At 41.3% G+C, this 72,089-nt stretch overlaps 2 long non-coding RNA genes across 2 annotated transcripts; both read right to left on the reverse strand.

Annotated features, from left to right (window-relative positions):
- Window positions 1-24,573: 24,573 nt before the first annotated feature.
- On the reverse strand, window positions 24,574-36,019 carry LOC125111941 (uncharacterized). The gene is made up of 5 exons (XR_007130983.1): window positions 35,807-36,019; window positions 33,888-34,004; window positions 32,270-32,361; window positions 26,242-26,300; window positions 24,574-25,974 (listed from the first exon to the last, which is right to left on the reverse strand). It is a non-coding gene; the product is annotated as an uncharacterized LOC125111941 (long non-coding RNA).
- Window positions 36,020-36,423: 404 nt separating this feature from the next.
- LOC125111943 (uncharacterized) lies at window positions 36,424-55,556 on the reverse strand. The gene is made up of 3 exons (XR_007130985.1): window positions 55,169-55,556; window positions 38,712-38,959; window positions 36,424-37,066 (listed from the first exon to the last, which is right to left on the reverse strand). It is a non-coding gene; the product is annotated as an uncharacterized LOC125111943 (long non-coding RNA).
- Window positions 55,557-72,089: the final 16,533 nt, after the last annotated feature.

The following is a 72,089-nucleotide window of genomic DNA, read 5'->3' on the forward strand; positions in this document are numbered from 1 at the left end:
GGAATTGAACCCGAGCCCTTATGGATACTAGTCGGATTCATTACCGCTGAGCCATAATGGGAACTCCCCTCTATTTTTATTTATTTATTTTTATTCCTCTCTATTTTTAAATGGTAGATTAGATTTTATTAAAATTTAAAACTTCTGCTCATCATCCTTCCAACTAGAATGTATCCATTTATAATGATAAGTAGGTCTGAGGAACATAGATATATTTAACTTGGAAAAAACCTATTCAGTCATCGTTAGATGAGAAAAAGAAGTTCCTGAAGAGATAGGAAAGTATAAGCCCATCTTTGCTTTAAGTACAAATACATACTTCAATCATATTGAAAAAATATTTAGCACCTCCTAACTGCCACAGTCAGCTGTAAACAGGACAAACCTCCCGCTCTCATGATGAGTACCTTCTACAAGGGGGAAAATGATAAAAGCAAAGAAATAATGTAATCTCTTTAAATCATTAAAAAATTGAGATGATTCATCTGAAAGAAAGAAATAGAGTGATCAGAACTAAAGCACAGATGACGGCTCATGTAGGGTAAACAGGATGACCTTGCCATGACCTCACTTCTGGCAAAGTGAGCTTGGAAGGATGAAAATGAATCGCCCTGAGTCCTAGGGAAGACTCTGCACATGCATAGAACAGCAAAGGCTGGAAGGTAGGAAAGGATTTGGTGTGTTTGAAAAGTAAGTAAATAGGAGTTCCCGTGATTGCTCAGAGGAAACGAATCTGACCAGTATCCATGAGGTTACGTGTTCAATCCCTGGCCTTGCTCAATGGGTTGGGGATCTGGCGTTACCGTGAGCTGTGGTGTAGGTTGCAGTTGTGGCTCAGATCCCACGTTGCTGTGGCTGTGGCATAAGCTGGCAGCTACAGCTCCAATTTGACCCAAGGAAAGAAAAGAAAAGTAAGTAAATAAATGGGGGCCTGGACCTGACTGGAATGTGTATATGGAGAAGGACAGGAATATGAGATGCAAAAGGGCATCTAATTCACTGCAAATTATTCAGGGCCTGGAAGGCCTTGCTAGGGAATCGAGAGTTAATTCTAAGAGCTCAGAAAGAGAGCTCTTTGACAAACAGAAATTGAACCCCAGAGTGTACTTCATTTCTAAGTTAATACTATATTTATTACATTTATAGATCATGTGGACCTTCCTTTGTGGCACAGCAGGTTAAGGATCCAGCGTTGTCACTGCTGTGGCTCAGGTTGCTGCTGTGGCACGGGTTCGATCCCTGGCCCTGGAACTTCAGCATGGCACGGACACGGCCAACAAAAATAAAATAAGGTTACAGATCATGCATTTAGTTCTACTTTAAGCTTTTAAGGAATTTTATTGTTCAATTTCAAAGACTAGAAAATTTTAATAATCACTTAATAAGGGGTCTGGTTGATGTCTGACCTCACAAACTCAATTTATTGCCTTGAAACACTTTAAACTGTATTTATAAATTTAATATTTGTTTTTTTCCTAATTTTGAAATTGTCTGACAAAGTTCCCTAAGCACTTAAATAATTAGCATAAATATATTGAAATACTATGTCTTTTTTTTTTTTTTTTTTTTTGCCTCACCTGCAGCATATGGAGATTCCCAGGCTAGGGGTTGAATCCAAGCTACAGCTGCTAGCCTACACCACAGCTCACTGTGACACCAGATCCTTAACCCACTGACTGAGGCCAGGGATCAAACCCACACCCTGATGGTTGCTAGTCAGATTTGTTTCCGCTGCACCACAAAGGGAACTCCTGAAACTCTCTTAAATGTCTCAATAACATGTGTAAGCTTAGTATGATTTCAAATTCATCAGAAACCTAAAGTAATTACTCATTTTCATACTTTTAAACTGAAATCCAGGGTTATGCTGTTGTACTCTAATATGTCTGATATTCTAAAATGTTATAGATACTTTGTCTAACAAAGGTACTATGTACTCTGAGGGTTTTTTTCTCCATATTTATATTTAATTCTAAGCCTCTATGGAATTAAAGGAACTTATCCAGTAAGGCAAAAACTGTCATCTCAAACATTTTTTTGCCAACATTATTGAGACAGAATTGACAAATTAAACTGTATGTATCTAAAGTGTACATGATGATTTGGAAGACATTGTGGAATGATCGCCACATTCAAGCTAATAAATACGTTCATCTCTTACGGTTAGCAGTTTTGTATGTATAATGAGACTGCTTAAGGTCTACTCTCTTAGCAAATTTCAAGTACATTATGCAGTATTTTTAACTGTAGTCACCAGACTAAACATTAGGTCTCCAGAACTTATTCATCTTTTAACTGGAAGTTTGTACCCTTTGACTAACATCTCCCCATGTCCCCTAACCCCCGGCCCCTGGTAACCGAGATTCTACTCTCCATTTCTATGAGTTTGATTTTTTTTTTTAGATTCCACATCTGAGTGAGATCATACTGTATTTGCCTTTCTCTGTCTGGCTTATTTCACTTAGCACAATGTCTTCTAGGTTCATCCATGTTGTCACAAATGTATCCAGCCATAAAAAAGAAGGAAATCCTGCCCCACAAATGATATTGAGTTTGCTCTCCCCAAGGGAATATTTAGGATTTCTTGGCATACCAAGACTGCTTAATGACCAGACCAAATCTGGAGCTCCAGATATCCAGGACAATCTTTCTTCCCATTCTGACTGCCAAGTCAAGTACTATTTTGTAGTCCTTTTTATAGCTACAAACTGAGTCACAGCATTACTGAATCTTCACATCAGCTTAATCTATAACCCCCCTCCAAATCTTCTCCACTTGATTGCATTTAACAAATCTATGCACTGCTTCAGTCTGTCCTGAATTTATTTTTTCAGCTGCATTTACAGCATATGGAAGTTTCCAGACTAAGGGTCAAATCGGAATTATAGCTGCAGGCCTACACCATAGCCAAGCAACGCCAGATCCAAGCCAGATCTGCAAACTACGTGGTCGCTTGAAGCAACACCGTATCCTTGACCCACTGGATGAGACCAGGGATCAAACCTACCTCCTCAGAGAGACAATGTTGGGTCCTTAACCTGCTGAGCCATAATGGGAATTCCTATCTTCAATTCTTGCTCCTATTCTTCCTATTTTTTTAGACCCACCATTTGTACAGTAACATCAATCTGATGTTACTTTAATATCTGTCTCCGTGGCTTCTTCTGACAAGAGCAACAAGAAGTCATTCAACAATTTTGAGCAGGGGTGTGATGTGAACAGTTTGTATTTTCAAAGTATTATTCTGGTAACTCTGGACAAAATGAGTTAGAAGGATGCAGAGAGGATTCAGAGAGACTGACTGGAGGCTCTTGCTGTCCTGCCGGCAGGAGACAGCTTTGTGATTCAACCGAGGATTGCATCTACTTCTACAACCTTGACCCAAGAATGACCCTCCACCTGGGGAATCTCTGCCGTTTTCCATTCGGAGCCAAGGTGTGGAGGGAGACGTTAGAGGGGAAGCAGACCCCATCCAGCCAACCACACCAGCCCCATGATCCTGTCTCAATCATATTACCTTCCTGTCCCTGGGGCATTGAACCTACAAGCCGCAGGAATTCAGCAAAGAAAGAGGCCAAGAAGGTGAGAAACCATCGTATTGGGGAGAGACCTGAGCCTGACCCAGTCATCAGGTTGTGACTGTCCCCCACTGGAATCTATGGAGAGGTGGCCACCCTGAAAATATTTCTGTGCTTTTACACTCATCTCCAAGCTCTGCAGTTGATGATGGGAGGGGAGGAAATAACTGTACCTGCAGATTCTTTGCACATATCTATTAAAGTTATCATTTCATTAAAGTCTTTGAGAGAAAAGGGACCTATTTTTATGAGGATCCAATTTTTATATGAGGATATGAGGCTTACAGATGCTAAATAGCCCAAGGCCATATCCAAGTGTGTGTGTGTGTGTGTGTGTGTGTGTGTCTCTCTCTCTCTCACACACACACACACACACACACACACGAGGGTTAGGACTAGATTCTGAAAGTATTCCTTCCTTCAAGTATCTGCTCATATGGTTTAGGATTTTCAGTCAGGAAACTTCTCAAAGCCATGAATGCACATTTCTAACAATCCAATTTTCTCCATTATAAAAATAGTATTAAATGCTTACTGGTGGTGTGCACCGCTGTGGAGAAGATAAAGCCTGTATGATTCCTCTTTTGTTCATTATTTGGTCCCCTGAACCTAGCACTGAGCCTGGCAATATTCAATAAATACTTAATTGGATGTAAGTTGTTAGCTATGTTCCGCTTTTTCCCAGTTGGAAGCATTTGGGGGGCAACAGTAGATTTAAAATAAGAGTAGAGTCCATTCCTGCACCATTGTTACTAGGCTGACAACCCCTAAGCCCTCTGTTCTGGTTCAAATGTGTTTTCTGCATGGTTCCCAGGAGCCCTGCCTCTTCAAACCTTGACTCCTACAAGTAGATGCTGGTCCTGCAGCTCCTCAGGCCTCCCCCCACCCCCCGACACTGTATAAGCACATGGAATTGATCAAATATGGTCTTTCCTCCAGGGGAAAGGAATGAAGACCAGCTAATTACTTCTGTTTTGGCAGAGACCCAAAGACTCAAAGTGGAAAAGAGAGACAGCTTCAGGTGGGTCCTCTGTGGAGGCTATTGGCCTGGAGAAGTTGGAGGCGAGCAAAGGAAAAGCAGGACACCCTCTGTGACTGGTTAGGTGTATACATTTGTCTTTCTCCGTTTAGTCCTAAGTTGGAAGCAGGGACAAAAATTTAGGAAAGCTGGGAGTTCCGATCGTGGCTCAGCAGTAAAAGAACCCAACTAGTATCCATGAGGATGTGGGTTCAATCTCTGGCCCTGCTCAGTGGGTTAAGGATCTGGCATTGCTGTGAACTGTGATGTAGGTCGAAGACAAGGCTCGGATCTGACATTGTTGTGGCTGTGGTGTAGGCCGGCAGCTGCAGCTCCAATTCGACCCATAGCCTGGGAACGTTCCTATGCTGCAGGTATGGCCCTAAAAAGACAAAAGACAAAAAAAAGAGAGAGAGAAAAGAAAATTTAGAAAAGCTGTCAAGTCCTGGCCATTTGAGGTTGATTGTTACAGGCATTATTGTTTGGCTTCCCGACTTGGTGCTAGAGATAGTGATCAGCTTCCTGGGCTGGCTACTCCTTGATAACAGGTTGGTTTCCTGGGTTGGTTGGATCAGAAGTCTATTTTTATGTGTATGTATAATGTGGCTATTATCCATTTCTATATTTAGTCTTATATACCTCTTCAGGATTTGGCTCTTAGGCCAAAATCAGAGCTGCCTCTTACGTGTTTTTTTTTTTTTTCTTTTTTGGCCACAGTCCCGGCATGGGGCATGTGGAAGTTCCCAGACCAAGGATTAAACCTACACCACAGCAATGACCCGAGTGAGCCACTGCAGTGATAACACTGGATTCTTAACCTGCTGAGCCATAAGAGAACTCCATTTTATGTTTTTTAATGAGATTTAAAACAATACAGTTATTTTCACGTGACGCACTTCCTAGCATAACATTTTTCTTCCTTGAAACCTGATCAGAAAGGAGGACTAAATAACTGGAGTTCCCGTCGTGGCACAGTGGTTAACAAATCCAACTAGGAGCCATGAGGTTGTGGGTTCGATCCCTGGCCTTGCTCAGTGGGTTAAGGATCTGGCATTGCCGTGAGCTGTGGTGTAGGTTGCAGATTCGGCTCAGATCCTACGTTGCTGTGGCTCTGGCGTAGGCTGGTGGCTACATCTCCAATTGGACCCCTAGCCTGGGAACCTCCATATGCCGCTGGAGCGGCCCAAGAAATGGCAAAAAAAAAAAAAGGACTAAATAACTTAAATATCAAGAGCTCAGAATTGTCTCCTCCTTGTGATCCCCTTCTACAGCCCCCCGAAAAGTTTGGGTACCTATGCTTTCTTTCTAAGGCAAATGTTCTTCCCATCAGCTACTCTGCTTGAGGCAGACACAGGGATGTGCTGGCCAGATGGCCCCTTGGGGAAGGACCTGCTCTCATTTGCAATGAGAACAGTGAGCAGCCTCCACGGTCAGCTCCTTCAGGTTCTGCTCAGAGCCTCCCTAGCCTAGGTCCCACCTTTTTGGAGTCAATGCACACCCATCGACTGAGCAAGGCAGGGGTATGGAGATGCCTTCGTTTCAGCCTGATGAGGGCCAGGTTGATGGCAGTGCTCCCCACCCCAACCCCCACCAGGTTGCCCAAGATTTCACAGGCTTACTGTAACTGTTCTGCTTTTCCTCTGCACGGTTTTCCCCTTTCTTTCACAGCTGCCAATCCCTAGTCCAATTCTCTACCCCAAGCTCCATGTCGGCTACGGCTTCTGGAGAATCCAGACTGTGACTTTGCCTCAGAGTCTGTCCTGCTCTTGGACACAGGGTGTTATTCCTGCAGATGACAGACAGGTCAACATAAACATGAACATTCTGTTGATTCACAGCTTCAACGTTCCCGTCCCTAAATCTGGGAGTAAACACACACACACACACACACACACACACACACACACACACACAGAGCAATCAACCTGCCTCTGACTAGTTGCATATGTGGATAAGACCTAAGACAGAGATGAGTGAGTGATAGCTCTTAATCTGCCACTTGGTTGCTGATATGCAAGGATCAAATTTACACACAGGGAAGAGTTTATCCTTCTTTTCTGTGTGGAAATGAGGTGGCAGCTGTGCTGTCATGGCTCCCCTGTGCCTCTTAATCTGAGGTATGAGTATAACATAGAACCCAAGACAGTCTACTCAGTAACAGAAGAATGGAAAAGTTCACAGAGAAGTTCCCACTGTGGCTCAGTGGGTTAAGAATCCGACTAGTATCCACGAGGATGAGGGTTTGATCCCTGGCCTCGCTCAGGGGGTTAAGGATCTAGCATTGCCATGAGCTGCAGCTGCGGATGCAGCTCAGATCTGGCGTTGCTGTGCCTATGTCATAGGCTGGCAACTGTAACTCTGATCCGACCCCTAGCCAGGGACTTCCATATGCCGCAGGTGTGGTTCTAAAAAGAAAAAGAAAAAAGAAAAAAGTTCATAGAAAGAAGATTGGATTTAGCAAAGTTGTTACTTAGAGTCATTCCTGCTTTATAATTTAACCCTGGGCTTAGCGTTTCAGCCCATAACAGGAATTTAGCATGAATCCTTTGAGCCCCAAGCTGGTCTGGGACCTAGCTGTCTGGGTTTCGGATGCTGCAAGCACAGAACCATTGACAAACACAGGCACTGGCTCCAGACAGCTACTGGATTAAGGAGAAAACTTTTTCACTGGTGTTAAATGAAACATGATCCAAATCCTCACATGACTAATATTTTGTACTTTTTTTCTAATCAAAGGTGATTTATTGAGTAGAGGAAATGGATATTGGGAGCAAATAGCAAAGTGAATGAGCACCAGTGTGGAGAAGGAGAAAAACGCACTGCTTTAGCCTCCATTGGCTGGTGAATCACCCCCTATAGAATTATCACCAGCAATGAGAAAATACATCCATCAGGCAGAGAGTGGGCTAGAGAGGCTGGGAACAAAAGCCAAGGACCCAGCCCCCGCCTCCTGTTTCCCAATGTGAATGCATTCCAAAATGCAGACAGCAAAGACAAGGGTCCCCAGTTGTTCATATTACGCTCAAATGAACTCTCATTACTATGAGTCATTATGTTCCAGTAGCTTTATCTCTAGTGCTTTTAAGCGGCAAGACTGAATATTTCATCTGACATGAACGGGCCTGGGATAACTTGGGGTTTGGGGCATTATAGAATCACAAAAGTCAACAACCTAAATCACACAAAGAACATCAGATCAAATTAGATCAAGATGGCAGATTGAGGAGTTCCCATCTTGGCTCAGTGGTTAACGCACCTGACTAGTATCTGTGAGGGTTTGCTTCCTCGCCTTGCTCAGTGGGTTAAGGATCCAGCATTGCCATGAGCTGTGGTGTAGGTCACAGATGCAGCTCGGATCTGGCATCGCTGTGGCTGTGGGGTAGGCCAGCGGCTACAGCTCCAATTTGGCCCCTAGCCTAGGAAAATCCATATGCCGAGAGTGCGGCCCGACAAAGACCCCCCCCCCCCAAAAAAAATAGATGGCAGACTGAGGACAAAGACGGCTTCCTCACCTATCCTAAATCCCCAGAAACATGAGAAATTAAGGGAAAGTGTGTGTGTGTGTGTACAAGAAAATAATTGCTTACCGCCATTAGAAAAAAAGATCTAGGAGTTCCCGCTGGGGCTCAGCAAGTTAAGAACCCCACATAGTGTCCGTAAGGATGCAGGTTCAATTCCTGGCCTCCCTCAGTGGGTTAAGGATCCGGCATTATGCAAATCTCGGCAGTGTTCACAGATGCAACTTGAATCCAGTCTTGCTGTGGCTGTGGTGTAGGCCTACAGTTGTGGTTCCAATTTGACCACTGGCCTAGGAATTTCCATATGTGGTGCAGCCCTAAAAAAAAAAAAAAAAAAAAAAAAAAAAGATCAGTACACCATAAATTTGGCTAACTCCCAAAAGAAAGAAGGCAATTGAAGTTGGTTGGGTGCAGTAATCAGGAACCCCAAGCTCAGCGTACAAGAGGTAAGGTATGAAAAATGGAAGCAGGGGAGGTCCCATTGTGACTTAGTGGTAATGAACCCAACTAGGGTCCATGAAGATGTGGATCCCTCACCTCGACCAGTGGGTTAAGGATCTGGTGTTTCCATGAGCTGTGGTGTAGGTCGCAGACCTGCCTCAGATCTGGCATTGCTGTGGCTGTGGTGTATGTAGGGCAACAACTGCAGCTCTGATTTGACCCCCTAGGCTGGGAACTTCCATATGCCATGGATGTAGCCCTAAAAAGAAAAAAAAAAGTGGAAGGAGGGCTAGGTGTGCCCTAAACGTCGATATGGTGGTTGCAGGGAGCTGGGGAGCCCTCAGGGTTACCAAAGCACAGTTGGATAGAACAAAACAGCCTGGCAGGTCCTTCCTGCCTTCTCTGTCCCTTCACTCCACATGAGAAGAAAGCATTTTCTCCTAGACCATGGCAGTTAGTTTAAATGCTCAGGGTGGTGCTGTTGGCACCAACAGTAACTTCTGACAAATAGGAAAAGAGGAAGCCCCCAAGCCCTCAAGGCACAGTAATCAAATGCTCCTCCAGGGAGCACATCCTGTCTTCTTCTAAAATCGCTGGAGGCAGCCTGAAGCAAACGGAGACACAAACTCACAAGTGCCAAAAGGAATCTCAGGTTTTTTGTTTTTTCATTTTATTTTACTTATTTATTTTATTTTATTTTATTTTTTATGGCCATACTCACAGCATATGGAAGTTCCCAGGCTAGGGGTCGAATTGGAGCTGCAGCTACCAGCCTACACCATAGCCACAGCAACACCAGATCCTTGACCCAATGAGCAGGACCAGGGATCAAACCTGAGTCCTCATGGATACTTGGGTTTGTTACCACTGAGCCACAATGGGAACTCCACAAATTTTTTAAAAGAGCACATGAGCAACAAACAAAATATTTAAAGAAAACTAATACTTTGAGGCAGAGGCTCAAAAGACAATAAATAGAGAAACATACACAATAGACCAAAAAAAAGAGGGGAATTTAAATGAAGTATAATTAATAACATCAGAGTTATAAGAGAGGCTCTCTCATCTATGAAATAAATATAAGTTATTTTGGAGTTCCTGCTGTGGCACACTGGGTTAAGAACCCAACTACAGTGGCTTGGATTCTATCCCCAGTGCAGAGCAGTGGGTTAAGGACCTGCCATTGCTGTGGCTATTGTGTAGGTCGAAGCTGCAGCTCAGATTCAATCCCTGGCCTGGGAATTTCTGCATGTCACAATGCAGCCATTAAAAAAAAAAAAAAAAAGAATTATTTTAACAAAGAATCAGATATTTAAGAAATAAAAGAACATGATTATCAAAATAAAAATCTCAAATAGACCAATATCAAAATAAAGTTCCCTGAGGAATAAATTATTAAGTTGGAAGATGGAGCTGAAAAATTCTCAGAATTCTGTACGGGTGGGGGGGGGAAGAAAAGAAGGCATGAAATAATAAAAGTCTAAATTATGACGTTTACTTGCAAGAGTTCAAAAATCCATTGAACTAGAAAAGCTCAGGGCAATGTAAATCAAAATTCTGACAGATCTTTTGTTGCACTTGAAGTTAATTACAACATGGAAAAGAAAATGTTGAATAAAAAACAACAATGATAGAGATTTGACCCACCAAACATCAGAATGAGCTATAAGTTCTATCAGCTAATACAGTATGGAGACTGTGTATTGGTCTCGGTACATGGACATAAGTATAAAAAATAGAAGTCCTATATATTGAGATGTATTTCTTGTGAAGATGTGATATGACAAATCAGATCCTTTTGAGTAGAGAGTGGGCCTTGGTAAAGTCTGATGACCTAACCTTGAGTCATCAGGTAACCATGGATCCTGAGTTTCACATCATGAACCAAGTGTTGTCTGACCGACCCAGCCATCGATTGGGTGTGCAGCGATCTGTCATCAGATGGAAATGGTATTTTAATGGCTTCATAATGTGTCATCTGGATGAGGCTGAACTACATTTCCCAGGATTCCCTTTCCTGTAGTTTCTGATTAAGGAGGGTCCCATGGGAGATTCTTGAGCCTTTGAGAAGGCTGGAAAGAAGCAGCTGTTTGTAATGCATACACAATAGTTGCTCACCTGTTGATTCACATCATTAGCATGAACCAGCATATGGACCTGCAAATACTCCATCTTATTCTACATCCTCCTTTCTCTTTTCTGAGTTCTGGGCTAGGTATGTGTGTGTTTTACTTCCAGGATAAAGGGTCATCAAAGTCAGAGGGTTTGGTTTGTCCTCCTGGGGTCCCAGCTCAGGCTCACCAGGTTTCAGTCTACTTGTGATCTTCCCCTCTAACTACACACTCTGCGGATTTGCAAGAATGGCCTTATGGAGATTGCTTAGCCAGCTCCACATGGCATAAGCAGGGTAAGAGCTCAAGCGAATCCAGAAGGTGCAATCCAGAAGCAAATCCATAAATCATTTCTGGGTTATGAGCAGGTGGCCCAGACTTCTTCAACACCAAATCCAGTTGGAATTGCCTCCTGTCCCTACTTTTATGCCAATGGCCTCCTATGATGTTCCTATGACCCACTGACTGAGGAAAAAGAACTTCAGCGTGATATGCGGGCACCACCAGGAAGTGGAAACCTGCAGCGCTACAGCCCCACTCAGGGACAACACTGAAGGATGAGGTGAAGGAAAGTCCTCCAGTGGGGAGACACATGTCCAGCATGCAGAGTAAAAAACGGCAGAGGTGTGGCTCTACATCGATTCCTGAACTGTTACAAGTGATTTGGCTGGACAGTCAGAGACTTGAAAGTTGGAAGTTCTGGAAACTTCCAAGTATGAAAGCTTGGGCACAAGGAAGTCTGGGGGAAAGTATGTGTATGAACCTCTCAGACTGAGATATTTGTGACTCAGGCAAATTCCATCAAAGGGCACCCACGGCCGAGGAGACTCTTAATAATCAGGTGAACAAAATGACTTAATCTGTGGAAGTCGGTCTCCTTCCTCAGACCCACAATCATTCATATTTCTGTTCACGTCACCTTCTCACCCTCATCCCTTACCTCCTCTGATTCCTTAGCCTCATTTATTTCCTTTCTTCTTTGCATGGATCACACTGTGTACTCACCATATTTATTTCTCTCTGTTCACATTCTTCTCCTATCCAGGTCACCATCAAATCCCACATGGACACAGCAACCACTTCTAACTGCTCTCATGTTTATTCTCCCATTTATTTGTCACATTGCAAAGAACACAAACTTCCTTGAATAAAAGATAAATGTGTCACTCCTCTTTGGAAAGGCTCCCGCAGCTCCCCTTTACCCTTCATGTAAAAAGCTTCAAATGCCCTTCATGACACATCTCCTCCACTGACTCCCTCCCCACCTCAATTAGGGGGCCTCCAGACTCCAGGCACATTAACCTCCTTTCTGTTCCTCAAACACCACCACACCACACGCCACATAGAGGCCTTGCCACACATTCTCCCCTACCTGGAACACTCTCTTCTCCTACTCTCCTCCTTTGGCTGGCTTCTCTTTGTCCTTAAGTCTTAGAATGAACGTCACTTTTCCCAGAAGACTTTTCCCAGCCCTTCCCCCATTGTAATGTCAACTTAAAAAAATATATACATGCACAACTTAAAATTTGAGCGTTAAGATTTATTTGGGGGAAATGAGGACTATAGCCCAGGAGGCACCATTTCAGATAGCTCTGAAATACTGCTCCAAAGAGGCAAGGGGGACTGTCAATATACATGCGCTTTTGGTGAAGAGGGAGGTACATGCAGCTGCGCACGCATTTTACAGTGTCTGCTAAAGGTTACTACTAGTCATGAGGAGCAGACATCACCATGGAGGATCTTCTTACTTTTCTAGACATGAGGAGATGCAAGAATTGGGCTCATAAAGTTTTCTCTTGAAAGTATCTGTCTGAACACCTCATCTGCCAATTTTCCCAGAGTACGGAGTGCCTCACTATGAACTCCGCCCTAAGCTCTTTCAGGGAGTATTGAGGATCAGCAGCTGCAGGGGCTCATGATTCAATCCATGTAAGGGCAGATGGCAAGCGCCAAACTCCAGTTCACAATAAGGAACACATGGCATCCTCTAGTTTTTGTATTATACCTATCACCATCTTTTCATGCACTTACTCACTTATTTATGGAGAAGTAATAAAATATAGTTTTAAGAGCCTGGACTCTGAGTCTGCTGCCTGCTTGGATTTAAACCCCAGCTCTGCCTTTTACCAGTTTTATGACTGCAGGTAAATTATACCAACAATGGTAAAAAGTTCATGTGAGAATTAAGTGAACTAATAATATACATAAAGCCCTTATAATTATCACAGCACAGCAAAAGCACAGTAAATGTTCCTCGTACTTGGTGTTTCCATTTGTTGCTATTTAATCTTCCCAGTGAGATTTCCACAGAAGGAGGGGACCCTGTACACCTCTGATTTACAGTGCCTAGTGAGTGCCTTGTAGACAAGCAACAAGTCTTTGTTGAATGAATAGATAAATAAATGGATGCAATCTTCCTTACAGTCACAGTAAGTGTGTCAGCTAGGATTGGAATCTAAGTCTTCTGTCTTTCCTTGCATTGTTTTCCCCCTTGTAATTGTGTTTCTCAAACTGAGAAGAATTTACCTCCAGGAGTAATATGCTCAGATACTCCAAGGCCCAACACAAACAGGGTTCACCTTGCTTGAGAATCAACTGTTTCTAGTGATAAGCAGTTTAAAGTGTTATCTTTACATTGGAAGTAAAATGAAATATTCACCCAAATATTTTAAGTAACACTAGCCTAGAAACAAAATTTCCTACTTGTGGCTATGCCTCATCCCACCCCCATTCCCGTCCCCTTCCCCCTGCTCCAGCACTGCCCTTCACTAACAAGGCAGGAGTTCCCATCGTGGCTCAGCAGAAATGAATCTGACTAGCATCCATGAGGATGCAGGTTTGACCCCTGGCCTTGCTCCTGGGTTAAGGATCTGGCATTGCAGTGAGCTGTGGTGTAGGTCACAGATGTGGCTCTGATCCCTCATTGCTGTGGCTGGGGTGTAGGCCAGCAGCTACAGCTCTGATTCAACCCCTAGCCTTAGAACCTCCAAATACCACTGGTGCAGCCCTAAAGAGCACCCCCCCCCAAAAAAAAAAACCCAAAACCAAGACAGCCATATCCAACTAGGGATAGCCCTGTCACCAAATTACTGTTAGTGCCATTATTGGTAAGAATGATCAACACAAGGTAATTATCTCCAATGACCTTGAAAATATCAGACACCATCTTAGATCTTATTTTAATTAGTTTGAGGATCATTTGGATTTTAAACAAAGTTTGAAAATATGTTTTCTTTACCACTTCATATTACAAGTTTCTCTTTTTTCTTAAAGACTATTAAAAAAAGAAAGCATAAGCTGTTAAACAACTATACATCATGGCCTAACATTAATTCTAGGCAAACCGATAATGAATAGCAAAACCATCCGTGGTGGCAAAAGGCAGTTGACATCACCCATGTCCATGTATGATCACTGAGTCAGGTACTGGAAGAGGTGCGCAAGAGATGGAAGAAAGTGTCCACGAACGTATGGTTTCTCAGCTGCAGCACTCTTGACTTAAGGGTGGATATTTTGCTGTGAGGCCTGTCCTGTGCAGAGAAGAATGTTTCAGGTTTAATAGATAAAAAACTCCAAATACAAATTACCTTGTCTGCTATCCAATAAGTTGAATACACAGATGACTGTGCTGTTAAAATGTGTGATTACAAAAGGGAAATGTGGTGAAATATGTGTGATTTTCCGTGAAAACCTTATAAAACCTATTTAAGGAAAACTGGTCTTCAGTGGAATATTATTTAAAAGCTTAGGAGGAAAGTAGGTTGAAACTGTCCTAATTTATTGCCCATCAGATAGATCTGGCTTTCGTGAGAGATTTAATCAGTGTATCGGGAAAGTACAGAGATATGAATGTGTGCATGCCATCAGCAGTGATCTCAACAGCAGAAATTGACAACTAGGCTCAAGGGGGAGTGGAATTCTTTCTGGGCAAGAATATAGGCTATTTGAGTCATTCTGACACCAGCCAAACTGCAGATAGAGATCTAACTTGCTTTATCCCTTGAACTATACAATAGAGGTTTGGGTAGGATTCTTCCCATAAAGAAAAATGCTTAGATAATCACATTGTCTTTTAAGGGGGTGGAAGAAAAGATGCTTTGGTATTTTTACTACTTTTACTGTTCTCTTCAGAGCTTGAAAACTCACAGCTGAGCCACAAATACTCAACATGCTTTTAAAATCTCAAAAGTCAAATATAGTAAGACATTAAACACAAGACACTGGCCTCAAAAATGGGAAACTTCCTGAGTCACTTATCATTGGTCTTGAACTCAATGTCCAAGAAGAGATGGCAATCTTGGCACAAAACACAAAAATCATTTCCCTCTCATGCCCTTATTCCCAAAGTCCTGACTCTAAAATGATGAGTAAGAAGGTGTTGAATTAAACAAGAATAAAACTGCTTTGAAAGGCCAGGTCAAATAATGTCAAAAGAGAAACTAAGAAAACAAGGCATGGAGTTCCTGTCGTGGCTCAGTGGTTAACGAATCCGACTAGGAACCATGAGGTTGAGTGTTCGATCCCTGGCCTTGCTCAGTGGGCTAAGGATCCGGCATTGCCGTGAGCTGTGGTATAGATTACAGACGCGGCTTGGATCCCGCGTTGCTGTGACTCTGGCGTAGGCCGGCAGCTACAGGTCCAATTAGACCCCTAGCCTGGGAACCTCCATATGCCGCAGGAGTGGCCCTAGAAAAGGCAAAAAGACAAAAATTAATTAATTAATTAATTAACTAAAATTCCAAAAAAAGAGAAAGAAAACAAGGCATGGTATTTTTGAAAATCTCAGCTAGGACTTAGAAAATATAAATCATTTGTTAATGTGGTGTATAATGTTGATTGATTGCATATGTTGAACCATCCTTGTGAACCTAGGATGAACTCTACCTGGTCATGGTGTATAATTTTTTTGATGTGTTGTTGGATTCAGTTGGCTAAGATTTTGTTGAGAATTTTTGCATCTATATTCATCAATGATATTGGCCGATAGTTTTCTTTTTTGGTGTTATCTCTGTCTGGTTTTGGAATTAGGGTGATGGTGGCATCATAGAATATCTTTGGGTATCCTGCTGAGTAGCATTGAGAACTGTGTCTAGATAGTCATGTTGCAACAGAACAAAGGGTGGGGAAAAAAATGTAATGTATACATGTAAGGATAACTTGATCCCCTTGCTGTACAGTGGGAAAATTAAAAAAAAGAAAGAAAGAAAATATAAATCAAATGACTCAGCCACACGGTTTAGAAAACATACACAAAATCCCTGTTAAAAACCTAAATGGAATGCCAATAAAAAGGAAATGTCAAGGAGTTCCCCCTGTGGCTCTATGGGTTAAGAACCCAACATAGTGTCCATGAGGATGTGTGTTTGATCCCAGGCCTCGTTCAGTTGGTTAAGGATCCAGGATTGCAGATTCGGCTCAGATTCCCAGTTGCCATGGCTGTGGTGTAGGCCAGCAGCTTCAGCTCTGATTCAACCCCTAGCCCAGGAACTTCCAAATGCCACAGATGTGGCCCTATAAAGAAAAAACGGGAGGATGTCAAAATGGTTGATAAACGTATTTCATTTCCCACTTGCCATACAGGGTGCATGAGGGATGCTGGTGCCTTTGAAGGTCTAGCTTCTCTTTGTCAATAGCCCCACATCCCATGGAGCACGAGGTTAAATAGAAAACAAAAAACACCATGAAGCCTTCAGAGAGAACACAGAGAGTAGGAAGAGGTTTGTATTTTAGTACTTTAATGACATTCTTTCCTGGTTTTTGATTTTTTGTTATTTGTTTGTTTTTGTATTTTTAGGGCTGCACCTGCAGCATATGAAGGTTCCCAGACTAGGGGTTGAATTGGAGCTGTAGCCACCAGCCTACACAACCGCCACAGTAACACAGGATCTGAGCTGTGTCTGTGACCTACACCACAGCTCATGGCAACACTCACTGAGCAAGCCCAGGGATCGAACCTGAGTTCTCATGGATACTAGTCGGGTTCATTAACTACCAAGCCACGAGAGGACCTCCTCTTTCTTGGTCTTTTTAAGGGGGTTCTGCGTTTTCACTGTGCACCGAGCCCAGCAGATAATGTAGCCAGCCCTGCCTAGAACATTCCCAAGTTAAAGATCCCCCACAGATAATGATGAACAGTCCATGTACAAATCTGGAAGGGGCCCAAATAGTAGATTCACAGGTCTCTTGGAGACTGAATCTCGAAACGTACTAATGAGGGAAAAATTCTGATTGTGGGGGTTCCTGTTGTGGTTCAACAGATTAAGAACCCAACTAGTATCCTTGAGGATGCAGGTTTGATCTCTGACCTTGCTCAGTGGGTTAAGGATCTGGCATTGGTATAAGCAGCATAGGTTGCAGATATGGCTTGGATCCGGTGTTGCTGTGACCTTAAAAAGAAAAAAAAAAAAAGAAAAAAAATCCTGACTGTGTCCTCCATGTAATGATCATAAAACAAACTTCCAATGCTCAGACAAAAATCCTGATAGTATATTTTAAGGTATCCCAAGAGGATATCTTCTCTAGACTCTTCGGTCTCTTAAACCAATAGATTCTCTTTGCTGCTTAGAGTTCAACTCCTGTAACTTTCAAATTGAAAGAGTCCTGAGCTATGCAGAGCTCTGAGGGTGGTGGTTCCCTGGAAGGGTGAGGTGACATCTCATTTCTCACTAACCATGGCGGAATTGTCATCAGTTTCACATTGGGGCTTTGGTAGGGGAGATGCCCATTACATCAGATCAGGCTGGTACCCTGGTGTCCTGTCCCAGGTTGATTGAAGACCCTACTCCCCCTCAAAAAATTTGTTTTCTTTTTAGGGCCACACCTGCAGCATATGGAGGTTCCCAGGGTAGGGGTTGAATCAGAGCTGCAGCTGCCATCCTACACCACAGCCCCAACAACAAGGGATCCAAGCTGAATCTGCAAACTACACTGCAGCTTGTGGCAACACAGTATCCTTAACACACTGAGCCAGGCCAGAGGTCAAACTTGCATCCAAATGGACATTATGTCTAGTTCTTAACCAGCTAAGCCACAATGGGAACTCCCCCCAAAGTTTTAAGTTGATGGAAAGTTTGTTCAAAGTCCACCAGGAATAATAAAAATAGACAAGACAGGAGACAAATTTTGATAGGAACATAACCCTAAACAGTTGATTAACTGGAGATTAAAAGTCAAGAGGAGTTTCAAAATAGTCCTTTTAGTAATAATATTTACAGGAAGAGGAGATCTACTCTTGCAGAAAGGTTCGCTCTGAATTTTAGAAATGAGTCACAACTTTTGGCAAAAGTTTCAAGGTCACTTTGGAAAGAATAGAAAAGAGTTAGTTGCTCAGTCCAGAGAATAAAACTGAGGACTGCTTTGTCTGCAAAAGATAGAGAGAGGGCGTTACTGTTTGCGTTACAGAATCTGCCTTGGGATTTTGACTCAATACTGAACATATCGCTGCTGAAAATAATTCCAAAGGTAGAAATCTATTCCTGTTTCCGGAATACTTTTTTTTTTTTAACTTGACAGCAAAACTCAGTATTACAAAGAAACTGGAATGTGTCATTTACTTTTTACAGCTCTTGGAGATAAATTAGATTATTTTTCCCATTTTACAGAAATTGAAGCTCAGAGAGGTTAGGTACATTGCCTAATATCTCAGGGGAAACTGGCAAGTTCAAAACACGCCCAGGTGTGTCTGACTGCCCATGGTGTCAATTTCATGTTACACAATATCTCACAAAGCTAGAGAGGCCCTGGATGAACACAGCTTCTAAAGAAAATTGTTAAAAGAGGAGAGAGGAGCTACACGCTGCATGTTGTCTTTTTTTAATTCATATGCCTCTTTTCCCTCCGTTTGTAAATGGAGAATACACTACTGTCTGACTCTATTCTCTTGATTCGATTTCCCAAAAGACAGCATCCTTGTGAGTTCAAAATAAAAATGTATTTGATCTGGGAGTTCCTGTCATGGCTCAGGGGTAACAAATCCAACTAGTATCCATGAGGATGCAGGTTCGATCCCTGGCCTCACTCAGTGGGTTAAGGATCCAGTGTTGCCCCGAGCTGTGTTGTAGGTCAAAGACGTGGCTTGGATCCCCGTGGTTGTGGCTGCAGTGTAGTCCAGCAGCTACAGCTCCAATTTGACCCCTAGCTCAGGAACCTCCATTAAAAAAAAAAAAATTATTTGCTCATACTTGGAGCAAGAAGACGGAGGGGTGATAAAAAAGTTAAAAATTATTTTATCTTAAGAAATTTGTTTTCAAAGAATGGTTTTAATAAAAATGCAAACTACACTTTTCTGAACAGCAGAAATTGGCACTACATTGTAAATCCACTATTCTTTTATTTTTAAAAAAATATCCAAACTCTACACACCAAGTATAAAAATTTGCCGCATGCGTTTGTGTGTGCAATTCATGTGTGTACACACCTCTGTGTATTGTCTACCTACCAGGTCATACTAAGGGAAACCCTGAACATTTTACAAACACCTAATGTAAACTGTGTTTTGTTGTCACTGATCTTAGATGGGCTGTGAATCCATAAGGATCTTCGTACTAGGCAAGCTTTACGTCATTGTTCAAACTGGTCTTTTCCTGGTTTCTTCCAGCTAATGGACTCTTTCTAGTAAGTAAAAGGAAGCACAAGTAATAGTTTCATCTTTCTTCAAACTGAAAACATTTGCTAAAAATGCCACAGAGGCCTGAAATAATAAAGTGGATTTTTTCTTTGCAACCCCACTTGAACCCTTCGCCAGCCCTCTGAGCGGGAACTAAAAGAAGCAAGCTTGAACACTAGAGGGCAACATTGTTCCTTAAATATACAGACACAGGATTAACTAGAGACAAAAAATTCCTCAGTATTTTTTTCTTCCCTTTAAGACTGCCTTTTGATACATACAATTTGATCACTTTGGAGGTTTACATATACCCTTGAAACCATCGCCTCCAAAAGTTTCTTCCTCTGCCCTCCACTCCAGCTCCTCCACCCCCTTTTAACAGGAAGAACATGTAACATGAGATCTATCCTCTTAAGTTTCCAAGTGTCCAATACAGTATCGTTAACTGTAGGATCTTTGCAGTACACGAGGTATCTAGAACTCGTTCATCTTGTGCAACTGAAAACTTCGTACCTGCTGGACCAAAACTCTTCATTTCTCACCTACCAGCCCTGGGCAACCACCATTTTACTCTCTGTTTCTATGAGTTGACTATTTTCGATAACTCATGTTAAGTGGAACCAGGCTGCATTCATCCTTCTCTGATTGGCTTATTTCACTATTACGTCCTCCAGGTACATCTGTCTTGTCTTAAATGGCAGGATTTCCCTATCTTTAAGCCTGAATAAAATTTCATTGTATGTCTATACAACATTTTCTTTATCTGTTCATCCATCCATGGACATGGAGACTGTTTCCAGACCTTAGCTATTGTGAATAATGCTGCAATGAACCTTGGAGTGCAGAAAGCTCTTTTGAGATTCTGATTTTAGTTCTTTTGGGTAGTGGGATCACTCGATCATATGATTCTACGTTTCATTTTTTGAGGAAACACCATACTGTTTTCTATAGTCACTTTTCCCATACACTATGGATGATCTGCTTCTGTTTCTACAATGGTCAAACCCTCTACTCGCCTAATACTTCCCATACTCTCTTATCTATTCAGGGATATTCCTTCAGCTCTTTATGAATATTACCTTTTTTTTTTTTGAAAGTCTGTCAATCGACAACCAATTATATCCATGATCCATATGGATGGATCTCTATACATTATGCTGCATTCTACTTATCTTCTTGTTCTTCTTATAAACTTTTTTTTTTCTGGATTTCCTGTTGTGGCTCAGCAGAAATAAATCTGACTAGTATCCATGAGGATGCAGGTTCCATCCCTGGCCTTGCTCAGTGGGTTAAGGATCCGGCGTTACTGTGGCTGTGATGTGGAACAGAGGCTACAGCTCCAATTTGACCCCTAGCCTGGGAACCTCCATATGCTGTGGGTGTAGTCCTAAAAAGACAAAAAATAAAAATAAACTATTTTTTCCCTAGTAAGAAGCATGATCCACATAATAATTTTGTCTGCTTCATTCACTTCGTACTAAACCAGGAAAATTCACTCTATACTAAACTAGGATTAGAAAAGTGACTGCCAAATAATATTTTAGATATTTCCCCTTTGGAAAAACATACTCCTTTTCAATTTATTTTGCAATAGCCCTAGGAAATAATGCCTTATTTTCTGTATATTCCACCTTGAACTCAACATGTCCAAAACCAGACTCCTCACCTTTTCCATCTTCTGGACTTTCTGATTTGGGTGGTAGTCGGTACCAGCAAACACCAAGATAGCCATCTGGAAGACATTCCACTATTATCCTGTTTATCTCACTTCATTTTGAATGTACGTTTAGTTGTTTTCCATCTTCACCTGGCTTGAGTTTAGTGGGAGCAGAAACCTGCTTTATCTTCCCCATTATTGTGTACTCAAGGCCTGGCACCATATCTGTCATGTACTGGGAGTTTAATAAATATTAGTTAGATAAATGTTACTGAATACATGCTAGACGCCTCCCTTTCTCTCATGCCTCCCTTTCCAAGAGTCATCAAGTCCCTGATTCTCTTCCTAAATGTCTCTCTCATCAACCCTTCTTCCTATCTCCAGCTTTGCCCAGGCTTTTCTCATTCTTCACATTAATTCTTGCAATAATCTTCTAAGGGGGCCCTGCCCTCACACGTGCCCTGCTCCCTTCCATCCTTCTACTCAACCCCATGACTTCCTAAGGATCTGCTGTCAACACTTTAATGGAGTCCCTTTGCCTAAAGCACGGCATCTCACTTCCTTTACAAGTTCTGAAGCTCATGTCTTCCCCCTCAAATGCCACTTCCCCAACCAGGCCATAGCATTCATGTTCCCCATTTCTCAGCTGGTTCTATCCTGCCTCCATACCCCTCCCTGTGCCATGGCCTCCACCTGGGGTGCTCCCGCCCACCTGTCAGGTCTGCTTAATTAACTCCTGCTCATCTTCCCATTGCACCAGGACATACCTTTCTGACAGCCATCACTGAGGTGGAACCCTCTGTCCCCCTTCGTTCCCCACCTGTGCCTCAAGGTCAGGAATCTTCTGTTTCCTCTTAGAGCCTCACCCGTCCCTCTGTGATAACAAGCCCTGGAAGTGTATTTGCTGAACCAGAGCTTAGAACACATCTTCATTTATGATTCTACATCTTTACCCCACCTGGCTTTTAGTTTCATTTGTTACTCAGCTTTTAAAGCTTATGAAGTGTTGAATTTTTATTTTCATAATGACTTCAATGAAGTCTTTCTTTTCAAAGCTCACATCAAAATGGTATTGAGATAACTGGGTTGGGAGAATGGAAACCAAAGAACTGACTGAATTTCAGTCACTATACCAAGACATGAGGTCTCCGTGCCTGGAAAAGTCAAGGGCAGAGGGGGAGACTGACTAAATTCTCCTTGCCCAGAATTGCCCTGCCCCACAGACAGTGTTGCCCATCATCCTGGCAAAAGGTACCCATATCTCTCACCCAGGACCCCTTGCTATGGGCTGAATTCTGTCCCCCCCCCCCAAATTCCTATGTTAAGTCCTAACCTCCATCCCTCAAAATGTGACTATCTTGAAGGTAGGATCTTTACAGGGGTGATTAAGTTAAAATGAAATCGTGACCCAAGTCTCTTTGTCTCTGAGCCCATTTCCACATCTAGACATCTGTAACATGTCCAGAACTACAACACCTCTCAAGGGCCGTGGGGAGGAATAAGTGAAATGAAATCATGGACTCCAAATCAATATGACTAATGTCATTGAAAGAAGAGAAAATTTTTGGACACAGATATGCTCAGAGGGAAGACAAAAGGGGGAAATGGCCATCAACAAGCCAAGGGCAGAGGCCTCAGGAAAAAACTAAACCTGTTGATAACTTGATCTCAGATTTCCAGCCTCCAAAATTGTTCAAGCCACTCAGTCTGCGGTCCTTTGTTTTGGTGGCCCTGGCGAACTAAAAATATGCTATTATTTGTGTGTCTGTCTTTCCATACTTATGCCTTTTGCAATAGTGGAGTCGTCATACTGTTTCACAACAGGCTTTTTCGTGTAACAGTGATCATCTTTCAATGCTAAGCATGTTTAATGGCCCAATAGCCCTTTTGGACATAACACACCATATAATCTTCTTCAAGAAGCCATTCCTTGTCTTTCCAGTACATTTAAAAACACAGTTGAATTCAGTAATTATCCTTTTGAAAAGTGGGGACATCTTCCCATCAACTCATTTCCCCAATTTGATTTCCATTTGGAAAGGAAAAGGAGAGATCAGACCCTAACACCTCAAAATCTTCCTACATCCTCTTCCTCTGCCCTTATCTTTCTCCAACCCACCTGGAGCCATGTCACTCATGGAGAATTGCTGATTCTCCAACATCCTGGGAAGCACGAACTCATAAATTCTTCGAGTGCCATAGATCTTAAGCAGTTTATTTGTAATTATTCTTGAAAGAAAAGGAATGTTCCTAAAAGTAGCTTAGAATTCACTTGGAGTTGGTTTACAGATTAGAAGTGTGAAAGCCAAGATACAGCGTGGCTTATTATATTACTGTTGCTTTCATGCACCTTCCTTGTTTTACGTTTGGCTTTGTTTTCTAAATTAGAGTGAAAACATCTTACAACCTGTTTTGAGCCCTGTATTGGGCTTTGTTCATGAAAGACATGATATTGAAATGAGTTCAAACTGGAGCTTTGGTGGTTGCCAGACCTCTTTTCAACTTCTCCTCTATCAACAAACCATGACAGGTGACCCAAGCCTCTTTGTCTCTGAGACCATTTCCACACCTAGACATCTATAACATGTCCAGAACTGCATCACCTCTCAAGGGCCGTGGGGAGGAATAAACGAAATACAAAATATTTAGTGTGGTGTCTGACACATAGTTGATATTAGCAAAAAAGAAAAAAAAAGAAAAATAGAACTTAGAAAGATATTTTCTTGTGATGGCCCCTATAGCTTTACTATAAGGAAATCCTCTATGCTGAATGAAAGATGCATATCTTAGATGTATAAAGCAGGCTGACTTAGTATTTTGTCCTACTCTTCACTGATTGATTGATGAAAAGAACATGACCTGAATTGTAACGTTTGTAAAAAGTTAAGGTAGAATATGAGCACAGAAATTAATGGATTCCTTATTGTTGTCACAAGAGCATGTCCATGAGTGCTTTTTAAATCTTCTACTCAAAAGATACACTTTCATGAATAAACAGTGTAGCTGCTGTTACTGGGTTTTATTGACTCTCTCAGTAAATATTGCAGGGTTTCAGAAAGTAAATTTAGGCAGGGACAGAGAGTTTCAAAGCTTAGAGTTCTTGTTGTGGCTCAGTGGGTTAAGAATCTGATGCTATCTCTGTGAGGATGCAGATTCGATTCCTGGCCTTGCTCAGTGGGTTAAGGATCTGCATTGTTGCAAGCCAAGGCATAGGTCACAGATGCAGCCCCAATTTGACACTTAACCTGGGAACTTCCATATGTAGCAGGTGCAGCAATAAAAAGAAAAAAAGAGAGAGAGAATTATAAAGCACAATATTCCTTGGGTTAGAGGCCCTGGGAACCACAGATAAAGCTAAGCTAACTTCAGCCATTCAGGAATGTTAAGGGGTCTATCCTTTTGTGTAGAGTGGGCTTTTTAACCATGATTATGTAAAGTCATCTATTTCTGTATAAACTGGCAGAACAACGGTTTTAAATAAAGACACTTTCTCTCACAAAATTTTACCTTAGTATTTTAAGAATTGGAATAATTTATGCACCCATTGTAATGTAAATCAGCCAATTTTTTTAGGGAATTTGAGTATTCTTTGGGAAAAAAAATTACACATCACACTTCCTCTGCTAAAAAAAAAAATAAGTCATCTTAGTTGCCTTTTAATTTTAGCTTATATATCTTTTCTCCAGTTTACACCATGGTTTTTCAAGACTCCGCCCCTTTCTTCTCTGCCTCAACAAACTACCTCTGATTATCAGGTCAAGGGCCTGGCTCTGACCCAGAATCCACTGACCCACTTGCCCATATGCCTGATTGATCTAAACATTCCTCCTGTAACTCTGAGACTTCCTGAAAGTACCTAAAAGAAAACCAAAGGCCACCCATCCCTTGAGCCAAGACAGAATTTCCTCTGGAATCACACTGAACTAGAATAATTCTTGACCATCTTTGTTAAGCAATTGTTTAAATGATTTAGGGATTGATGTGTTAAGGTAGTATTTCCTTTCCGACGTAAGGAAAGAGAAGCCATAGAAGAAGACAGGCTTTTCTTGTTGAGAAATAACTTTGGGCTTCCATCCACCCTACATCACTTCATCAGGCAACTACAAGAAGCCAAAACTGCCAAAACACACTGACTAAATGGAACCACAACTCTTCCTGACATGCTGGACACTCAGCCTTTGGATGACGCAAGATTGTTAGTCAGGCGCAAACAAGAGTGGCCCTTGACTAGCTTTACTTACTTGAATTCCAAGCATCCACCTACACCATACCAAGCTTATAATGGTAAAGACTGTATTCATTCCTTTGTCCATTGATACAGCATTCATCTCTTGAACAAGATTGATTCTAGTTCAAACCGTGCTAGTTACAGAAAGAATAATTTGAGTGAAGCACATCCATGGTCACCCATCAATGACACACAATCTAATGGAGAAGAGGACAATTCCAAAACAATAAGGAAACTCAGTGAAAAACAACCAGCATATATATATATATAAAAAAAAAGTCTAACCAAGAGAACAGAGGGAGGAAGCAAAGCTCTCTTGGAAAAGGCAATGCCTGAATTGAAAGTTACACTTGAAATCTCAGAGATCTCAGAGGTCCAAATACTTTCACACACTCAGGAAAGTCCTTGTGTTTCAAGGAGATTACCTCTCAAGCCAAACTGTTCCACAAACACTCTCAATTCCCACTGGAAAATGGGCTCCAGAGCTGTGATTTAAATTTTGTCCATTTTGCTTTTACTTCTTCTCCTCTTTGGAATGAAAGCATAAATCCTGTTCACAAGATAGGTATTTCTTGACTTGCAAGACTTTGGTTCGGAAAACATCCATTTCCTGCTCAGTTAAATAAGGCTCTCACAGATGCTAGATCTCACCCTCCTGTCAAAGCCATTAGACACATGGGCTGCGGTGTTTGGACAGACTTGAAATAGGAGTGTTGAGTCCCAACGGGTGTGTCCTGATGTGATAATTGCTTTTGGGACAGGTTATTGTGTGTGGCTTTTGGTCCAAGACATTCGGCTTAAAATACATTTTGCATATCCTGCAAATCATTTGGAAAAAAAAAAAAAAAAAGGTCTTGGTGAACTGCTTATAAAATTCCTAGCACGGGCTAGCCATATCCTCAAGTATTTTGTTTTTCCATTGGACCCAACTTTCCAAGAGTTGTTTTTTTTTAAATAGAGACTTTAATAAGGGTTGAGAAATAAACACACTAAAATGAGTCATCCACAGTTGCAGAGTTAGAGGCAAAATCTACTGGTAGATGTGGAGTTCAAGTGTCTCTTCATTAGATGTTTCTGCTTCTTACCTTATCATTCCTTAAGATATTTTTCCATGTTTACAATATAATGCAACACATCTGTAAAACTGAATGCAGAAAAAAAGGACAAAATTATTGATACTCCAGGATTGTCTTGGATTATACAATTCATTAGACATGAACATCATGTCTTTAGTTATATTCGATATCATATTTACACTACCCTTCAACGTAGCGTGTTGACTGCCATAAATTCAGCCTGTTTCTGGTCTCCATAAAGTACATTTTAAAGCTGTATTGATACTGTTAAACTGCTTTCATGTAAATATATTGCTCTATTATTTTTAATTTATAGTCCGTACCAGTGAATATTCAAGAAATATACCATCAGTGTCACAGTTTGCATCCCAATGTTCATAGCAGCATTATTTACAATAACTAAGACATGGAAGCAACCAAAGTGTCCATCAAGAGATGAATGGATAGGGAGTTCCTGTTGTGGCTAAGCACGTCACAAATCCGACTAGTATACATGAGGATGCCAGTTCGATCCTTAACCACTCAGTGGGTTAAGGATCCGGCTTTGCTGTGAGCTGTGGTGTAGGTTGCAGACACGGCTCAGATCTGGTGTTGCTGTGGCTGTGGTGAAGGCTGGCAGTTGTAGCTCTGATTCAGCCCCTAGCCTGGGAACTTCCATATGCCTCGGGTACAGCCCTAAAAAGAAAAAAAAAGAGAGAGAGAGAGATGCATGGATAAAGAAGATGTGGTACATATATACAATTGAGTATTATTCAACCATGGAAAAGAATGAAATAATGCCAATTGCAACAACAAGGTTGGACCTTAAGTGAAGTCAGACAAAGACAAATAATGTTATCACGTATATGTGGAATCTAAATAATAAAACTAGTGAGTATAACAAAAAAGAAACAGACCCACAGATATAGAGAACAAACTAGTTAACAGTGGGGAGAGGGAAGGGAAAGAGGCAGGACAGGGGTACAGGATTAAAAGGTACTCACTACTATGTATAAAATAAATATGGTAAATAACAATACATTGTACAGCACAGAGTATAGTCAATATTTTATAACTATAAATGGAGTGTAATGTCTAAAAATTTTGAATCACTATGTTGTACACCTGGAACTAATATAATATTGTAAATCAACTACACCCCAGTAAAAAAAAAATGAGTAACAGTCAAGTGGAAATATCCTTTGACTGTTGAGTATTGAGAATGTTTTTCTTGGTGAATGTTCATGCTTGAAGACAGTTAATTAAAAATACATTAAGAGGCCAATCCTTTGTGGGAGGGCTGCCCAATGATCAAATATAGTCCTTGATAATTCTGGTTCTTGCCATGGCCCAGCAAGCGATGCATTCCCAGCGGCAAGGAAACACTCTCCCAGGTGATGGAATTGGGGTTGCCTTCCAGCCCTCCTCTGCTTTGCAGCTGTTCCATTGACTCACAGCATGTGGCGGCAGGCGCCTGAGCCCCCTTTGAGCTGCAGCTTCCCATACTTTGGTGAGGTCCAGCTGTTGGTAATGAGAAAACTAAGACAACATCAGGCCAGCTTTCATGCTTCCCTCCTCAATGCCAGGCCCTGTGCTACACCTTAGGAATAGAGAAAGGAAGACAACAGACACAGTCTAGCAGGAGAAGCAATCAACTAATGCTGAAAAGTACAGAGAACTAGAAGGTGGAATGGAGGAACCCAAACTGGACTGGGAGATGAGAAAACCAGGCACCTTTGTGGAGAAACGATTTCATCTAAGAACTGGCTCTCAAACTTGGCTGCAGATTGAAATCACCTGGGGAGCTTTTTAAAAATACTTTTTGGGGGAGTCCCCATCGTGGTTCAGTGGTTAACAAACCCAACTAGTATCCATGAGGACAAGGGTTCGATACCTGGCATTGGATCTGGCATTGCCGTGAGCCGTGGTATAGGTCAAAGACATGGCTTGGATTCCGAGTTGCTGTGGCTCAGGTGTAGTTGCAACTACTGCTCTGATTCAAACCCTAGCCTGGGAACCTTCATATGCTGTGGGTGAGGCCCTAAAAAGACAAAAAAAATTTTTTTTTTTTTGGTGTGAGCCACCCTTCTCAGAATTTATAGATTCTGACTAAACTGGTGTGGGGTGAAGTTGGACATCAGCATTTTGTACTACTCCCTAGGCCATTCTAAGGTTCAGCGAAGTTTGGGACCGAAAGCCTAAGGATAAATAAGAGTGAGTCCAGTGAAGATGGTCCTGGTGGTGGTGGGGAACAGCATGTACAAAGGCCCTGTGGTCTGAAGGAGTCTAGAACATTCTGGAAATACAGTGGTGTCTAAGGAGGAGGCCTGGAGGGGCAGGAGATGAGAATGAGGATGGAGAAGCTGGCAGGGGCTAGATCACATATGGCCTTGGTAAGTTAAGCTACAGGTTTCATTCTTTTTCATAAGAGTAATGGAAGCCACTGTATGGTTTTAGACAAGGAAGTGAAATCACTGCACTTGTGATTATAAAAGGTGTCTCAGGTGGACAGAGAGGGAATGTGTTAGAGGTGACAGGACATCATGATTTTAACCGAGTCTGTCTCTACATTCAAGTAGCTCCAAGCCTAGGAAGAGCAGGGTGATAGAATATGAACAGGATCATGGTTGTGCCAAAGCAAAGAACAGAATTGGGCTCTCCTAGCTGCTCTTGGACAGTGGGAAGAGTCTGACTGTCTTTTCCATAAGCCTCACAAATCCAGCCCCCTCCCATGACACTGTCCTCCTATCTTCCACCCATCCCACACTCTCAACCCCTCCAGCAGCAAGCCCAGACTGCACTGCATGAGCAGAGACACATCACAGAGAAGAAAGCCTCGAGGGAAGAGGTTTCTCTGTTCACCCATGGTGATCCCCGCACGCCCTGAGAATCAAGACGGAAAGCTACGTGCCTTCTGCAAGGGCTGGAGAGTGCGTCCTTGAGAGAGGAGGGGGGCTGTTCCCAAATCTTCATTACCCACAGCCACTATACAGGCAGGAAGAGCCACTGACCACCCGGGTGAACTCTCTCCGGATGCTTCGTGTTGATAGAGATAGAGTAGTTTAGTTATACTGGTAGATGTGGAAGTCCCGATAAGTTACCATAGACAGAGAGGGAAACCTAGGGGACTTTGGGAGATCACTATGAGTTAATAATTGCTCAAGAGGCAGGTTTGTTTGACTTGTGGAGGCATGAGCTATGCCTCAGGTCGCTGGGTGGGGGATGGAGTGAGGCCTGCATTCAGGTTCAGACCCAGGGCAGGAGTGTAAGGACCACCCTTCTGCTGATTTTTTTTTTCCTGTAATTACACTTTATTTTCTTTTTTTTTTTATTTATTTTTTTTATTTTCCCACTGTACAGCAAGGGGGTCAGGTTATCCTTACATGTATACATTACAATTACATTTTTTCCCCCACCCTTTCTTCTGTTGCAACATGAGTATCTAGACAAAGTTCTCAATGCTATTCAGCAGGATCTCCTTGTAAATCTATTCTAAGTTGTGTCTGATAAGTCCAAGCTCCCGATCCCTCCCACTCCCTCTCCCTCCCATCAGGCAGACACAAGTCTCTTCTCCAAGTCCATGATTTTCTTTTCTGAGGAGATGTTCATTTGTGCTGGATATTAGATTCCAGTTATAAGTGATATCATATGGTATTTGTCTTTGTCTTTTTGGCTCATTTCACTCAGTATGAGATTCTCTAGCTCCATCCATGTTGCTGCAAATGAGGTCATAAAATCACTCCCTACAAATAAAAGTCCAGGACCAGATGGCTTCACAGGTGAATTTTATCAAACATATAAAGAGGAATTGGTGCCCATCCTCCTTAAACTCTTTCAAAAGGTTGAAGAAGAAGGAATACTCCCAAAGATATTCTATGATGCCACCATCACCCTAATTCCAAAACCAAACAGAGATAACACCAAAAAAGAAAACTATCGCCCAATTTCATTGATGAATATAGATGCAAAAATTCTCAACAAAATCTTAGCCAACCGAATCCAACAACATAACAAAAAAATTATACACCATGACCAGGTTGGGTTCATCCCAGGTTCACAAGGATGGTTCAACATACACAAATCAATCGACATCATACACCACATTAACAAAAAAAAGGTCAAAAATCATATGATCATCTCAATAGATGCAGAAAAAGCATTTGACAAAGTCCAACATCCATTCATGATCAAGACCCTCGCCAAAGTGGTTATAGAGGGAACATTCCTGAATATAATCAAAGCCATTTATGAGAAACCCACAGCAAATATAATCCTCAATGGGGGAAAACTGAAAGCCTTCTCACTCCAATCTGGAACAAGACAGGGATCCCCACTCTCACCACTGTTCTTCAACATCGTTTTGGAAGTCCTAGCCACAGCAATTAGACAAACAAAAGAAATAAAAGGCACCCACATAGGAAGAGAAGAGATAAAACTGTCACTGTATGCAGATGACATGATACTATACATAGAAAACCCTAAGGACTCAACCCAAAAACTACTTGAACTGATTCATAAATTCAGCAAAGTAGCAGGATATAAGATTAACATTCAGAAGTCAGTGGCATTTCTGTATACCAGCAATGAAATATTAGAAAAGGAATACAAAAATACGATACCTTTTAAAATAGCACCTCACAAAATCAAATACCTCGGAATACACCTGACCAAGGAGGTAAAGGACCTATATGCCGAGAACTATAAAACTTTAATCAAAGAAATCAAAGAAGATGTAAAGAAATGGAAAGATATTCCATGCTCCTGGACTGGGAAAATCAATATTGTAAAAATGGCCATACTACCCAAAGCAATCTACAGATTCAATGCAATCCCTATCAAATTACCCAGGACATTTTTCACAGAACTAGAACAAACAATCCAAACATTTATATGGAACAACAAAAGACCCAGAATCGCCAAAGCAATCCTTCTGCTGATTTGAATAAGCACCATGACAGTCCTTACAGGGTCAAATACTGTCTTACCAGATAACAAGGAGGAGCTACTACTCGGAAAAAAAAAGGGGGGGAAGAGGTGGTCTTTTCCCACCCGCACTCCCCTCAGATGATAAAATTGTGGTCCACCTAATCCTTGGGGCAGAGCCTCCTTGCCTGCCCACTTGCATCTCTCACAAGCACTTTATCTTAATAAATAAATCTATCTCTTGCCTATCACTTTGTTGCAGAATTCCTTCTGTGCTGATGCACAAAGAACCTAAACCTCTGTAAGTCCAGACACCACTGGGTAAGTGATTCTAATTTAAAAACCATGGGTTCAAGTCCCAATCTGGGCTCTGGCTAGGTTCAAGTCATAAATGCTGTCAGTTTCCGTGTGGGTGGCCTTGCCAAAAGCGGCAACACTATGTGGTATGAACAAGCCGCTCCTTCCTTCTACCCTAAGTGACAAATTAGAAACACTGTAACTCAACTATATTCTAATAGAAATAAAATACATTTTTTTAAAAAAGTACTCTTCAGGAACAACAACAACAACAAAAAAGAAATAGGATTACACCACTTTCTGTTCTACTCCAGATTTGCTGTTGAACCCTAAAACAAAGGCTTCTTGTCTCATTATTTTCCATCCACAAAATGAGTGTTTTGATAGCTTGAGCGGGAGGTAGAGGACTCCAATCATTGAGTGATTTCAGCATTCAAAGAAATTAAAATAGAAAGCCACATCTAAAAAATTAAAAAATCGTAATAGTAATCTAGTGACAGCCCTTTGAAATCCACTGTGAGCCGTACTCTATCACGCATAGCTTACCCAACACTGCCAACTCGTCCTCGACTAGGTTAGTATTGTCTCCATTTTACAGAAAAGGAAACCAAGGTTCCAAGTTGAAGCATAATTTGCCCAAGGACACAAGAGGAATAAATGGCTCTGGGTTGTGACTTGAACCCAGTCCTAGTCTAAACCTGGAATGTCCATCCTCAATCAGTATGCCCCACTTCCCTAGACATTGGTTCTTTCTTAGATTGGGAACAATTCTGAGTGCCACCTACTCATGGCAGAGGTGCCTCTGACGACACCAACATGAAAAGGCCTGAAAACTTACCGTCAGTGAGACAGGGAAGGTTTTCATCCTATCAATACCAGATGTGTAACTGAGGCCAGTTACTTGAGCTCCATGTGCCTCAACTTCCTCACCTGCAAAATGAGGAGAATAAGAATAAAATCTACCTTATAGGGTCTTGTGAGGGTTGACTAAAAGGACTACAAAAAGCAGTAAAAGTCTATTGCATTAGGGCTCAATAAATATTAGCGATGATTAGGGAGTTCCCTCTGTGGCTCAGCAGTTAAAGTACCCCAGGATCCATGAGGATGAGGGTTTGATCCCTGGCCTTGCTCAGTAGGTTAAGGATCTGGCATTGCCATGAGCTGTGGTGTAGATGGCAGACATGGCTCGGATCCTGGGTGGCTGTGGTGTAGGCTGAGGCATAGGCTGGGGCATAGGCTGAAATATATGATTATTATTGCTCTTATTGCAATGTTTTTCACACTTCTCCATCTTTTAACCCCAACTGTGCAGCACCTTTCACTTTCAAGGTGGAAAGTGGCAACTAATTGAGATAAAAAGGCTAAATGTTATGAGTTCAATCAGTTGTGCTTGGCAGTAATTTGAGGGAGGCGGAGTCATGGGAAGTGAAGGAAGGTAGCTTTACCCATCACCACTAGGTGGTGCTAATATATTACATCCAAACACAATGCTTTTCATATAAATTTCACAATCAAAAATGTGCTTGCCGGCTGACAGGCGCCAGAGTATTATTTTCTAAAGGTTGCTATTATTCTACTTCTGGCACAAAGACTCTACAGTGTAACTTACATTAGGCCCTGCACTACCCCCAAGAAAAAGACACTCATTGCTTTATTTTAGATAGAAGACAACTTTAAATGGTTGTCTTTTGATATCACACATAATTAGGGTCACCCAGTCAATGTAAGAAATCTACATTTTTTTGTTAACTGAAAAGTGTAATGAATTTTTGCTGTGAAAGAGTAACTTGATACAGGGACAAATGAAAGAGTCTTAGACAAAAGCATTACAATGTGTCTTTTTGCTCAATTAAGAAAAATCACATGATCTCCTAGAATGAACAAGTCCTCACAGACTCTAATTTAACAAGAATTATGGTAAATTTTCCCTGCCTAATGTTAAAAGTAAATTCCTGCCTTTTCACAAGTCTCGCCTATCAACAATACCCAGTTTCACCCACAGATGGAAGCCCTGAACACAATTTCAGGCTTGTTTCCGTGAAAGGGTCATTCAAGGATTCCTGTTCATTGCTACATCGCCTGGGTGATGAAATGCTGTTGCTGCTGCTTCCCGGGAACCACACAGGTGGGCAGGGCTTTGGGCATTTTGTGTCCCAGTCAACAGAGGACCCAGCTTCCCTGAGCAAGGAGCATGCCTTGCTCCTCCAAATGGAAAAGCACTCTCTTCACAACCATTATCAGCAGATTCCACACAAGATGTTCAGCTATCTCCCACTCACCTTTCTTCCAAAGGATGATGGCTACTTGCCAAAGGGAAAATATCATGTTATTTTCTGTTCTCATAGCCAAAAATAATCCCAAAGGGAACCTGCTTTTAATTTCTTGTTTTAATTTCCATTGGGCCATGTTGAAAGCTGTATCATTGGAGATTCAAGATACAAGGGGAAAAGGCTTACCTGTGCAACCCTGGCTTGATTCTGATACCTCCCACGATTTGAATTCCTCCAACGTTTTAGCTTCCAGCTCACAGCCCATTTTACATGCATTTTCTCACCTTGGTCTCTGCGCCGATGCTGTTGGAAGACAGGCAGGCAATTACTATCACTCTCTGTTGATGCATAAAATCAGATTAGTCCAAGATTGAAAATTAGTTAATGGTATAGTTGGGACTCAAACCCAAGTCTTCTTGCTGTTGCACATCAGACTCTGCTTCTTAATCAATCTTGTTCTTTTGATATTCATCATCAACTGCCTGCAGTTCTTCAGGGGTGTATGCAGTCTCTGTCCAACTAAATGTTAAGTTTAAAGACAGTGACCATGTATAATAAACTTATTATTCCCACAACATCTTTTTATTTTATTTTTTAATTTATTATTATTATTATTTTGCTTTTTTTTTTGACTTTTTGCCTTTTCTAGGGCCACACCTGTGGCATATGGAGGTTCCCAGGCTAAGGGTCTAATTGGAGCTGTAGCCACCGGCCTAAGCCAGAGCCACAGCAACATGGGATCAGAGCCCCATCTTCGGCCTACACCACAGCTCACAGCAATGCCAGATCCTTAATCCACTGAGCAAGGCCAGGGATCAAACCGGCAACCTCATGGTTCCTAGTCAGATTCCTTAACCACTGTGCCATGATGGGAACTCCCTTATTTTGCTCTTTAGGGCCACATCCGAAGCATATGGAAGTTCCCAGGCTAAGGGTCAAATTGAAGCTACAGCTATCAGCCTACACCACAGCCACAGCAATTTGGAATTCCAGCTGCATCTGTGGCCTACACCACAGCTCACGGCTATGGTGGATCCTTAACCCACTGAATGAGGCCAGAGATTGAACCCACTTCCTAATGAATGCTAGTGGAGCTCGTTTCCACTGAGCCACAACAGGAACTCCCAAAGTCTTTTTATTTTTACTTGTGTACTCACTTTTTTATGTTTTTATTTCCATTTATTTATTATTAAAGTATAGTTGATTTACAGTGTTGTGACAATTTCTGCTGCACAGAATAGTCGCTTAATCATACATATACACATAAGGATTCTTTTTCTCATGCTATCTTCAAAGGCTTAAACACGCAAAAAATAATTATTATTGTGTGATGAATGAGGGTAACACAATACTCTTAAATCTAAATAAAACTGAATGCTTAGATTCTCCTTTTGTATAAAGGAAAAACACATCAGGACTGAGAAATGAACAATTTTTCCAAGTTCATTTTAAATGGAAGAAGTATGTCAATTCGGGGAAGACTCATTTTCTATTCTATATCCCTTATGGGTTTAGGTTATAATGTTTATGAGAGCAAAGAGACTAGGATGTTTTTTTGTTTTCCTTTACTAAATGACATGATTTGGGTACAAGGAAAATTATGTTTCTGTGGGTTTGCCTCCATATTTACTCCCTGCCTGACTCCCATTTTCCAGTGTTTCATAGTCTGGAGAGGAAGTATGGTCTAGTGGTCAGAAAAACAGTTTGGGAGACTAGAGTCGTGGTTTCTATTCCTGTCTTATTTCCTGACTCATCATAAGCTCTTGGGAGAGTCACTTAAGCATTATGAGCTTCAGTTTACCCACTCTTTTCCCACCTAGAGAAGGTGCTCAGAAATAATCAGATCATCTGACTATGAAATAAGAAATAAGCTTGGCTCTAAAAAGAATACCATCTGAATACAAGACTTCATGAAATGGGTACTATTGGCTATGGATGAAAAACAGGATCCTCTACCAACTGAAAGGAGTTAGCAAAAACTCTTCTAAGAAGTGTTGGTTCAGCTGGTTATGGGTACTAACTGAGATAGCATCTAGAAAACAATCTGCAATGGGAAGAAAATCAAAGAACCAAAAACCTAGACGAAAGGAGTGGCAGGAATTTACCGCTGGCCTCCAGAAGGAAAAAGTAACTCCGAAGAAGCTCTCAGATTTCCCTTGAGGCACAGTCTTAGGCACATTCTTGAGGGTTCTTCTTTGGTCAGGCTACAGATTCAGATCTACCTGAGATCCTGGCTTCTCTCCACCCTTCTTTCACACCATGTTATCCTTCTTCAAAAAGAAAAGCTTCAGTGGATGTTACCCCATGTGGAGTTAAAATAGAAGGAATCTGCCAAACAAAAATCAGAGCCACTCAATTTCCCACACAGAGAGAATCATTTTTATTCCATCATTATTTATGGGCTAGTTAATTTTGAGCCACCAAAAGCTACTCAAAAGAACAGAACACAATTGCCTCCAGGAGTTCCCATTACGGCGCAGTAGAAACAAATTTGACTAGTATCCATGAGGATGCAGATTCGATCCCTGGCCTTGCTCTGTGGGTTAAGAATCCAGTGTTGCCGTGAGCTGTGGCATAGGTCGCAGACAAGGCTCGGATCTCTGTTGCTGTGGCTGTGGCTGTGGCTGGCAACTGTAGCTCCAATTTGACTCCTAGCCTGGGAACTTCCACATGCCATGCGTGTGGCCCTAAAAAGAAAAAAAAAAAAAAGATTACCTCCAGAACCTCACTGTTGGCTCAGTAATTGCTGTCATTGTGTTAGGTGTTGCTGTCAACTTCATAAGACAGAATCTGATGAATTGATTCTTTGGTATAATTCTGGCACTAAAACTAAAACTAGTAGTTATTATTGTAAGAATAACAACACTTTACTAATATTGACTAGGCTAGGCACAATGCTGAGTATTCTATGCATGACCTCATTAACTCTAACCTAAATCCAATAAGGTAATAATTGATTGATAGTCTCATTTTACAAATGAGGAAACTTAGAAATAAAGTAACTTGCCTGAGGCCACAGAGTAGAGAATGAAACACAAAGCTGTCTTACTCCAAGGTCATGATCTTGACCTCTGAGATGTGCTCTCTCCCTTAAACTGGGACAGGTCAAAGGGAAGCCCCCTCCAGGAGGTATTTGGAGAGAAACAAAGGGCTTGACATTCAAATACACCTTATTTTCCAAGAAGTAGAGAAGCAGAGCGGATTGTTTCTAAGGCCCATGGGAACTTGCTAGGTTTTTGTTTTGTTTTGTTTTTCTTGCTGAAGGCCCCATTTAGCCAAGCTGATGTCCTTGCTTGAAGAACAGGTGGGAAAAGCCGAGCCAACTCTTGTCGGCATGCCTGCTGGTTAGACGCAACAAAGTGTTCCTGGAAAAAAAAATAGCAATTCCAGATTTCAAAGTTTCTTAGGATATGGGTTGGTGAAAAAGAAAAGGAAGAGGAAAAGAAGAGACTGAGAACCAGATCACCTGTACAAAATGTGAAGTGCATCCTCCCGTAGACTCTGAACCAATGACCTGATGAGGATGGGTCAAAACAACACATCCTGCAGAAATAATCAGAGGAACCAGCACATTGAAACCAAGGGGTCAGAGACCCAAGGGGGAGGGGGGAACAATTGGGGTGGATGGCACAGTCCAGCCAGATGTGGACTTAACACAGTCAGGAGCATGTGACTGGAAAAACTCAAGGGCTGGAAGCACAGGTCAGGAAATTAAAGGTCCAGAGGGCACAGATGTTGTTTTTAAATCTTTATTTCCAACATAGGATTTAGTTTTTGAGAGAGGATATAGAATGCGAGGTTAAAAAAAAAAAAAAAAAACTTTGGTAGGGTAATCATATAATTTAGAATCCAAACTAGCACACTTTTGAAAACAAATGGGTAGGTATTAACTATTAGTTCCCCCTGGAAGAACAGATAAACTGGAGCGGTCTCAGGCAGGCTGGAATATGCGGTCAGGCTAACCTTTGGGGATACCTATCAATATAAGAATAAAACTTCAGTAGCAAAATCTAGGTCATGGTAGAATATATATACAAATACATACACTTAAAGGTGTGTATAATATAGAGAGAGGAACGAAGGAAGTTCCGTATTGCAAATATGCTGAAGAAAGGGGTTAATCTTGAAACTGATCCAAAAATGGTCACATTGAAATGGAAATAAGGAGAGACCTCATATACCTAGAAGTATTGGAAATTTCCATCTGACAACCAGGTCATCTGATAAATGTCTGGATTGAACTTGCCTTACAATTTCACTTCTCAGAAAGTAAGGGAACTCACAAAGGAACTGCTATATTACATGTGATTCTCCTTAATTTTGAGGAACTTCCAGGAGATGTGCCATCTGACACATGCTCAGACCTGCATCCTGTGGCTGATCCCCTCAGTTTCCAGGGTAGAGGAATAGGATCCCACAGACTGAGATGGTACAAGAGGGAAGAGATAGATGCCCAGGAAGGCGAACATTACACAACACAGTCACAACAATTCATGCATGATAAAGGGCACGATACTAAAAAGACCTGTGAAAATAAAGCCAGAGATGCCAAAGCCAAGACAAAGTGAGGCTGGAGGAAACGTTTAAAGCTTCAGAGGAAACTCTTTGGAGCAAGAAGACGACATTCACTGGACACATCTACCCTTTAGAGAACCCTTGAAGGATCACAAGAAGTAGAAAGAGTTGAGCATTAACCCACACTATTCCTTTGATTTCCGAGACCTTCAAGCCATTGCACGTTGTTCATTTATTTCCACTGAAGAACTCCCACTCTGTAATTAGTTCTCTCTCTCTCAAAATACTCTCACGAAGAAACACATTTGTATTCTTTAGAGACACATGAGAGAAGAGATGTAAGGCAGCTGAAACTACTGATAAGATTTATGAAATTTGAAATAAGCAGGAATATGGTTTGATGTATGGAGGTTCTTCCCATAAAAACAAAAAGGGGGAGAAGGGGAAGAAGCAAAAACAAAGAAAATAATGTGCAATTGAATATGGCATATTTACTTAGGCAACTTCCAGGAATTGAGTTCCAGCTGATTTAGAAGCCATTGCGCGTTACCACATTCCTGGGTCTGTGGGGTCTTCCGTCTTCTCATTGCCTCACAGGGTCCTGCACGTAGTAGCACTCAGTAAATCTTCGCTCAGGAAATGGTGTTAGGGGTGATACTCTAGGATTGATCTGCATCTATATAATGCAATAATTTCTGTAGTGCAGTCCTCGAAGTTCTCTCTTGGTTAGCAACCCAAGGAAGCTAAGAATAAGAATATACAGCTCTCACCAAGCGAACAGTATTTTTAAAAAGCTCGGAGTTCCCGTTGTGGCCCAGCGGGAACAAATCCGACTAGGAACCATGAGGTTTCGGATTCAATCCCTGGCCTCGCTCAGTGGGTTAAGGATCCGGCGTTGCCCGGAGCTGTGTGTAGGTCGCAGTTGCGGCTGGGATCCGGTGCTGCTGTGGCTCTGGCCTAAGTCGGCAGCTACAGCTCTATTAGACCCCTAGCCTGGGAACCTCCGCATGCCACAGGTGCAGCCCTAAAAAGGACAGAGGACAAAAAATAATAATAACAATTAATTAATTAATTAAAAATAAATAAAATAAAAGGCTCAACTTACCTGCCTGTAAAATAGGGATCTGAGTGTATCATGTAAATATAAAATAAGAAAGTGAAACAGAAAATGGGCAAGGCATAGAGAGTTTCTGAGAATAAATTGGCTCTTGCACTTGGAATGAAACCCAGGTTGTAACAATGGCGCCCTGGGATGGGGTCTGGGTCTTCCTCACCTCTCTCTCAACTCTCCTTTGACTCCTCACTCTCTCCCCTCCAGCCACCCTGATAAAAGGGCCTCTGTCAGGCACCTGATACTGTCTCCCCCTATTATCTGCGTGATTACTACCTCCCTTCCCCAAGCCTTTTCTCGAATACACCTTCTTAGCGATACCTTCCCTGGAAACCCCGCTTATATTTGCAACACCATCCCAACCTCTGCGTTCTCCATCTCAGCCTGGGGTCCCCCAAAGCAGAGCCTGGACAGAGGCTTAAGGCAGGGAGTTATTTGAGAAATCACTCCCAGGGAGCAGAAGGGCCGGGCCAGGTGAGTGGAAGAGGCAAGGAGGGAAGGGCAATCAGGATGTGCCATCTGGCTGGCTGTCCCCCTGTGACTGATCCTTCTGGGGCCCTTGGAGGGAAGCTTAGGATGTGATATCAGAGCTGTGCTTCTGGGGAACAAACACAAGAAGCATTTGTTAACCCCCTCCTGCCCACGCTCTGGGGTCATGCATGTCTGAATATAAAGCTGGTTTCCAAGGAGTGTCCTGGGCTCAGCATCAGGAAACCCCAGAGTCCTGTGCAGCACTGGGCAAGGTTGGCCAAGTTGCCAGGACCGGTCATGGCAACAGAAACTGGACTCAAAGAGAAGGCTGTGAAGACTTGAAGCCGAGCACCCATTCCTTCCCCTGCTGTTTCTCCGTTGCTCTTAGCAGCTTAAGAAAACCTGTTTTACTTAAGTATTTACTCCCTGTTACTGAATAAGCTCCATGAGGGAAGGAATTAGGTTTTGTTCACTGCCATATTCCCAGTCCCCAGAGGACTGTCCAGCAGAGCAAGCCCTCAGTGTGCAATAGAGGAGGGTATAAATGAATGCACGCAAAGGCTGTTTATTCTCATATTGGGATTTAATGAACAGAAACTCACAGATGATGTTGATGATCACATATTACCACATTATCCTCGAATTCATCCAGAAATAATTCTTCATTTTTTTTCATGCTGTAAGCAAGCACTGACCATAATTAAACCCAATGAGAAAGTAGACAAAAGCAGTCAAAAATCCTTCCAAAAAAAGGAAACATTTTAGCACTTTCATTTCTCTTATGTTTTATGCAACTTTACCCAACTATATGCCATTGAGAAATGGCCAAGTTCAACCACAAAATCTGGTTCTTTTTTGCTCAATACTTTCCATTGCTTCCAGCAAATATAGCATCAGCTGTAATTGGCTTAGCTAATGTTTAAAATATTTATCTCAAATATGCATTTTATATTGAAATGTTTATTTTTATATATAATATAGCCATGCAGAGATGCAAATTTACTTATTTCCTCTCTTACTTATACAAATTAATATCCCTTGCTTCCATTTCTTCTTCCCAAGCCAGTTCCCACTTCTAAGCCCCTTCCTTCATATACAATACATTTAAAAAGTGACCTGAAACATACCCATGTAATAATTTTGTGGCTATTCATCTAGCTCAGGTACTGACCTCTCTGTACCAATGCATATAAATATATTGGTGTCTTTAAGAAAATCCAAATTTGCCAGGGACAAAGTATTCTTGTTCCAAGAGATTTCTTTATTAAGGAGCATAACCTCCTGTGTTTTTCAATGACTGTTTAAGGAGTGATAACTAGCTAACAGATGTTGACTAGTTGCAAAGGCCTGCCCTAGTCACGTCTTACATCTCACAAGAACACCAGGCCACATTGTATGTGATGTTGTAAGCTAGATCCCACTAGGCCTTCCACCCTATTTATCCTAAGGTGAAATACAGTCAATCCTCATTATTCACAGATTTTGTATTTGCGAATTCATCTACTCAATAAAATTTATTTGTAACCCCCAAATCAATGAAACTCCAGGCATTTTTATCATCGCTCATGGACCTGAGCAGAACAGCAAAAAAACTGAGTTGCCTGAAGCATGCATTCCTAGCGGTTTTGCCATTCCCCAAATCGGAGCTATGGCTACCAGCCTACACCACAGCCACAGCAACTTGGGATCTGAGCGGTGGCTGCGACCTACACCACAGCTCACAGCAATGCTGGATCCCTAACCCACTGAGCAAGGCCAGGGATTGAACCCACAACTTCATGTTTACTAGTTGGATGCGTTTCCACTGGGTCAGGATGGGAACTCCCTTACTGCCTTCTTTTTCTGCTCTTACACTGCAAATAAGCGTCCATTTTGTAGTCTATTTTGTGCCACACTCTTCTCATTTTTATGCTTACTGTTGTTGATTTCAGTGTTTAAAATGGCCCCTGAGCATAGTAGTGTCTAGCATCTAGGGTTACAGAGCAGGAAGTCTGTGATGGGTCTTATTGGAGAAAATGTGTTAGATAAGTTTCACCAGACGGGAATTAAAGCACTAATGGCCTTGAGTTCAACATTAATGAACACTGTATATTAAATACAGTGACTTCAAACAGAAATGCATAAAACAAGGTTATGCGTTGGTCTATTGACCAATAGTGTGCAGGTACCTGATCTGTGTTGCCTCTAGGAGTGATGGTGTCCACAGTGACTTTATCACACATTACTGCAAATAATGAGAATCACTGTACAAGCAGAAAACAGGGGTCTCTCTGCTCTAGCGAATCCATTGGTCCTCTGCCATAGCCCTACAGCCTTCGCCTCTCCATGCGGAGGGCTGTCCAGAGCAAGGTCAGCCACCATGAGCCCTTCTTACTGACCATAGCACCTGCAGGTAAGCAAAGCATACACTCACATTCAATACCCCTAACCACTCTCAGAAATAATGTCTAGGGACACACAGAGGATGACACCCAGCTTCCTGGAGCCTCAGCTGGGCTAAGTCTGAGGCCAGCTCTGCACAGCTTCCCAGGTTCTCCTGGAGGAGTTGGCCTCCAGCTGCCTACAGGGCACTGACTTGATTGTGCCATTTTTAGTAGCTCTGCCCCCTTCTTATCTCACTTGTCTGGGACCTTCTCCCTGATAAGCTACTTACACTCACATCCCTGTCTCAAAGTAGGCTACGTGGGACCCAAACCAAGACACATGTTTATTCCAAAGCTGCCACAAGCATCTCAGCTAAGGTGACACCATGGTAGACTCATCACCAACTCAGTGACATCCCACACTGTGTGAGGTATTCTATGACTTATAGACATGCACACTGCCCACAACGTGAGGTCTCCAGAACCCCACGCTAGGGACCAAATTTCAGGCTGATACCTTCGTGACCTGGCTCTGCTGGAGAACCTATGACAAGAGAGCCCCTGACAGCACCTGGCTCAAAAGATGGGCTCCGAATGAATTGTTCAGCGAATGAATGTACAGTATACCTTCAACATTATCTTGTAAGTAATGAAAAACTGCAGTGGGGTTTTGAGCAATAGAACAGCAGTACAAATTTTTTCAGAGAAATTAATCTGATGTCGATATAGAGGATGAGGAAGAAGGAGACAAACTGCAGGTTTCTAAATGAGAGAAGGAAGCACTCATTTAGATATTTTAATGGAAATCTATGCAAAAGCAAAAGATCAAAATCTGCATGGAGAGAAAGAGATTGAAAGAGAACAACAGAGGTTAGAAGAATAAGAGTTGGAAGTTCCTGCTGTGGCTCAGCAGTAGCAAGTCTGGCTAGAAACCATAAGGATGCGGGTTCGATCCCTGGCCTTGCTCAGTGTGTTAAGGATCTGGCCTTGCCATGAGCTGCATTGTAGGTTGCAGGTGCAGCTCAGATCCTGTATTGCTGTGGCTCTGGCATAAGCTGGCAGCAGCATCTCCGATTCAGCCCTAGCCTAGGAATTCCCATATACCGCAGGTGCGGTCAAAAAAAATATATATATATATATATATATATTATATATATATATATATATATATATAAAAGGGCAAGAGCCCAAGTCCTGTAATGAGCAGAGCAAAGCCAGCCAATGCCACCAGCAACAGGAGCCCTTAGCCCTGCCGTGTAAATAAACGTATAGAACAAAGGTCTGGTGAGAGGTGAGAGCAGGCTTAGAGGGAGCAGGGAGTTCAGGGTTCACTGGCGGTCTTAGCAGACACAGTAGCAGACAGCATCCTGTGCTTGAAGGGCAGACCACAGGCAGGAAGCAGCCTCTGTCTTTATGTCTTTCTAAGATATTTATACCCTTCACTGCGGCCAGCAAACATAAGTGGTGTAACTTGGATGAAATTTTAATTATACAGGATTTTAATGATTTAAGTTGCCGTGGGTGGAGAGGGGAAGCCAGTAAGGAGGGAGCAAAGGTTCACCCAAGTACGGCTGCCCATTTCCCTGTAGCCCTGCAGAAAAGCCGGCATTCCAGAGGAAGGTCTCAAGGTTCATTGTATAAGGTAGGAGAGAGCCACTAATTCTAGCTCCTGGCAATGGGCACTGGTTTTGTCAGTCTTCAGTCTTGCCACAACATGTCAACAAGTTGACAGAGCTGGAGTTGGTAATCTTGCTATAAAAAGGATTATCGGACTGTGGTCATCTCCATACTATTCTTTTTTTTTAATTTTTTATTACAATTGATTTACAATGTTCTGTTAATTTCTGCTATTCAGCAAAGTGACCCAGTTATACATATATATATATATATATATACACATATTCTTTTTCTTGTATTGTCTTCTATCATATTCTATCACAAGTGATTGAATATAGTTCCCTGTACTACACAGTAGGACCTCAATACTTTTCCTTTATTTATTTATTTTTTTTTTCTAGGGCTAAGGGTCGAATTAGAGCTGCAGCTTCTGGCCTACACCACAGCCAGCCACAGCAACATGGGGTCTGATCCGCATCTGCAACCCACACCACAGGTAACACTGGATTCTTAACACACTGAGTGAGGCCAGGGATCGAACTCACATTCTCATGGTAGTCAGGTTCTTAACCTGCTGAGCCACAATGGGACTCCCATGTATCCATTCCAAATGTAATAATTTGCACCTGCTAACCCCAAATTCACAGTATACCTCCTTTCCCCTTGGCAACCAAAAGTCTGTTCTCTATGTCTATGAGTCTGTTTCTGTTCTGTTAGGTTCATTTGTGCCATATTTTAGATTCCACATGTAACTGATGTCATATCATATTTGTCCTTCTCTTTCTGACTTACTTCACTTAGTATGAGAATCTCTAATTGCATACATGTTGCTACAAATGGCATTATTTGGTTCTTTTTATGGCCAAGTAGTATTCCATTGTGTATATATACCCCATCTTCTTTATCCATTCAACTGTCGATGGATCTTTAGGTTGTTTCCAAGTCTTGGCTATTGTGAATAGTGCTGCAATGAACATAGGGGAGAATGTATCTTTTTGAATGAAAGCTGTGCCCAGATATATACCCACTATTCATTTTCCCCTGCCCTTTTCTTCCTTCCTTTTATCTCTTCTTTACTCTTCTGTACTAGTCTTTCCACCTTCCTTCCATTGTCAAGAGCTATACTAGAGGGAGACCACTCTTTTCTGCCCAGAACAGGCTTATCCTTATCTTGCAAATAGTAAGGAGGAGGTGGGATAGACTGGCCTCAGCGTGGAGCTGTGGAAGCATGCTTGATGTGACTTTCACTCAACATTGCTGACATCTGCCTGGCCTGGATGGCAATGAGGACAATGATTGCCCCAGTGATACTTACCAAGCAGTTCATGGGCCCTTTTTAAATTATGACATAACCCTACACAAGACCTACAACATCAGACAGCTTGGGGTGGGGGGCTTTGCAAGATGCCTGAGTTGGCCATACAGTGAATAAAGGATGTGTTTTCATTCACCTAAACATTTACTGAGAACTAACTACTGTGCTGGCTGCCTTGATGGCTATAAGGATGAATACAGCCAAGTTTCAATCCACAGGTTATTGATAACTTGGCAGGAAGCATAATGTATGTTCCACAATAGGACATAGCAAAGCATCCTCCCAGAGAAGATGGGGTATGAAGGCTGTCAGCTGGGAGTTCAGGAAAGCTTCACAGACAGCGCTTGAACTTGGCCTGGGAGGACAGAGAGGATTTCCAAATGGGCAAAGGTTTGTGGATGAAATGAACAGAGAGGTAGGAAGGAACAGGGGCAGGAATGTACAAGGTGGGGGATGAAGGCATTAAGGGACACAAAGTATTTCATTGTGGCTAAAGTATATGTATGTTAAAGGAGTTAAGCCTAAAACAGTTATATTAGGGCTAGAAGTTGTTTTAATAGACAGTTGGGAGGCAAGGAATGTCAGAACACCTGGTCCATCCCCTCCCTTCAAAGATTAGAGCTCCACACCTAGAAAGGTTACAAGTCTTTCCTAAGATCCCTCAGCAAGTCAGAGCTGGCTCTCGGCTCCTGGTCCAGGCCTCCTCACGGTGTGTGGCTGTTCTACAATCAGACCTGAACCTTAGGACTAAAAATCTGGCAGCAGAATGAAAAACAGATGACAGAGGGGAAGACTGAGTTACACAGAGGCCTTCAGAGGTTCCAAGAAAGGAATACCGGGCACCTGGACTGAGTTGTTGGCAGGTCTGAGTCCAAGATAATTGTGGGGGGCAGAATTTACAGGAGGAGACTGTTTGGATGTGTGGGCTGTGGCAGGGCAGGCGGAAGAGTTGATTCCAAGATTTCAAGCCCAACTGACTAGGAGTCCCTTTTATGGCAAAAGGAAACCGCCCACTCCTTCCCCAGCTCCTGGCAGTGCCCCTTCCTCTCTGTCCCTCTGCTGCCAAAAGCACTCCCTCTGAGTCTTTCCTGGCCCCCGAGTCAAGCCTCTGGACGGAGCCCTTGTTCCCTGACACGTGATGACATGACACTGTTACCTGCTCCTCCTTGTTTTTTTTAAGATTTTAATTTTTTCTTGTATGGTTGCTGTATAGTGTTTGTCAATTTCTGCTGTATAGTGAAGTGACCCAGTCATACATCTATATAGATACATTCTTTTTCTCATATTATCCTCCATCATGTCCCATCACGATTGACTAGGTACAGTTCCCTGTGCTATACAGCAGGAGTGCATTGCTTACCCATTCCAAAGGCAATAGTTTGCATCCCGTCCCTCCTTTTTGTTAGTCTCTCCCCATCCTGGATTTCTTGTCTCCATAGGCTTTTATTGCCTACTCTTTACCCTTTCTTCAGCCCTCTAAATGTAACTCTTTTTAAGTTTATCTGCTTTTCTTCTTTCATAGTAGTGACATATGACAGTAAACCCAATTCAAATTACTTCAGATTTAAAAAAAAAAAAGAACATATTGGTCCTGAAATTGAAAAGCTTGGAGATATGTATGGCTTCTGGCGCAGCTGGATCCAGGGGTCTAAATTGCCTCTTCCTCCCACTCCCCCTCCACTTTCCTTCTCTCTCTCCCTATGTCTCTTTCACGCACACACAATGGAAATTGTGCTCTCTGAGAAATGAATTAATCTTTATTGATTAAAAAAAATAAGACATAGAAGCAACCTAAATATCCACTGATAGATGAATGGATAAAGAAGATGTGGTATATTTATACAATGGACTGTTACTCAGCCATAAAAAGAATGAAATAATACACATTGCAGCAACATGGATGGACCTAGAAATTATCAAACTAAGTGAAGCAAGTCAAAGACAAATATCATCTGATATCACTTCCATGTGGAATCTAAAAAAAAAATGATACAAATGAACTAAGTTACAAAACAAAAATAGACTCACAGACATAGAAAACAAATTTAGGGTTACCAAAGGGAAAATGAAGGGGGAAGAATGAATTAGGAGTTTGGGATTAACAGGTACACACTGCTATATATAAAATAGACAACCAATAAGGATCTGCTGCAGAACACAGAGAGCTGTATTCAATTGCTTGTTATAATCTATAATGGAAAAGAATCTGAAAAAGAATATATTTATACACACATATACATAGATTTATATACATATATATTTATACACATATATATGGATGAGTACTTATATATAACTGTACACTTTAAACTAACACATTGTAAATCAACTATACTTTAGTTAAAAAATAGAGAGGGAAAACCTACTCAAAATATTTCAGTACTATAAGAAAGATAACATTACTGTTATCATTGTGCAATGTTTATCAAAGCTACTGTGTTTGACAAATTTAACCAAGAAAATTACATATTAAGTATTTAAGGATAGCAATACTAAATAATAAAGATTGTCCCGGCCTCCCCATCAGTTACTCTGCCATAGTCTCAGAAATAACTCATACCTAAAATGAATACTGTGACAAATCTACCATGGAAATTTCCCCAGTGTGAAAGAATTCCCAGAGTGGTGGGAGAGGGGGGCAAGGAAGAAGAAGTATTTTTTTCCCTTTTTTTTTAAATTTTTTAGTTAAAAGGAGAAGTATTATAGAATAACAGAATTTTCAAATTAAATGAGAGACTATATTTGAGGGCTCTTTTAAAATCTTATACCATTTAAGACTAAACTCAATACCTTTTTTTTTAACAAGTTAGATCAATATTTCTAGCAGCTATTGTTTGTTGTTTTTATGCTGTTTGTTCCAAGTATAGTGGAGAAGGAAGACAGGTGGGGTTGAAAGTACAAAATTTATAGTCACTCATGAAAATGAGTCCAATTAAGAATTTTATTTTTGTTGAAAAAATACCACAAGATAGATAGAGGTCAACCTTAACAAGGCCATAAAATAGGGAGAAGTAGCAGAAGGAGCCTGGCCCTGATACCCAGCACAAAAGAGCCCATTGTGCTTGAGGTATTATCATCATACTTGATGGATGCTCTGCATCCTGGAAAACATAATTTCAGTTTTGTTCTTGGAGCCTGAACTATTTCAATCTTTGCTGCTGCTAAAATACACACAAGAGTTCCATAAACATAGATGAGTGTGGGAGTAGTGAGGAAATAGAAATGGGGCAAAGACAAACCAACTTCGAAGGTAAAAGATGAAACCTGAAATTGTCTCATGTCACAAAAGAGATGCTGTGCCACGTGACATCTATTTAATCGTTTAATTTCCCGTTAAAGTTTGAAAACAAATTGACATTTCATTTCCTACTATTAGTAATTGCAAAGTGCAAGAATTGGAAACACTTTTAGAATTTAAGGTAAAGCATTAAAAATAACAAGAGGTATTCTGCTATGGTACAGTGGGTTGAGAATCCAACTACAGCAGGTCAGATCGCTGCAGAGGCACAGGTATGAACCCTGGCCCGATGCAGTGGGTTAAAAGGATTTGGAGTTCCCTCACTGCAGTAAGTTTGCAGCTGTGCCACCAATACACTCCCTGCCAAGGCACTTCCATATGCCATGGCTGTGGCCACAAAATTTAAAAAAATAAAATACAAAAAATAACAATTGTGTATATGTTATAGAATACTACTCAGCCATAAAAAGAAGAAAAAATAATGCCGTTTGCAGCAACATGAATGGAATTAGAGACTCTCATACTGAGTGAAGTATTCAGAAAGAGAAAGACAAACACCATATGATATCACTTTTATCTGGAATCTACTATATGGTACACATGAACCTTTCCACAGAAAAGAAAATCATGGACTTGGAGAATAGACTTGTGGTTGCCAAGGGGGAGAGGGAGGGAGTAGGATAGATTGGGAGCTTGGGGTTAATAGATGCAAACTATTGCTTTTGGAATGGATTCCCGCAGCATATGGAGGGTCCCAGGCTAGGGGTCTATGCCAGAGCCACAGCAACAGAGGATCAGAGCCGCGTCTGTGACCTACACCACAGCTTATGGCAACGCCAGATCCTTAACCCACTGAGCAAGGCCAGGGATTGAACCCACAATCTCATGGTTCCTAGTTGGATTTGTTAACCACTGTGCCACAACAGGAACTCCAACAATAAAAAATGTTTTTAAAAAATCAGAAGAAAAATCTCCTAGATCAGGTGAGAAAAAAATGACTGTGGTGGTGTTATCTTTTATTGACTTCCCAGAAAAATTGGAAAATGTCGCAGAGACAAGTTACATTCTGTTTTATTATAAAATACCTTTGAAGAACATGCCAGGAAAAAAAATGTAATCCTGCTTGCCACTTGTTATCTATATCATATTGCTGAGTATTCTTATTGTCTCAAAATGCAACCCTAGGTTGATTTTTTATCCCTTGCTCAGCCTCTCTTAAAGACAAATCTCAAGTGGATTTAGCTTTAAAGGGGTCATATAAATGTCTTTAATCTTACAGCACAGTGAATGTACACAGTTAGAGGAATCTGAAATGGTAGATCAGTGATTTCCTCTTCCAAACACTGCTTCTCTATAATCATTTCTTAGGGATTAAAATGTATTATTCCAAGCCACAAAAAGAATAGCTGATGAACAGGCTACTTTGGAGCAGCCACCAAGAAGGTAGTCATAATTTTAGAATCCTGACACCTGCTACACCCTCAGTTTTTTTATGGGTCAAGAAGTTCTAAGCACAGTGAGTTTCCATCTGTATCTCTGTAAAAATATTATGCTATCATTTTGCTCATGGAATTGTTAGAACTAGACTTGAACACGGCCCCAGAGACCATCAAGCTTCACTTCATCTCATAAATCAGGAAATGGAAACCTGAGGAAAAGAAAAGGGTTTTCCCAAGGATCACATATCCAGCCAATTGCAGAGCAAGGAGGAAAAATCAAGTCCCTGGACTTTTCAGCAGACCCGTCTTTCCATTTATAAGAAATAAGTGCCTTGAAGCTCTTGAAACAAACTTTGGTACAAGCTCCTTGTACCAAAGTTGCTAATGATGGAATATGTAAATGGATATGGAACATGAGAATAATGCTTTCTAAGTACATCAGAACATTTTGTGGCATTGTTTTGTGATCTAGGTAAAGAGAGCATCATTGAAAGTCATTGTAGGCTTTTAAAACAATTAAGACCTCTTCCTACCAAAGATATACTTGTAAGGTTTCCATGATGTTTAAACTCTCTGACAATTTCATATTAGAATTGCTATGCAGAGTACCAGAAAAGATGGCAAATATTGTTTAATAACTGCTAGAATTCTCTCCTGTCATTCTATTGGTTTTTCCTATTTTTATTACAGAATGGGCATCACCATCCTTGAGCTTCATGCATCTTGATTTTTTGCTGTGGCTGCATTTTATCCCAGAAGTTAATATAGAGTGAAAATTTCTTCTTCTTCTTCTTCTTTTTTTTTTTTTTGCCACCATGCCTGAGGCATGTGGAAGTTCCCAGGACAGGGATCAAACCGACACCACAGCAGTGACCAGAGAGACACTGCAGTGACAATACTGGATCTTTAATCTGTTGCGCTGCAAAGGAATTCCAGAGTGGAAATTTCTATGTGGGACATAATAGCTCTAACTAAGAAAGGCAACAGAAACTCAACCATCATTTAAGAAACATTAGCTCAGTACCTGCACTATACTTGGTATTAGTATAGTAATAGTATACTATTAGTAATAGTAATGTATTAGATGCTACAAGGAATATAAAAAAGAATAAGCTTTGATCTTTGCTCTCAAAACTTTCATACACTTTCACAAATTGTTGAGTGTTAGTGAAATAAATAAAATACTCAAAGTCAGGAGGAAGAAAGAAAAATAAATAAATAAATAAATAAAATACCAAGAGAACACATTAAAAAAAAAAAAAGGTATTAGTTATGGGCAAGGAAGAAAACCAAGATGTTGTTAAGGGTGGCTTTTCTGCTATTTATTGTTGTTTAACCAACTATCCCAAAATTTAAAAACTTAAAACAATGATGTCATTTATTTTGCTCCTAAATCTGCAATTTGGTCAGGACTCAGTAGGAACAGCTGGGATAGCTTGAAAGCTCACTCATTCATATTTCCAGAGATTGGTCCCTGCCTGTGGCCTTGCCTAGGACTGTTAGCCAGAACACCTGTCCATAGCATCTCCATGTTACCTGGGCTCCCTTACAACATGATGGCTAGGTTTTAAGGGTGAATTTCCTGAAAAAAAAGAGAGAGTCCATGGGAGCCATATGTCCTATGACTTATCCTCAGGAGTCACACAGCATCAATTTTGCCACATTCTATTCATTGACATGGCCACAAAATCCTGTGCACTAGGAGTTCCTGTTGTGGCTCAGTGGGCTAAGAACCTGACTAGTATCCATGAAGATGCGGGTCCGCTCCCTGGCCTCTCTCAGTGGGTTCCCTGGCCTCTCTCAGTGGATTAAGGATCCAGCATTGCTATAAGCTCTAGTGTAGGTCACAGATGTGGCTCGGATCCCGCATTTCTGTGGCTGTGGTGTAGGTCGGCAGCTGCAGCTCTGATTTGATCCCTAGCCTGGGATCTTTCATATGCCTCAGATGTGGCCCTAAAAATAAAATTTAAAAAAATTCCTCTGTATCAGTTGATGAGGAAATGGTGAAGTTCTAGAAGAGGTTTAGGATCAGAAATATTGCTGTGGCCATTTCAGAAAAGTAAAATAAACCACAGTCAGTAATTTTTAAGCTAGACCTTGAAGGATGAGAATTTTTTCCCAGATGAGGAAAGGAATGTTTAGACAGAGAATACAAAGAAAATAATCAGGTAGGTGGAACTGCATAGCATGCTATCTGATCATAAATAATATATAAATCACATAGAAAATAGTTAAAACTCATTAGAGTGATTTTTCCATTAAAGTGAAAAAGATAAATTATAAATATGAAAAATATTTATGATATGCCAGTTACTGTGAAAAATACTTTCTATTTAATCCTCACAATAATCCTAAGTAGTGGGTACTATATTCTCATTTTACAGATGAAGAAAAGTTAAAATATCTGCCAAGCTAGTGAGGGATTCCGTCTTGGGTCTATGTGATTCCCAGGCTAATGATTTAATAATGGTGTTATTTTAAAACTGAAAAACGGGAATCAAATCTGAGCCCCAAATCTAGAGCTCTCATATAAGTTAAGGAATTGCCAGCTGATAAACCCCCAAACCTCAGCATATTATTATAGCTGAGATTTATTTTTACTCATGAAAGTTCTGAAATGGATGTTGCTGATCAACACCCTCTTTCAAATGATTAACTTAGATATCTGTGTTCCTTCTCTCTTATATCACACTGTCTTCCACATTTTCCTTCTGAGGTTGACTTTGAAAGGGAAAGAGCTGGGAAATTGTACAACTCAGGGTACCCTTCACCTCCACTCACATTCTAGTGGCTAGAACTCAGTCACATGATCAAATGCTACCTTTCACCTCCAATCACATTCTATTGGCTAGAACTCAGTCACGTGATCGAATGTTACCTTTCACCTCCAATCACACTCTATTGGCTAGAACCTAGTCACAGGATCATACTTAACTGCAAAGGAGTCTGGGAAATGTGCCTTGACCACAGCCATTTAGCAAGGAAAGTTGTTGTCTCATAGAGCTGTAATATCTATTTAAAGTGTTGAAAAGTTTTATGGAAACAAATAAGCACTTCACTCATGTTTAAATCAATGGATTTTTATTCATTTTTTCCTCGTATTAAGGTATGGAATTCAGGAAAGCATTAGCATATAATCTAAACATGAACTCATCAATGTTTGTTTTTAAGTGAGATAATATATATTCTATAATGAATATCACAGTCAAGGGAGAATTATAGGCTGAGTCAACCATTGCCTGAAACAAAAGCGAATAAAGAATTTGGATTTTCAATAGATGCACTATGGAGTTCCCGTCGTGGCGCAGTGGTTAACGAATCCGACTAGGAACCATGAGGTTGCGGGTTTGGTCCCTGCCCTTGCTCAGTGGGTTAACAATCCGGCGTTGCCGTGAGCTGTGGTGTAGGTTGCAGACGCGGCTCGGATCCCGCATTGCTGTGGCTCTGGCGTAGGCTGGCAGCTACAGCTCCGATTCAACCCCTAGCCTGGGAACCTCCATATGCCGAGGGAGCAGCCCAAAGAAATAACAAAAAGAAAAAAAATAGATGCACTAACTTGTCATTGAGATTTTTTTTTTTTTTGGTCTTTTTGCCTTTTCTAGGGCTGCACCCATGGCACATGGAGGTTTCCAGGCATGGGGTCTAATCAGAGCTGTAGCTGTTGGCCTACACCAGAGCCACAGCAACGCAGGATCCAAGCCACATCTTCGACCCTACACCACACTCATGGCAACGCTGGATCCTTAACCCACTGAGCGAGGCCAGGGATCGAACCCGCAACCTAATGGTTTCTAGTCGGATTCATTAACCACTGAGACACAACAGGAACTCCCCTGTCATTGAGAATTAATAAGGAGTAAAAATATAGTCCACATATAAATGATATTAAACATACTCTGCAGTTTGGATTTTGGTGACTCAAATTTTTACACTGGCCATCTTGACTGCTTTTATCAAGGCCTTCCATGTCTGTCCCCAAGCATATTTCCTCTCCTCTTGCTGGCTCTGCTCACCAGTGCCAAACAGAAACACAGAGACAGAGTTTTGAGCAAAGGAGAAAAAATAGCTTTATTGCTTTGCCAGGCAAAGGAGAGTCACAGTAGGGCTAATACCTTAAAGACTGTGCCCCCCTTAGGAGAGGTTGGGAGGTGGTTTTATAGTTTTGGGAGTGAAAAATAGGGCCACAGATAAGGATCAAGGTAGAGGAAAACTGCATTGATTTCAAAGCTGGTGTTCAGTGGACTGGTGCTCTCCTTTATGGCATAAAGAATGCTTCATTAACATCTCCATTTGTTGGGGGTTTTAGTTCTGCAGAAGGACTCAAAGATATTGTTATCTTTATTCCTTGAGGAGGGTCCAGGACCCTCCTCCAAAGCTGCACTATTGTTTCTTTCTTTCTTTTTCTTTGTCTTTTTTTTTTTTTTTTGTCTTTTGTCTTTTTAGGACCGCACCCATAGCATATGGAGGTTCCCAGGCTAGGGGTCCATTTGGAGCTACAGCTGCCTACACCACAGCCATAGTAATGTTAGATCCAAGCCATGTCCGTGACCTACACCACAGCTCATGGCAATGCCGGAACCTTAACCCACTGAGTGAGGCCAGGGATCGAACCCACAACATCATGGTTCTTAGTTGGATTTGTTTCTGCAGCACCATGACGGGAATTCCCTTGGTAGTTTTTTGACTGCTCCTCTCTGTTCTCTGCATCCCTTCCCTAATTAACAACTGTTTTAACCTTCCCTTTGGAACTTGGGAAAGATCATGGAGGGTGAAGTTTATGAAAACAAGCAATGAGGGGACAGAGAAAGCTTGTGTGTCCTGCCGACAGTGTCCTGCTCAGTTTTACCCTCTCTGTTTCTTGAACACCACATAAATGCTTTCATCTCAGAGCCTTTGCTCTGGGGAAACATCTAACTTTTCCCAGGATAACTCATGGACAAAGAAAGGTAATCTACCCAGGATGATAAGTGCCTATCCACATTGATTTTGAAGCTAAAGAGATGATTTGCAAAGCTGGAAAAGAAAAGACCCCAAATATTGCCCATGATCAAATGGGAGATTACATAGGTGAGTCATGAATCACTACATGGCTATAAAACTGAAACTTTGTAGATGGATGAAATGAGCTTGATCTTAGTTACCTTGGAAAAACAAGAACCACTCTCTAATAATGCTTTTTATTCCGTAAAGAAAGATTATATTACGGGAACAACCAAAGCTGAGGATCCTTCATCTCCATCCTCATCCTATTCCACTCTAACATGGACCACTAAATATGTAATAGGATAGCTTTTGGTTAAACATTAAAAAAAACTGGAGGGCCAATAAGATTAACAAACAATAAGGAAAGCCTCAACTCTCCCAACTAGTACCCTCAGGGCAGAGATAAAAAACATACCTCTTTTGGTAGGTCCTTTAAAACTCCAGTTGTCAATATATCCTGCTCTTATAACATGAGTTGATGTCATCCCCAAAAAGCAAATTGTGTCTGGAGGCCACATTTCCACTTCAGATGATCTCTCAGAAGACAACCTTCACCTCCTGAAGGAGGCTGCTTTGGACTGATTCTTTGTCTTCCTTCAAAATTCGTACGTTGAACATTAAACCCCAAAGCCAAGATATTTAGAGGTGGGGCCTTAGGAAGGTAATTAAGTTGTTGAGAGTGAAGCCATCACAAAAGGGAAATAATCTCTCTTTCTACTGTGTGAGAATACAACAAGAAAGCAGCCATCTGTAAACCAGAAAGAGAGATCTCTCCAGGGACCAAATTGACCAACACCTTGATTTTGAACTTCTTAGCATCCAGACCTGTGAGAAATAAATGCTGTTTAAGCCACCCAGTGTTCTATCGGAGTAGCCTGAAAGGACTAAGACCAAAGCGAAAGCCAGAACTACCTCTATGCCCAAAATAGAGCCCTAACCCCTCAAACGGGCTTTCCCTGAGCCCATTTCTCAGAAAAATTTGTGCCTCTCACTTCCTCTATGTTTACAGAACAAGTTATTTAATATAGAGACAAAGGTACAGCAGAAATGAGTCAGGTGTTCTTAAAATCTCAGATATATTCATCTAAGAGCAGAACAATCCAACAGAAGCAAAATCACAACACTTTGAACCCGACTCATTATTCTGTGATAATCTATGTGGGAAAAGAAACTGAAAGAGAATGGATGTGTGTACAGGTATTAACTGAATCACTTTGTTGTACAGCAGAAATTGTCACAACCTTGTAAATCAACTATACTTCAATAAAACTTTAAAAAGTGAAAAAAAATTATAACACTTTCACCCTACCCATTATTCAAGTCCAAACTCATCTGTTATGTGCTCCCTGTACATCTTTCTCTTCCAATGGCTTGGCAGGATAGAAATATTGAATTAATTTTGGAAGACCTAGTGATCTGGGAGGAATGGAATAGATCACAAGGAACACCAAGATTTTTTTCAGCCACTATTTCAAACATAGGTGGAAAATTATGTCGATTTTGTTGACTGACTTAGATATAAAGACACAAAAATAATCCCAATTCTAGTCATCACTTGTTACTTATTTACATTTTCTACCAGTATTAGCTATAATAGCAGAAAGAAGTAAGAAATGGAAGAAATCCAAATAGTCAACAACGTGGAGGATGGTTCATAAATTACAGTAAAAATAAACATAATACCTTACAACTTTTGAGAACTTATTTTGTGCCAGGCACTATGCTGTGCAATTTAGATTATTTTAGCCAATCTTTACAATAATCTCCATTTCACATCTGACACATTTTCACATACGATAGACCTCTTAACAAAGAAATAAAGTAACTTACCTGGGATAGTAGAACTAATTCACAGATGTCTGGATTTAAAATCAGGACTCCAGCTCTTTTTTTTTTTTTAAGCATATTAAACAAAATTTATAAAATGAGCAAAACTATTTACAGCAATACTTAAAGAATATAAATATGCAGATATACTTAGCTTCCTGATATAACCCTTGCTTCTCACGAAAAAAATTTTTTTGTTTTGGGTTCTTTTTTAATTATAGTTGACTTACAGTGTTGTGTCAATTTCTGCTGTACAACATAGTGACCCAGTCATACATATTTATACATTCTTTTCCTCATGCTATCTTCTTCCATTACGTTCTATCCCAATAGATTGGATATAGTTTTTCTGTGCTGTACAGTAGGACCTCATTGCTTATCCTTTTTTTTTTTTTTTTTTTTTTTTTTTTTTTTTTTTTTTTTGCTTTTTAGGGCCACACCCACAGCACGTGGAATTTCCAGGCTAGGGGTCAAATCAGAGCTATAGCTGCTGACCTACACCACAGCCACAGCAATGCGAGATCCAGGCCGAGTCTTCGATCTATACCCCAGCTCAAGGCAACACCGGATCCTTAACCCAAGGAGTGAGGCCAGAGATCGAACCCACATCCTCATGGATACTAGTCGGATTCGTTTCCACTGCACCACAGTAGGAACTCTCTGCTTATCCATTCTGTATGTAATAGAGCCCTTTCTCATACCACCATCTGGTCAGATAAGATCCTGTCTCAGAAAGGTATTTTATAGTCTCTAGGATAGGCAGATATGAAAACTAGAATAACTGTGATATCTTGCACTAAGTACAGTTATAGAATTAAATATCTAGGCAAACTTCAAAAGTAAATAATTCTTTTGCTAAATTTTGAGGATCAGATTGGTAGACAAAGGAGGAAAGAGGAGGAAGTGGGGGCATTCCCAAGAGAAGAAAACCGTATTTCAGAACAGTGGGGGAATGGTTCAGAGAGAGAAAAGTGGAGGCAAAGAGGTTTGTTACAGGGTTATGGCACCAATAGCCCAGGCAAGAAATAAGGAGGTCCTAAATTAAGACAAAGGAGTGGACAGCAGATGTTAAGTTCAGAAAATACTGAAGAAGTAGAATCAGCAGATGTGAGGAATGACAGCAGATGTGAATGGGGGGTAGAAAGTGACTTCCAGATTCTGGCCTCAGAAGACTGGGTCAATGATGGGATCACCAGCTGAAACACTGAAGAGAGAAGAAGGAATCTGAGGGCAGCCTGTTGCATTTAAGAGCCTGTAGAACATTCAGAAATAGATGCTTCTGAAGGTCCAAAGCCTGGAGAAGCAGTCATCTGTTTTAACCCTCAGTGATCATTAGCGCATGCATGGGGAACATTCCTAAGAAAGCACAACCACATCTTCTTACCTAAAGAAATGACATTGAAAGAGAGATAAAAACCCCGGACACTGTGTATGAAACAAACATAAGAAGAGTCTGAAAGGTGGAGAGAAAAGGCCAGCCTACAAGGGGCCTCTTTTAAGACTCAAGGACAACATTAAGCCTGGTTCCCTAGATTTTCCTTTTGCTTCTCAAAGCCCAGTCAAGGGACCGAAGAAGCCAGAAATGCAAACACCCACCACAGGAACAGACCAAAAAGCCCCAAGAAAAGGCTGCCCCCTCTGTTTGAAGGACTAAGAAAGAGATAACTTAGCAAGACTGAAAAACATTCAGTGATAACTATCCTACCCCAACCAAACACCAGAGAAAAGCCATGACCCCCACTTCCATCAGCAAAGGCCAAGTGGGAGCCCAGACTTCCACTCCTGCTCCTTCTCAATATGACAAATTTATAAAGATGGAGAACAGATTAGTAGTTGCCAGGGGTTAGGGATGATGTGGGGAAGATGAGGTGATTATAAGGGGATCACTGGGGCCATCTTTGTGGAAATGGAAGAGTTCTGCATCTTTATTGCAGTGGTGCTTATATGAATCTTCACGTGAGGCAAAATGGCAAAAACACACATACTTTACCAATGTCAGTTTGCTGGCTTTGATACCATACGTTAGTTAGATAAGATGTAACCACTGGGGGAGTTCCCATTATGGCTCAGTGGGTTAAGGACTTGATGTTGTCTCTGTTTGGATATGGGTTCAATCCCTGGCCTCACGCAGTGGCTTAAGGATCTGGCATTGCCATAAGCTTCAGCAGAATTTGCAGGTGTAGCTCAGATCCTGTGTTGCCCTGACTGTGATGTAGGCCTGCAGCTGCAGCTCCAATTCAATCCTTGCTCAAAGAACTTCCAAATTCTGGAGGAAAAAAAAAAAAAGATGTAAATACTGGGAAAAGTTGGATTAAGGATGCCCAGAATCTCTGTACTGTCTTGCAAGTTCCTGAAAATCTCTAATTATTTCCAAATAAAAAGTTTTCAATTTTCATAGAACTACAAAAAGAACAAAATTGCATATCGAAAAAGGTCACCAGATTCTATTTGACTTCAGTATTTTTCGCATTTGTGTTTTATTATAGTGGTATCTGATATCTGAGTTTATTAAAATTTAAAGCACTTCAACAAAAGGATGCTGCAGATTCTACCCAGAAATAGCTAAATGTTTCTCAATTTCTACAACATGCTTGGTTGTGTTTCTCTGGCTCCACTGTTTTCTACCTCTGTTACCTTTCCAGAGTCTCAGTGTCATCTGTGAAATGGAGCTAAGAAAACATACCACCCCCATTGTTGTATCTAAAGTCCTTTCCTAGCATTGACTCCAAGTTGAGGATGGGTCCCTTTAGCCTCTTCCTTCTCAGGAATGGTCTTTCCTTAAAAAAAAAAAAAAAAAAAAAAAGGTAGTACCAGCCAAGTTAAAAATGATAGGGCTGGAGTTCCTGCCGTGGCAAACTGGGTTAAGGATCTGCCATTGCCACTGCTGTGGCATAGGTTGCAACTGTGCTCAGATTTGATGCCTGGGAACATATGGCCTGGGAACTTCCATATGTCATGGGTGCAGCCGAAAAAGAAAAAAGAGAAAAAAATTGACAGTGCAGAAGTTTGCATACATTGTACTAGAGAAAAAGTATATGTTTCTATACAGCAATGCTATATTTGCTCTGGATGTGTGATTCTCATTGTATGAGGTGGCAAATCAAGTAGCAATACCAGAATTTACAATATAGCAAAATACCACATGATTTGAGTGACCCATATATTCCCAGTATTTAAGAAGCTCCTAGAGACACCAGAAAGCTAATATCCTTGCCTTTGCTTCTTTGATCCCATGAGCTAACCTCTATCCCTTCCAGCCTGGAAACAGAGTCAACAATTAGGAAGCTGTTTCTGTAATAGCAAACTGTAGTAAACTAACACATTAGCAATGGGAAATGAAAGAAGAGCAGATATAAGTGATATATATATATATTTTTTTTGTCTTTTGTCCTTTTTAGGGCCGCACCCATGGCACACAGAGGTTCCCAGGCTAGGGGTCTAATTGGAGCTTCAGCTGCCAGCCTACGCCAATGCCAGATCTGAGCCATGTCTGTGACATACACCACAGCTCACGGCAATGGCAGATCCTTAACCCACTGAGCAAGGCATCAAACCCACAACATCATGGTTCCTAGTTGGATTCTTTTCCGATGCGCCAGGACGGGAACTCCATAAGCAATACATTGATGATGAATTGGACATCAGGATTAAGAATGAGGAAGAAAGCAATGAGAATGGCACACAGATTTCTGGCTCAAAAAAAAAAAAATGGGTGAGAAAAACAAGATGAGGAGGCTTGTAAACATCACAAGCCTGTTTGGGAACATGTTTACTATCAAGAGTCTGGATACAGAGATGAGGAGCTAGAAAGGGGGTTGTGCTTCAGGGGAGTCTGTGGGAATCACTGGTATCCCAGTCAAAGCTCCTGGCATGGGTGAGCATCTCAGAAGGAATACAGGGAGAAGAGGGGCAGCTGAGGACACCCCTCTGAGGAATTCTAAAACACAGTGTGGGTAGAAGAGCTTCCTGAAAGGCATCTCCTCTAAAGAGAAAGCAGAAAGGAAGGAGGTGACTGGGGAAAGGGTGATGTCATGGAAGGCAAATGAGGAAGGAGAGGGATGGGGTTGGGTGACAGATTTCTACAGTGGACTCAAGGTAAGACAGAACACAAAGTGTCCACTGAATTCAATGCGTGGGTGTCAGTGGGGGAGGGGCAGGGGTCACATTTCCACAGATTGGGGGAGCCAATGAAACAAGACCAAGGGCAGCCAGCACAGGGGGTGGCTTCCTACTGGGTCCCCAGTTGTCAGCACCACTGAGGAACTTGTTAGAAATGCATATTTTGGACCCTACACCAAATTTAATAAGTCAGAAACTTTCAGGGTGAAGGCTTTAATAAGCTCTCTATGCTTTAATAAGCTCTCTAGTTGATCCTAGTGGCAGCCAGGGTTTAGATGCACAGACCTAGACAACTGTGCATCTGCAGAGAAGGAAAGGAAACCATTGGTGGAAGGGAGAAGAGGACGGTCAGTGAACTTCATTTTCCAAAATGGGAGAGACTTTTAACATGTTTGCATGCTCTGAGAAAAAGAACTAGCATTTTAAAAGAAGAGACTGGATATATATAAAAGTAAAAGATAAGGGTTAGAGCTGAGTCAGAAGAGCAAGAAAGTAGATGGTAACTATCTGGAGATATAAAAACAGATGCAGGAGTTCCCAGTGTGGCTTAGTGGGTTAAGAACCTGACTAGTATCCATGAGGATGTGGGCTTAATCCCTGGCCTCACTCAGTGGGTTAAGGATTTGGCACGTTGCCATGAGCTGTGTTGTAGGTCACAGATATGGCTCAGATCCATTGTTGCAGTGGCTGTGGTGTAGGCCTCAGCTGCAGCTCTGTTTCAAATTCCTAGCCTGGGAACTTCCGTGTGCTGCAGGTACAACCCCAAAAGAAAAAAAAATTTAAAAAAAAAAGACAGACTCAGCCTAAGAACTATATCTCAGTGTCAGGACCCACCTGTCCATTAAGCAAAGCAATGAGGATGAGATATTTCTGTTATGACAAATCTACTTCTAACACTTTAATCACTGCCTCCTCCAAGAATCTCTGTATTTTCACCCACTGTGGTGTAACAGATGTTAGACTGTTTCACCACATATAAGCTTTGAAGTCTAGGCAGGCTCACTGGAGGTTTACAGTCTCCCTAGACCAGGTCCCAGGGCCGTTTGTAACACAGGAGATGGATCTCATCATGCTTAGGCACCCTGGCTCGGATGTTTGTCTCTACGCTGCATCTCCTCCATGCTTGGGGCCACACAAGGCAGAGGCCTCAGGGTCATAACCAGGAGGAGCCGTATTTTCCAGAGGCAAATGAGAAGGGACATCTGGGGCTTTTTCCAAACCAAGTAGGTAGGAGATGCTCACACAGTGACCTCAATGAAAACAAGATTCCATCTTCTGATTCAAAATGTCCATTCTACAGACAAAATTTTAAAGGGGGAAAAAAAGAGGTTTGTCTGGTAGAGGAAAAAAAAAAGAGTCTGACAGCCCGCCATTGGTAACATTTACGTTGTTTTTCCTCTGGTCCAACTGGTCTGCAAAGTCCTGGCAGACCCAGACAAGAGACGGTGGCAAAACAAGTGTCTGTACAGGAGACCTACCAGGAGATTCAAAGATTTTTAACTTTAATTAACCCCAAACTTGAAATTCATTTTCTTAAAAACATGGTGCTAAATCTTTGTGGTGAGAAACCTAGGTTGACAACCTTTAATAAAGAAGTCTGGAAAACCAAAAAAATAAACACAGCTATGGACCAAATCACATTCTCCTTTGCGAGTTGCTTTTGAAAGCCCAAGAGAGCACCACTAACACTAGCATCATAGGAAGAGCAGGCAATTAATTTCCCTCTGAGGGGCTTTTAGCATGTCTGCCAGAACTGACCACAGAGAGCAAACAAATGCCACATCAAGACATTAATCCAGATCACCAATCAGTCTACCCCAAGTTCTGCCTTGTAGTAACTTCTGTTTACTACTAGTTTGGAGGAGGTGTGAGAGTTGAAAAAAGAGTCCCAATTCCCAGCATCAATACATACCCAATCCAGTTTCAACTGACACTGATTTTTTTTTCTTTCCCATCCCACTTCAGGGAAACCAAGGTCAAATTTGGGAGCTGTGAATGGTAAAGAATAGAGTACATACCTCCCTGTGTGGATCTGTATCTACTGAAAGAGCACATCTTTACCTTTTCTCCTCTTTATCCTTCTCACTTTGGGGAGGAGGAAGACTGGGCAGAAGTCAGTGCATCTGGGACCCAGATCAGTCAGGACAGAAGAGCTTCTTCATTGCCAAAGAAGCTTCTTCATTGTTCGCAAAGCGCATTAATGCAGATTTTCTTTTCTAGGAGTAGATCAGGTGCTTTCTACCTGGCATTAAAGTGTCATAAAGTCAATTTAATGAGTCATAATGAGGACTTTGGATATGGATAAGATAGGATGGGATGGGATGGGATGGGGATGGGATGGGAATGGGATATGATGGGTTGAGGATGGGATGGGATGGATTGTATAGGATAGGATAGATGGTATAGAAAATATCAGAATTAGTCACAGGTAACAAGGTTGGGAACCAGTCTGTGATACTTCTATTTCAGTTTTGTATGTAAGTGTGTGTACATACACAAATGCAGTTGTGTTCTAAGTCAAATGTAAAAGGTATCTTTCATAACCAAAAAGTTTGAGCACTGCTATATCAGAAATGAGACCTCTCTACCTAAATCCCAGTGACTGCTGGTGTTTTTAAGCTATAAATTAAGAGCTATTCTTGCTGGCTTAGTATATCAGCCAAACATTTTATGGAGCAGAAGTAAGAGGCAAGAGTAAGCTCATCTTTGCTGAATGGGGCCTCCTACCTCTGTGACTCTCTGAAGCATGGCCTGGCTGGGATACTGTGAGGCCAATGTTCTGGGGCTGCAGAGAGGTGAACACAGAAACACCATGTGGCTCCTCTTCATGATTTCTGAGAAATAATGTACCCAGGCCCAGCCACACCTTACTAGTCCCGCATGGGCAAATACCCAAACACCAAGTCTTGGTCCAGCCTCTGCAGACCACCCATAGACAAACCAATGGACCCCACAGTCTGGATTTTCAATTTCAAATGATGTTTTAAGAAAACATTTAAGCGTTACTTTCCAAGAAATCGGTTGCAAGAGGCTCTAACACAAACACTCCCATTTATATTCTCGCCTCAATCTAGATGAAAAGGGCTGGGCTAAAAAATTTTCCTTTCCATGCAGCAGGTTCTAACCCCTGAGTTTCACCACCACAAATTGAAAGGATGCCCTGGTCCCCCAGCTTGACCGCCCTCACTGCCCCTAGATGGCTTCCTTGTGGGGTCCTCCTCTTGTTGGCTTGCTGGCTGGGCACCTGGGATGCCTGGAGTCACCTTCCATTTTCACAAAATGTGGAAAATGTTGCTTTTGATTCAGGCAATAAATAATATTACAAAGTTGCTTGGGGTTTTTCTTCCCCTTGAATTCTCTTGAGATTATTTTATTATAAAAATCAAAATATTTAAACCTCCCTTTTTCTCTTCATGCATAGTAATAGAATTTGAGGTTTTAAAAAAATAGCCAGCATCTTATGAGGACTGTCTGTCATGCTCAGGAAACATCAAAGCATCTTAGTATGTGTTTAATATGTTCATATCAACAGATCTTGAATTTTATAGTCAAATTTGATGAAACGCAAGCTACCCAAGAAATGAGAAGATCAAAAGAGTTTTTGGTGGAAAAGAGAATTTCTATAATCCCATGACAAACTACCCTTAACAAATAAGTTGGGTAATTATTCCCCCTTCATATTTCACTTTTTCTAGGTCAATAGTTAGTGACCAAGGAGTAGAATCTAGACCTAAGTGCAAAGTCATTTTCTTTCTTATTGGATGTGCCTTGCATTTTCATAGCATTCATTTTGTATGCTCTAGCATCACATATACTGAAAAGGCTAAAATTACTGGAACTAAAAGAAGCTATGTGAACTGCAATAAACATTATTCCAGCTATTAAAAACATGAAGCCACAGTGAAAGTTACTATGTATGAATATTGATCAGCCAAGTGCATGTTTTCTCCTAAAAGGAAACATTACCCGTATGTACAGAATCAATACCTATAGAAATTATATTCATTTTGGTACCTTTTGAAGGACACATCCTTCAGAACTAAACAGTGACTACAGATTCTCAAAGGTCTTTCCTGACACCCTCTTCTCCAGAAACAAAGGGGAGGAGGCAAGGAGACAGTTGACTGAAAGTGTGGATATTCCTTCTGTGCCTCTTTCATGAAAAGTAAGAAAATTTTTCCTTCAAATCTAGTGTCCTGAGCACATGTCCCCTCTCAAAGTCTTAGGAACCATGAGGACAGAGTAGCATGATCTGGGCTTTCTCTCACACCACAGGAAGGACTCCATTTAGGAGCTGGAAAGCAGACCATGCAGGCCGGTCCTCTCATGGCTGATGCTGCTTATAAAGAATATACTACACGGCACTTTCAAAAAATTCCTTTCAAAACAGAGGATAGTTTTTCATGACTCAGTTGTGATGGTTCGTCTTACGTGTCAGCGTGGCATGGCTATCGTACCCAGCTACTCAAACACTGGTCTAGGTGTATTTTGTGGATGTGATTAATATCTATAGTCAATTAACTTTAAACAAAGGGGATCACACAACACGATTGGACCACATCCAATTCACTGAAGGCCTTACGTGCAAAACTGAGGTTTCTTGGTGGAAGAAGAAATGTCACCTGTAGATTGCAACATTAGTTCCTGCCTGGGAGTTTCCAGACAGCTCTTCCCAATGTCTGCCCTAATCACACTAGACTTGCCAGCTCACGCAATTCCTGGTTCTGTTTCTCTGATAGAATCTTCACTGATAAGCCAGTCCACCTCTCTGGAATAGCATCAATCTAAATTCATTGGGAAATGAGGGGCTTCATTATACCTTAAATTTAGTCAGTGGACAAATCCCAAAACAGTGAATTTGTAACCTAGAGCACAAAGTAGCAGACCTTTAAACTGACTTGCAGCTATGTCCTTAAAGGTCATGTGGAGGGGAGTTAGTAAGAATATACTCTACTGTGTAACTAGTTAATCCCAGTGCCTTTCAGGTTGAAAGATGCTTGAAATTGATGTTTGTGCTAGTTGGGTTTCCACTGTTAAACGGCTACAGCCTTTCAAGGCAGAAAGGGAACACATATGGAGTATGGTTTCTGAAACACTACCAAAACCCAAGTCATCTAAAATAAGTACGACTTGATGAATGCTCAAATGAAGTGGAAATTGGTTTCAGCTCATTTCCTAAATTGCAGCTGTTCTTCTGATAATTCCACTTTACCTACCTTATTTCGGTAGTTTCCTGCAGGGTTGTTTTTTTAAAATCCACATCCAAGAAAGAACTGTATTCTAAATTTTTCATGCAAACTATCACCGATAAGTTTAACAGTCTTTTTCCCCACCGCAAAAGACTACAAATTCTCTTCCTGTTACATTCCTCTTTTGCCAAAATAGACCCCTATGGCTGGGTGGTTTTCTTTTGTTCCATCATAAGAGAGTTTAATATAAGCTTGTCAAAAACAGAGACAGCCGTGACAGTCAAATTAAAAGTGGCACAAATTAATGTATTTATAGAACACGATACGAAAACAGGCAACAGATGAGGAGAGAATATGCACACGTGATAAGCACGCCATACTTCTGCAATAATCAGTTTTTCAGAAGGGCTTCACCCCAACAGATTATTAGCACAATAAAATCCCAGAGATCAAAAGAGCATAAAAAGGAGCCAATTATCCTGCCACCTGGCTTCCCCAGGGTCACAACCGCAAACCCAGTGGACAGTAACACACTCAGTTACCCATCTACCTATGGACTATGGGTCCTAGAAGGAGATTAAGCCCATCAAGCCTCCTGGTCCCTCTGGTTACCATGGCAACAGAAGGATATTTGCCTCTGTCCAGACACCATCAGACGCATGATCAGAATGTTGGCCAACTGTTTTCCTCTTTTTTGCCTCTTTCTCTCATGCCCCAATTCTGCTCTTAAAGAAGAACCTGACATCTGTCATACACTAGTCAGCATGTTACCCTGGCCTCTCAGAGTTTCTGCCTATGGAATCTGCTCCTTATTGAAGGGATTTCTGACATCAATACCAGGCTGGGATCAGGGAGGCAAAGAAGCAAACAGAGCTTTAAGCAATTTTACAGAGCCAGGAAGACAAAATTGACTTTGAAGCTACAAAAAGGCCTTGAATAAAGAAGATGCAGTGTAAAAATAAAAAAACAAAACAAACAAAAAAATTAAGATGCAGTGCATGTGTACACACACACAATGGAATAATACTAAGTCATAGAAAAGAATGGAATCATGCCATTTGCAGCAACAGGGATGGACCTAGAGATTATCACAAATCAGAAAGACAAAGACAAATACCATATGATGTCACTTAGATGTGGAATCTAAAATACGAAACGTATGAACATATCTATGAAACAGAAACAGACACACAAATATTAAGAATAGGCTTGCAGGAGTTCCCATCGTGGCGCAGTGGTTAACGAACCCGACTAGGAACCATGAGGTTGCAGGTTTGGTCCCTGCCCTTGCTCAGTGGGTTAACGATCCAGGGTTGCCGTGAGCTGTGGTGGAGGTTGCAGACGAGGCTCGGATCCCGCGTTGCTGTGGCTCTGGCGTAGGCCGGTGGCTACAGCTCCGATTCAACCCCTAGCCTGGGAACCTCCATATGCCGCGGGAGCGGCCCAAGAAATAGCAACAACAACAACAACAACAACAGACAAAAAAAACAAAAGACAAAAAAAAAAAAGAATAGGCTTGCAGTTGCCAAGAGGGGTGGGGGGAAGGGTGGATTGGAAGTTTGGCAATTTAGTACATGCAAACTATTATATACAGGATGGATAAAAAAGAAGACCCTAGTATATATCTCAGGGAACTATATTCAATATTCTGTAATAAAACATAAAGGAAAAAGATATGAAAAAGAATATATATATATGTATAACTGAATCACTTTGCTATATAGTAGAAATTCAGAAATTAACACAACATTGTAAATCAACTATACTTCAATAAAAAATTTTTAAAAAAAGAAAGAAAAAAAAAAGGACTTGAGAGGCCAAAGTACCAAAAAGAAGAGGGCATAAAGAATGAATCCAGCACTCAGCAGTGGTTTTCACCAATGTCAGGCAGAAGACGACTATGTGTATAAAAATACATAAGAATAATGAGCAAATGTAAATGTGTGCAATATAAATGAATATTAATTCAAACAGTAATAACAGTGTCTTATGGAGATTTAAACAAGATTCTATCAGCAAAATCAATAAACAGCTAATGAGACTGATTAAAAGAAAAGAAATGCTACAAAATGTAAAGAGAAGGAGTGGGAATGGGGCCAACCTTTGCCAATCCTACAGGTATGTAAAAGATATTAAGGGGATCTTACCAACTTTATTCCAAAACTATATTCTGAAAATGCCAATGAAAGGACAGAGTCCCTAAAGAAAAAAAAAAAAACTGTAAGTGACAATAAAATAAATAGAAAATCTGAATAGTTAGGTATCTAATAAAAAAAAAACTGAAAGTAATTGTAAGCATTATTTACCCCCATAAAGTTACCTTCAGTGTATTAGAGAAAATTAGTGCTACGCCAATAATTAAAGTAGTAAAAACACATTTTATTCAAAAGCAATTACAACAGGGAAAAGATAACTGAGTTTAAAACTGGACTCTGGAGTTCCTACTGTGGTGCAGTGGGTTAATGAGCTAGCTTGACTCTGTGGAGGCACTGGTTCGATCCCAGGCATGGTGCAGTGGGTTAAGGATCCAGCATTGCTGCAGTTGTGGCATAGGCTGCAGGCCCAGATCAGATTTGATCCCGGCCCAGGAACTTCCATATGCTGGACTCAATTCCTCATACAGTAAAAGTAGCTAGGGATTTTCAGTGAGTAAGCATAATAAGGGGCTCAGTGGATGGAAAATCAAGGGGGGAGGAGGAGTTTCCTGCTGAACCAACTTAACCGGATTCTTGCCCAAGTGATCAGATAGCAAGTGTGGGGTAGTCTTGAATAGGTACTTTCCAAAAAACAACCAAACAGCTATGAAACAAAGAAAAGTGCTCATTATTAGGCATCAGAAAAATACAAATCAAAACTACAGTGAAATGCCAGTATACACCCATCAGAACACCAGCTTCAGGTGAGTATATTAAGCAATTATATTTGTCATAACTGCTATTGATAATGTAAACTAGTACAAACAATTGAAAATAGTTTGACCATACCCCCCAAAGCTGAACATAGTTTTCCCCAGTGACTAACAATTCTACTACTAAATATATTCCCAAAGAAAAAAGCACATATGTGTGCCAAAAGACATGTACAATAATGCTCATGGAAGCACTCTGCTTATTTACCAGAAACTGGAAACTACTCAAAAGTCCATTAACAGTAAAGGGATAGTTTTATGCCCTTGGCAATGAGAATGAACAAACTGGCTACAAGTAACAACAAGAAAAGAATTTCATAGACAAATGTTGAATGAGAGAAACCAGACAGTGAAGAGTACTTACTGTACTATTTCATTTATAGGAAGGTTAAAAACTTGCAAAACCAACAATCACTACTGAAGTACGGATATTGGTTACCTTTGAGGGGAGAAGTGGATTTACTGAGAAGAGTCTTCAGAGTTACCGGTAATGTTCTTTATTTTTTTTTTTTTTATTTTTTAATTTTTTTGCTTTTTAGGGCCACACCCATGGCATATGGAGGTTCCCAGGTTCCCAGGCCAGGGAGTGAATTGGAGCTGCAGCCACCAGCCTACACCACAGCTCACAACAATGCCAGATCCTTAACCCACTGAGAAAGGCCAGGGATTGAACCAACATCCTCATGGATCCTAGTCAATTTCATTAACCACTGAGCGACAAAGGGAACTCCACCAGTAATGTTCTGTGTCTTGGCCTGGATGATGTTTATAATTCATGTTCACCTTATGAAAATTAATACATGCCTTCTTCTGTTTTTGGCATACTTTAATTAAAAGTTTATTTTCAATGTACAATTTCTCTTGTATAAAAGCAATAGGAAATGTGAAGGGGAGACAGTTATTTCTTCAAAAATATATAGATGTAGGACTATGGAAGGAATTGATTTTGCCTGGAATTTGAATTGGGAGCTTCACAAGGCTAGAAGACTACACAGAAGCTCAAAAAAAAAAAAAAAATGTTGTCCAAAGACATCATACAATTTCTTTGCACATTTGTAATGACCTTTTGTTGCTTTATGTCTCATTCCAATTTTTCCAATCCATAGTGCCCTAAAGAAATCTGCATAATACAATCCATAAATTGTGCTGTTTGTCCCTGGCTCATTGATACCACATCAAGGCTTGAGCACAAAGAATTAGAGTCTTAAACCTAAATCTCCTCCTCATTACATCTGTGCCACCCGAAGCCCCACAATAGCCCAGAAATGGAAACGTGCCTCTTGACCATTTCCCTGAGGAATGCCACAAAGGCTCATTGTGGCATCATAAAGGGCAAGGCTTCCTGGGCAAAATCCCTCAACAGGAAGAATTTTGCCTCACCCTGGTTGTTCCAGTATAGCTTATGTAGATTGTACTGAAGAAGTAAGTTCTTCCTGCTAGAGTCTGGGTAAATAATGTTCACAGAGGAGAGGGTAAAGAGAGGAAATAGGTAGTACTACAGTGGGAAAACACTACTGAATTTAAACTCTGGCTCTGTTTCTCTTGAGTTGTTTGGTGCTAGCAAGCTCATGGAACTTAGCATTTAACCTCTTTGCAAAGTGGAGGTATGACTGGATGGTTACTAAGCCCCTTGGCCGTGCAAATATTCTCTGATATTCTGATGAATGTTTTAAAGTGATTAAAAAACAGAACAAAGCAGAAATGGGAACGACATTGTAAATCAACTAAACTTTAATTTCAAAACAAACAAACAAACAAACAAAAAACAGAAACAAAAACCCAAAGCCCATCTTGGTACAATGGGCTCCGAGTCAGGACTCTGTCCTAATGCCCTCCGCTGGATGGCATGTGCCAGTGCTTATTACACATATGGGAACATTCCCTGGGCATATGGTAAAGCAGATATTCTTCCTTCATTCCCAGCCAGGAATTTGTATCTTGAGAACCTAAGGTTAGATTTCTGCTGCTAGAGCCTCAACCAGGAGATTTTGCTGTTTTATCCCAAGACTCTGGTTATTTGCTTTTCACATATCAGGGAATGGAACAATGCACAGTAACAAATAGTATTCTTAAATGGAGCCAAAACATAGCATGATTCTTTTCATTTAACCAGTTAGGTGGCCATAAATAGGAAGGAAAATTTTACTTCTATTTTCCCAAATGTTTGCATAGGATGTGATTTCCAATCAGAGGCATTTTAAATTGTTCTTGGCAAAATTTAAAACCTGCATCCAATGCTAACAAGTTCTAGAAATCAAAACCTCCCTATTTATTTCTCTCGGTACAACCTCATTAGACAGCTTCCAACCTTAATCGTTCAGACCATGATGTGACTGACATGACTCTAAGTTCCCAGTTTCTCAGGACCGGGCCTACTCTCCTATGCTTGGATTCATAAACCAGCAGTACCGACAACTTCTTCAAACTTCTCAAAATAGCCAAACTGCAGACTGCATAGTCACTGAGAACGTCCTATGTGCCAAACACTATTCTAGGCACAGGAAATGCAATGCTGTGCAAAAGTTGACATTACTGTTGACATCATGGAAAGAACACTCTAGGATAATCTTGAAAACTGCAAGATAAGCAGGACCTCCCCCATGAGGTTTAACTGTGTGAAAGTCCTTCAAATATGTTCAGTTTAAAAAAGATCTCACTGGGAGTCCCTTCGTGGCTCAGTGGTTAACAAGCCCGACTAGGATCCATGAGGATTCAGGTTCAATCCCTGGCCTCGCTCAGTGGATTAAGGATCCGGTGTTGCCGTGAGCCGTGGCGTAGGTCACAGATGCGGCTCGGATCCCACCGTACTGTGGCCGTTGCAGCTCGGATCTCACCTTGCTGTGGCTGTTGTGTAGGCCAGCAGCTGTAGCTCCGATTAGACCCCTAGCCCAGGAACTCCATATGCCACTGGTGTAGTCCTAAAATGCAAAACAAAAAACAAAACAAAACAAAAGTCATTAATTTTGTACACAAGGGATTTGGGGATGGGAAGGGATCATTCCAAGGATCATAATTATTATTATTTAACATTACTATACATTAATGGTAACTGCTATATAATATTTAAGGATGCCATGAAAAGGCTCGGTATACTACAGAAAAGCAATCGCGTGTAAAATATAAATACTCTCACTTTGGCTGTTGGTCAAGTAATGGTAATTGAAATTTAGAAACTACAAAAAAATAAAAAATAAAAAATAAAAAAAATAAGGAGTTCCCATCTTGGTGCAGCAGAAACGAATCTGATTAGGAACCATGAGGTTGCAGGTTCTATCTCTGGCCTTGCTCAGTGG

Source organism: Phacochoerus africanus, chromosome 1 (assembly GCF_016906955.1).
Source record: "Phacochoerus africanus isolate WHEZ1 chromosome 1, ROS_Pafr_v1, whole genome shotgun sequence".
Classification (NCBI taxonomy): Eukaryota; Metazoa; Chordata; class Mammalia; order Artiodactyla; family Suidae; genus Phacochoerus; species Phacochoerus africanus.